This window comes from Rhinichthys klamathensis, unplaced genomic scaffold (genome assembly GCF_029890125.1).
Source record: "Rhinichthys klamathensis goyatoka isolate OS25496 unplaced genomic scaffold, OSU_Roscu_1.1 h1tg000246l_1, whole genome shotgun sequence".
NCBI lineage: Eukaryota > Metazoa > Chordata > Actinopteri > Cypriniformes > Leuciscidae > Rhinichthys > Rhinichthys klamathensis.
The window spans coordinates 259606-331694 of NW_026606768.1; the positions used below are offsets into that span (position 1 = coordinate 259606).

General features: G+C 37.2%; 1 protein-coding gene across 3 annotated transcripts; it reads right to left on the reverse strand.

The window, feature by feature from the left end:
* Window positions 1–1344: 1344 nt before the first annotated feature.
* Window positions 1345–30707, reverse strand: gramd1a (GRAM domain containing 1A). Of its 3 annotated transcripts, none has more exons than XM_056266175.1 (19): window positions 30111–30707; window positions 19310–19508; window positions 18659–18679; window positions 18476–18560; window positions 18242–18345; window positions 16645–16740; window positions 16431–16511; window positions 15518–15636; window positions 13265–13526; window positions 11600–11762; window positions 11336–11479; window positions 9206–9327; window positions 7448–7590; window positions 7257–7360; window positions 6952–7179; window positions 5942–6023; window positions 4717–4824; window positions 4519–4639; window positions 1345–3279 (listed from the first exon to the last, which is right to left on the reverse strand). In XM_056266175.1, exons 1-19 carry the CDS (start codon window positions 30218–30220, stop codon window positions 3184–3186), a joined length of 2388 nt encoding a protein of 795 aa, XP_056122150.1. In that variant the 5' UTR covers window positions 30221–30707; the 3' UTR covers window positions 1345–3183. The 3 variants fall into 3 exon arrangements, with proteins under 3 accessions (XP_056122150.1, XP_056122149.1, XP_056122151.1); XM_056266174.1 differs by lacking the exon at window positions 30111–30707 and adding an exon at window positions 26637–27094; XM_056266176.1 differs by lacking the exon at window positions 30111–30707 and adding an exon at window positions 22159–22574.
* Window positions 30708–72089: the final 41382 nt, after the last annotated feature.

Genomic DNA, 72089 nt, shown 5'->3' on the forward strand with positions numbered 1-72089 from the left:
ACATGGTGTAAAGTGCTATAATGCACTTTGATGGATGGGGTTGAGTTTGCCTTTACTTTTCTCCAAAACTATACAGTAACATGACTTGAAAATAAATACAGTAATAGCCAGGGTTACTCTGAACAGGAATCAAGAAAGAATGAGCTTTTTATTTAAGTTTTGAGCTTTGGGACATGGTGTAAGTGCTAGAAGTTGAAGTAAAATGGCAAAACTCCCATTATATATAAAATGTATATGTGTGTGTTTGTGTGTGCGTGTGTGTGTGTGTGTGTGTGTTTTGAGTATCATATTTCATACTTCAGGTATGAATGTATATTTCATAGATTGTATAAAGGTGTTTATAGCTTATATATGCAATTCAATTATAATTGACAGATTAAAAGCCACCAAAAGCCTGTTGTATTCATTTGCCACTTATTTGCCAAATATTTGCCATTAACATTAACATAAAAAAATGTAAGAAAATAAATAAATAAACATTAATACATTATGTATAATAATTAATGTATACTTTATATAAAAACATTAAAATCAACAATAAAAATGCAATATAAATGTATGATAATTAACATTAATATTACATTTCATTAAAGTTAATAAAGTACAATAGTATTTTATATATATATATATATATATATATATATATATATATATATATATAAACATTCAAATTAACAATAAAAATGTAAAAAAAAAAATGATGTATGATAATTAGCATTAATATGAAAATGAATAAGTTGTGTAATAATTAATGAATCACATATAGGGCTACAAACATTAAAATAATAATAAAAAAGTAATGTTTTTTTAAATCATAAAACTGTATTATTTGTGTCCTAATGAGATGGAAAATAGCAGAAAATAGTGTCTAAAAAAACATTAAAATTAACAATAAAATGTAAAAATGATTCATGTTAATTGATATTACTATGAACATGAATATATTATGTAATAATTAATGTAACTCATAGGCCTACACACTTTATAATAATAATAAAACAGTCATGCTTTTTAAAAAAAATCATGTAAATGTATTATTTGTGTCCTAATAAAATGTAAAATAGCGGAAAATAGAGTCTTAAAAACAATTTTGACCGCTTCCAGCACCCATACCGTAAGTACACGATTAGACGCGGATACTAAAAAAAAATGTGCGGCTGGCTTGACCGTGTATTTTCAACGCGCGGCCCACTTGACCGCAGTGTAAAAACTCATTTTCGCGTATAGATTGCACGATAATACACTATGCGTGCTATAGAGACGCATTTACGTGAGTGTGTGCGTGTATGTGTATATACACACAGGTAAAAGAAAATTATATTCCAATTAGTAATACACACAAACTTTCACTTTTTTTGGCATTTTTATTATGCATTTCTGACTGTCACAAGTCACCTTTACAATCGTGTCTATACAATACATCCCACCTTCGCTCTCTCCCTCCCTGACCCGAATAAATAGCACATGCTTTCATCACTCAGCAAGGGCTTTGCACAGCAGCGCCCGCAGACAGACATACAGACAGACACTCTGATAACACACTCAGAGGAGGGAGAGATCACTGAGGCTGGAGGGCAGGACAAAAAATCATCAGTAACAGACCGTCCAAATGAAATAATCAAGCATAAAACAGAGAGAGGAAAAGAAAAGAAAAATCAACTCATAGGTGAATCTCGCCAAGCCTGTCAAGAATTTCAAATTAAAATCAATAGAAAAAAATAAATATTTTGCATTGTGACAATATTTTCATAATGTCCAATTACCTAAAATTATTAATATATTTATATATTATTGTCATTTATACCACTTGACAGTATTTGTTTTACTGCTTTTAAATAATGCTTATTTTCATCAAATAAAAATTGATTAAAAATGAAAATAAAAATAGTCTGGACAGGATGATTTTCATTTCACAGTAATTGAGGGGTGCTTAATTGTCAGGAAATTGTAACAATGCAAATATACCTGTATATATATATATATATATATATATATATATATGCTTAATTTTTTCTTTTGATTTTGAGGTGAAACACATGGACATGTTCTATGTGAGATTCGCCCACAGTACTGAGTGAAATGTACATCACATACTCCTCCTGACCTTGAGTTCTGCTTGGTCCTAAACGTCCTGTCCCAGGAACGACTGAAGTCCTCCAATCTGTGTGTGTGTGTGTGTGTTCAGCTGCTCGAGCTAAAAGTAACTCTGAACAGTTCAAGTTTGATTCCAGTGAAACTCTACAAGTTTCCCGACACCTCGACTACATGAAACAGCTCCTCTCACCCCTAAGTTATAAATACAAAGGGATTTAAAACAAAAATAATAACTGAAACATTAGGGAGAAAGAAGCAATGGTTAAAATTGTAACAGTGTGTAAAAACAATCGTCACTCTGATACTCTATCTTAACAGCTGCACATTTTACTTGTACGTTAACTTCTAATTGTCATTACGATTTTTCCACGTGATTATTGCTAAAAATGGAAATTCATATTTATACCACTCGTTCCACCCATTTCTACATTGGTCCTCGTTTGAGCAGAAACACAATGATGTTAGACTGTAATTCAAGTCTATTAAATAAATACTGTAATGGTCTGACACACTTTCAACAAGTTTCAGTAACACCTCTGAAATCATCAAACCAATAACAAAACAGAAGAGAAAATGAAATTTCTCTTCCATGAAAACACAAAAATACGTTTGTTGTGAAAAGACAAGTTGAGAGGTCTCTCGGAGCAGACTGGAGGTTGATTTCAAACCTCCTCAAGAAGAGAAAGACACTTCCCTCTTTGAAATCTCAAAAGCATCTCTCAAAAAAGCTTTTTAAAAATAAAAGGTCCAAGATGAATTGTTTTCTACAAGCTCACATTGAGCTTCCTCAGACACTCAGTACGGACCAGAACGGCTCAAGATGCAGCACAGCTGAAAGTCACAGACGCTCCCGTACGTGTGTGTTATTGCTTCGGTCCCAGAGTTCGTGGTGTTCAGAATCAGATTGATAGAAGAGTTGAGTTAGTTTGTAGTCCTCTAGCTGCTGCTGGGGCACTTGGGTAACCTAAAAGCTACCCATATCAATCCCAACGTTGATGTCACTGAGTAGAGCACCGTCTCCTGTCCATGATTTATGTCACAGGGCCCAGAGTCAGTAAACGGTGGTGTGAAGGGGTTACCGTATGCTCTTCACTGATCCGTCAGTGTGTCTGGTGCTGGATCAGACTCCTGCTGCACCTCTGGCGTGATCATTCCCCCGTGGAGCTTCTCCAGAGACTGTTTCATCTACATTAGAGAGGGGGAAACCATTAGAAATCAAAATCAACCCTTTTTACTTTCATAATAAATGCCCCTTGTCTTATTTGTTCTTTATTAATCATAAAGAAAGCCTAATAACCTCAAGAGGCACGCTAGCAGCAGAATCCCACTCGAAGCGGGTCGAATAGGACCGGTTACACCGGATCATGCAGATCTGCTTTTTTTAAAGGGGTTTTGGGCACTTCAGAGAGACATGGCAGCTTTGACTGGTTTACATAATTCTTTTCAGCAGGAACTAAAGTTTGTTTTATATAACCTTTCAATGGATCTTTCTCCAGCTTTTTCACACTAAAGAACAGAACATTCACAAGTATAAAGACAATAAGCAAAATATTCTAAGAGGGATATACATGAGATTCTGAAATTCCCCATCGAGGGATTTATTCGGTAAATGCGTCTCCATTGTAGTTTTTGCGCATGTCCTCTTATCGGATAAAAAAAATGTATCCGCCTCATTTGAATGCATGTTTTTTGAGTGCATTTTTAGAATTTATACGCATCTTGGAATTTCCATCCAGTGTCTTTTACGAGATATCCCAAAATGCGCATAAAAATAAATGGATGGAAGCTATTGTCAAAGACAATATTCGAAGGGCACCATTTCTGGAAAATGAGCAGCTTTTTCATTAAAGCATGTTTCATTTACAGAAACTAGGAGTGGAAATTTTTTAAATATTATAATTTCCCACACACACATATACAGTATATATATATATATATATATATATATATAGACTCAGAACATTCAGTTATTGAAACTTATGGAATTTAATTTATATATATATATATAATTTATAGTAATAGTATTTTATTAAAATAATTTATTACAATAATTATAAATAATTAAATTCCATAAGTTTCAATAACTGAATGTTCTGAGTTTACACTTTCACTAATGATTTTACATTGTATATATATATATTTTTGCTCATAATTTGGACTTAATAAAATAGTTTTGAGCTTGACATTATTAGAAAAAATTACAATTTAATATTTTATTAATTTCCATGTTTTTTCCAGGGGTGGAAATCACAAATAGAAAGTGGGCCCCGGACCTGCGGTTGAGAATCACTGGTATAGATGAAAGACAAAAATGTTCACACTCTGATGTTATTAATACTAATTTCTTTTTTCAGAAAACACAACATTTCGAATGCCTGATGAAGAGCTGAACATCTTAAGTTTAAGTTTAGCTCAGGAACACACCTGATCCAGAAGTGTGACAGAAGACTGTAAAATCTGCTGCCATTTGTTCAACTGGGCCTGGTGGAACTGCCTCTGGAGCTGCAGTACCTGCGCCCACTCTCCTGCTGACTGGGGCAGAGGGCTGCGGACAGAGAGATTCCCGAATCAGCATGCCAAGAAGCGCTATGTGTGTAAGTCACTCGGTTAGTTTAAATATACCTGTCAGTTAAAGAGTACGAGTGCCAGGTCTCGAGCGTGTGTGCAGCCCGCTCGAGCGCCCAGAGTTTGTAGAACAGCATCATGTTCAGAGCCACCAGAACCACCAGACTGGAGGAACACAGAAGAGATTGAAATATAGTCGTCTGTACTCATTTTGTGTCATGAAAAATATGTGTGTTTTCCTTGAAGCACAAAGACAGAGGCTCTACCTGACACAGATCCTATACGCAGGAGGAAGCGAGGAAAGCGAGACGAGAAAGACAAGAACAGCAAAGAGATATTAGTATGCAAAAGAAGGGAGGAACAGAAATGGAAAGAGACAGAGACAGAGAGAGAGAGAGAGAGAGAGAGAGAGAGAGAGAGAGAGAGAGAGAGAGAGAGAGAGAGAGAGAGAGAGAGAGAGAGAGAGAGAGAGAGAGAGAGAGAGAGAGAGAGAGGGAGAGAGAGAGAGAGAGAGAGAGAGAGAGAGAGAGAGAGAGAGAGAGAGAGAGAGAGAGAGACACTCCTTAGGTTGTGATGTTGGTGTTATTATAAACGGGGTGTAATATTACTATGCACAGAAAAGTGTGTTAATAGGGATAGTTAACTCAAATATTATTTCTAATACCATATACTCACATTCATTTTTTTCTTTAGTGGAACGCAAAGGAAATATTTAGCAGCATGTCCAGGCTGCTCTTTTTATACAATGAAAGTGGATGGGGACCGGAGCTGTTAAGCACTAAAAATGACCATTAAAGTGACTTGTATGCTATGTTCAAACTTTTTCCAAAGCCGTATGATAGCTTTCTGTGAAAAATATACTCATTTAAGTTAATATTTACTGAATAATGAGCTTTAAAGTCCCAGACCCTTATCCGCTTGAATTGTATGGAAAAATGCAAAAAATGTCATTTTGTGTTACAACGAAGAAAATGTGTTCATGAGAATGAGTAAAAGATGACAGATCTTTCATTGTCCTAAAAATAAACATCACCAAAACGTGTTGTCCACCGTGTTAGTTAATATGGTACATTAAAATCTTCAGAAATCAGAGCTGAGCTTAAAGTCCTCATGACCAGAACAGACGCCGTCACTGCAGTGATGACAACCTGATGAGCTCAGATTGAATTTTGCTCATCTAAAGGGAGTTCGATGACATCAGCAGCTCACATTAACGCTGACATTACACAAATGCACACAGAGGCAATGATCTTTACAGAATGCCAAAGATAAAAACACTCACATGAAGCTCACAATGAGCAGAATGGTGGAGATGCTGCTGTTGTTGCCTCGCCACCTCTCTCCCAATTTCACATATTGAGCACCTGGACAACAGCAAAAGAACTCATTAAGCAGGCATGTGATCAGCTACAACAAAGAAGGAAAACCTCAATTCTTCATTTTTATTATTAAAATTATTATTTATATATTTTATTAAATGATATAATTAGAGCTGTAATTGTAGAGGAAAATATTTATTTATAATATTAAGTTTATATTTTTTTTATTCAGATTATTTTATTTCGGATTTACACACTTCATGTGGTTCATTCAGGTTGGAAAATACGGAAAACTCACATCCTTGTTTATTCCAGTAAAAGCACAAACAGATATGTTAATCTTATACTGTTCTAAAATATTTCAATATTGTTATTCAAAATATTAGTTTTATTTCATTAAATTACAATTACATCATTATTAAACAAATCGATACAGACATATTGCTAGCAATATTAATAGTGATGTACTGTATTTAATAATAATAATGAACAAATTGTTTTAAAGAGCAACAGTAAAATTAATATATTAATATTATGCTGTCTTCATTAAAAAAATAACTTGAATTATTAATTATTATTATTTAAAATATTCGTTTTTTTAAGTACATTTTAAAATGACATTTAAAAAAAATCAACAAAGATAGTATTGTACTGTAAAAAATAGTATTTAATATTAATAATATTATTATCATTTATTTTACATAACAGTATGGCTGTCTTAATTTTTTCGTACTTTCAATCATTAAACCAGAGAGCTGTTATTTTGATGGAAAATATCTATTTTTATTATTGGGATTATATTTTTTCTCAGTCATACTTCTGAGGTTGGAAACAATGGAAATCAGGATAAAATATAGAAAAATTACAGTAAATCCAGTAAAACCAATTCCACATTCCACCACTAGATGTCAATGCGTTTCACATGACCAGACTCGATGAAATTCAGCTCATGCTCCTCTGTCGACTGACTCACCAGCTTCTCTCCTTTCGCGATCATCTCCAATTCCTCGGTCGCCCCGCTCCCCGCCTCCTCCCGCTCCCTCCCTTTCTCTCTCCCGCTCTCCTGCTCGTCTCGGACAATTGCGTTTGCGTCTGCGCAGGCCGGGGGGCGTCTTGGCAGAGTCCGCGGAAGGCACTTCCCCAGAGCTCACCACGGAAACCTCCGACTGTAACAGCGTCTCCAACTTACACACCTCTGTCTCTGACAATGAATGCAGGGGATAATGTTTAGCACCAATGCCGCATTGAAGGTTTACACTGAGATGAGAACCTGCTTACCCATGTGTCTGTAATACTCTTCAATGCCGCTCCAAGTGTTCTTCTCTATCAGAGCTTTCACAAGACTCCACGGTTGCTTCCTGTAGCAGATATTAGACGAGACCCTGCAGACACACACACAATGGGTCCATCAGCGGTGTTTGCATTTGAAGCATAACAATACGTGCATTACAATGGCCAGGAAGTTCTACCTGAGGCGGCTCTTGTGCTTGTTGACAGAGGTGAGGCAGTATCTGTGTACAGTGTAGAAGTAGTCCTGGTAGGGGATGCCTGAGGTTATGACCTCTGAGTCCACCACATGACACTCCCCCCGGGAGCTGCTCTTGTGGAGAGTCTGCGCAACATGACAAAATACACCAAACTGACATTACCATCTGCTTAAACCCATCATTAAAGGAAAGGAAATGTCCCTCAATTCGTAAAAACAAAAACTGTGTTTACATTAATGCACTTTCAAGGGAAGTCTTTAACATTTGGGAATATTAAAAAGCAGCAATATGAAGCTTGTTTTTTTCTTAAGCATTTATGTTTGTTTATGTGTGCATGAGCTGAAAAGGTGGATAATCGTTTTAGTGGTGGCTTTAAGGTTCTAGGTAGATGAACTTCTAGTTATAAGTAAACCATGTGAATAGGGCACAGTATTAACTAATATTAACTAGGGCTGAACAATTCATTGAAATAAAAGCGCAACCGAGATATGGCTTAGAGCGATTATCAAATCACAAATGCTGTGATTTAAATATAAAAAAGGGGCTCTTTCTGGGATTTTCCACCAAAATAAAAAACTTGATGGTTTAATGTTTGAAAATAAAGAAATTTACAGTGATATAGTATTATTACAATAGTAAAATTATTATTATTTTTATCATGATTATTTATAGTAATTTTGATATATAATCACTTTTTTTTTTAACTAATTCTGCAGAACCACAAACAAGCACAGCAAACCTGTGTTTCTTTACAAAATATTAATGTTTAATCTGTTTCTGGTATCTTTGCGCATATCACGAGTTATCAGGTTTACATGGTCATGACAAGATTTGAATATGAAATATAACTGCACAAGTTTAGAAAGCAATTTTAGTCTGATGTTAACATACTTACCCCGGGTTTCACAGACAAGGCTTAAGCCTAGTCTCAGACTAAAATACATGTTTCAACTGTTTTAACTGAAAGTAACTTGCACTGACATATCTTAAAACATGTCAGTGCCATTGTTTTGTCTCAAGATGCATTTTTTAAGGCATATTAATAAATGTCCTTGAACTAAGGCCTAACCCTGGCTTAATTTAAGTCCTGTCTGTAAAACCAGACCATAATGTTTAAATATTGCAGATATAAGTGTGCATTTTAATACTTATTTTAGTGCAATGCCTTAGTGCCTAGACTTCTATTGTAACTGCATCTCTATAAAAAAATTTTTTTGTCAAAAGTCAGAAATATTTTTGTGATGTCAGTAGAGCTTAACTTGTATTTAACCTGCAAAAATTGTGTTCATTATAGTCTAGGATATAAAATAATAATACTCTATTACATCAAATTTCAGGGTTAGTTTCAGGGTTGTATGCATTTTTGTGGCTATGTTCTTTCAAATGTAAAGGAATGTAAAGAAAGTTTTCACCTAAAAATGATGTCATCATTTACTCACCCTCACATAGTTTCAAACCTGCATGACTTTCTTTCAATAGTGGAACACAAAATAACTGTTTTTGTTCATACAATGGGGTCCAAAACAATATTGGACCCAGCTGACATTCATTGTACAAAAAGTCTAAATAGCTTCTTTTTTGTTTGGCAAAAAGAAATACATACAAGGTTTGGAGCAACATGGGGGTGAGCAAATGATGACAAGCTTTTCATTTTTTGGGAGAACTGCCCCTTTAATAAAAACGAGGGAGACTGAAGAACAGCTGAGATAAAAACAAAGAAAAAGAGCTGTGTGGACCCACCTGTGTTTCCACCACAGGAGCGGTTTTTGGGCCCAACGGGTTGTTGATGGCGATGGTGTAACTCAGAACTCTACTGCTGTTCCCACTGCTGCTGTCCTGCTGCCACTCGTGCACAGAGAGATCTGAACCAATCACACGAGAGAGAGAGCAGAAAAGAACAGTTAGAGAAGAGGGAGGAAGAATGATGTGTGATTACAGTCAGAGCACTTGCAGGGGCACAGAGAAGGGGGCAATTATCCATGCAGACAACATAGACAAAGAGCTCAGCATGAAAAAAAAAAAATTCTCACACTGTGGTGCGGACGCTATCATCTCTTGATCTATCATGAATATTTTTGACATTATTTGCTGTACAAAGTAAATAAAGTTACCAAGAGAGAAAAAAAGAATGAGACCATGGTACTTTATGCTATAGAACATAGTGAGCCCAAATAGTGAGTTCTCATTATCTGCTCCAAAGGCCCCAATAGGACAAACAGCATGAAAAGAGAAAAAGGGAGGGGGGAATGAGGACACGTGGAATCTGAAAACTGCAGGAAAAGGCAATAACAAATCGGCCATGCATAGAATAGTTAACACAGTCAAAGATCAAATGCTAGGAGGAGCGCCAATGCAATATGGGGCAGTATTTCAATAAGTATGCTAAAGGGCAACTGAGTACTACAGTAGGGTTCTGGAAGAGAAAAAAAAATGGCATTCAGAATCTTCACAGGGAAATCAATAGAATGCTGCAGGTATGAAGTCAGAACCCGGAGGTCTAATTCACCGCTGATTCCTTTGAGATTTTCCTATGGGGTTTAATAATGGGGTTTTTCGATTTGTGTGTAAAATAAAGCCTGTGGCAAACATAACTTGACTATACTTTTGGTTCATTTCATTTATTTAGTTTTGGCTATACTTTTCGATATTATGATATTATGTGCCTATTTTACACAACCAGTTACAATTAGACTTCCGGGTTCTTCTACAAATCTACAAACTAATTAATTAAACATGATATGCTTTGGAATTAAATATGCATGATGTTTTAGGACACTGTGTCATGTTAGAAACTTTTAAAGACAAGGTTGTATAACAATAATATATGCTTATGCAGGATCCATAAGTGTGAATTTTACTTTTAATTTGCTTAAAGGCAGGATAGGCAATTTGTTCCAGAAACATTTTTTTGTCATGCTGGTTGAAAGTCTCTTCCCATCCTGATAGCAATCACTACGTTAAGTGGTCTAAACGTCTTTATATGTATATATAACGTCTGTGGAAGGCGTAGGACCATAAAATGTTCGCCCAATCATTGCATTTGGTCTGAATGCTATGCAGAGTTAGACAGATGTCAGTCACCGCCTATTACAGTTCCTCCTGAACCAAAACAATGAACTTATGCTGCTTTCACGCCATAACTACTGTATTTTGAAAGAGATGGAAACTCGTGACGTTTATGCATTTCACTGGCAACACTATCAATGCCTAAATGAATCTCCAGCAGTCAGGTGGTACAGGTCAGTGCTCTTTAAGTTGTTTATGTTTTTTATTATTATTGTAATGTTGTCTGCTTTGACAAATGAGGTAGATTAACACTGTCTCTCGTGATGCTTTTGTTGGCTCCCTGCTGTATGGGTTCATGTGTTTTGGAGGCGTGGCATCTCATGCTTTCAAAGCTAGCTCGCTATTGGTAGCCTCTCCGTAAACTACCTACCCTACCTTTAATTGCTGAACTTCCGATGAGAGACCCGCCAATCAGAGAAGTTGCTGTAACCATAATAATGGGAACGTCGGTAAAAACAGAATAGCTTATCCAGCTAGCTACCCTTTTAATGTTAGAATAATATGGGATGTAAAAGCATAAAAGGTAGCAGAAATGTTTTCTGATCAGGAAACATATTAAAGACACAATAAAACAAACTATTTTGATTATATGATTCAAAATATTTTAATACAATTAATATCATTCATATTTACATTTTTCTATATTTATTAATTATACTTTATAATTTAGATTTATTCCTAGTCTTTTTACACCATTTTTGTATTTTAAATTAAATATTGTACTGTAGTGATTCAATTTGGAAAAAAAGGTATATAGAAGTAGCAAGAATGGAAAACTCAGCTACAAAAAAAGTGTAAACTGACCAGTGAAGTGACGTTGTGAGAAGAGGTGCTGTATGAAGTGAGTGTCCGAGAACAGAAGGTCGTAGAGCTTGTCCACGCTCATGCGAACAACCGTGTTGATATGCAGTCGGCCGTTGAGGTCTGGACAGAAAGACTCCACCTCACCTGTGGAGAGTAAAAGTGTTCAAATGAATCAGTCTGACTTTCAAGGACATATCTACTTAACACATATGCATCTACTCTGTACAGAGAATGGTCTAATCTGAGGTCAATTCTCTCACTCACTCTCTTCCTGAGTGTCAGAGGAATTGCTGGGGTCAGTTGGGAGATCCTCATCATTGGTCATATCCAATGAGGAGAGGTTTCCCAGGCTGTGTGGGACAGTGAGAGGGGACTGAAGTGACTGATTGGCTGATTCTGACTGGCTGTCCCCACCTTCTTCCAAGATCTATAAAAAGAAGAGAGAGGAAGAGAATAAAGAAACACTCTCAAACAAGTGTTGTTATTGTTAAAACTAAATCCACTAAAAAAAAGTTTATTAATTGAAATAAAAATAAAAAAATAAAAAAGTATACCTATATATATATATATATATATCATTATTATTATTAATAATTATTAATTATAAATATATATGAATAACTTCTTTACACATTGATACATTGTATCATTAGTCATTTGATCTATCCATATCAATGTATTGTTACACCCCTACTAAATAGACATTTTTAAACAACGAAAACTTAAACAAAAATTAAAATGAAAATAGTAAATATTAATAAATGCTATATAAAAAGTATATATAAAGATTAGAATACTAAAATAAAGTCATAGAAGTATAGGCAATACTTCACAATGAAACATCTACATGACGTTGTTTAAAAACTGTAAAAGCCTGAATTAAATGATCATGGGTGTAAATATTTTTTTCTGATAATGATTCAGTTCTATTATGATTATAAATTTCTATGACTTTTCATTAACTTGTGATTTTTTTAATAATTAAAAGTCAAACAGATTTACTAATGAATCCTTAAGCACGTTTACATGCACACCAATATGCTGATAACTACCAAAAATCAGTTTATTGAAATAACCAGATGTACCGGTTTACATGTCAAATCAACAACCTGGCAATGCAATTAAACCGCTTTTACAAGACTGCGTTAAAAAAACAAGTTATTATTTCCTGGTGGTAACGTCAAAAGAAACGCAAGCATTCATGTATTTCACTCAAGAGTATTCTATATTTATGTGAGTTGTTATTTTAAATAAAGCATTAAAACGCCAAGAGTATTTTAAAATATCAGCAGGAAACTTGCAGAGACTCGCTCTCCTCTCATATTGGACGTTTCTAGACCTTACCACTTGTCCTTTGGCTGCACTAGATGAAAACGCATTTTTTACATTTCTTGAGTCAAGAAAAAGTTGATATATTTCTTCTCCCCTACTGCGAAACATTGCTGTGGCAGAATGCCCTTAAATCTGCTGTATAAGGACGCTTTCCTGTCACATATCACACATGCACACTTAAATAAGCCGACAGAACGAAGGTTAAGCTGTTTAAATGCCGGCGAAATCAGAGTAAGGGGAAAAAATCTAGCTCTGTCGATTGGTTTATTATTAAGCCGTTTATGACCTTATGCCGATAAAGGAAAAAGGTTAAATGCGTTAACATGACCACACGCGTTATCAGCTTATTAAGCATAATCGGTTTAAGAACGTGCATGTAAACGCACTCATTAAGACAGAAATAGAAAAGAAATGACACTCAATGATTCACCCACAAACTAAGTAGAATACTATGCACACAAGCAGCATATTTCTAAAATATTTATGGATCACAGTGCATCAATGGATTTTTGCAACCTTTTGTGTATAAATCTTCCATTGTAATGTTATTTGAGCATAACCAAGCTGGCTGGTATTTCACAGTAGCTTGACACTTACGGTTGAGGACAGGGCAGTTCCAGTGTTTGCGGCTGGGGCTAGTGAGCTCTGGGAGCCGGTTGGACTGGGCTCAGGCTCGACGGTGGCCCGATTAGATGGCACCTCCACAGGCTGGCAGGAAGAGGAAGAGGAGGATGGAGGTGAAGATCCTGAAGCACAGGGAAGAATTGAGGCAGACGAGGGTGGAGAGGAGCCCACCAGAGGCACCGGCACTGATCCCAGATCCAGCAGGTCAGTGACGGAGACCGGCTCCTCACCTGGCCTACAGCACAGAGACAGTCAGATGCAAGTGTCAGGCTTGTTAAAGGGGACATTTTCTGCTACTAGACAGTCTAATGTACAGAACACCCTGATTATTTATTGAAGCCAAGCTGCAAAAATGTCTACATATACAGTTGCAATCGAAATTATTCAACCCCCATTGCAAATCAGGTTTATTAGCATAATGTTCAGACTTTCAGTTTGCAATGAACAAATCAAACAAAAGTCATTGAAATAGCACAACACAACAAATGTTGCAAATGGTTTCCCCAAATTCAACTGAAAATACAATTTTTAATGACTTCTACAGTTTCAAAATTATTCAACCCCCTGAATAGAATCCCTCACAACAAAAATCTGCAAAAAGGTCAAGCACACCTGATGCCACTAATCAAGGGCTTCATTAGTTGCACCAGGAGTGCTTAAGCTAGCACACATGAAATATCTGAACTGGCTAGTTTTATTGAGTGTCACGTTTGTCAAAAGAATGGTCCAAAAGGTTAAAAGAAGGTATCATTGCCCTTCACAAACAAGAAACAGGATATAAAAAGATAGCGAAGGCACTAAATGTTCCTAGAGTCACCATTGGAAGCATAGTTCGCAAGTTCAAAGTTAAAGGAACAGTGGTTACACTACCTGGATGGGGCAGAAAAAGGCAGCTATCAACGGCTGCAACCAGATTTCTGAGAAGGCAGGTTCAGAAAAACCCTTGAGTGACTGGAGAAGACCTGCAGCAAGACTTGATGGCAACAGGCACTGAGATTTCAGCTTTCACAGTAAGGCACGTAATAAACGCATGACAGAACTCCAAAACGTACACAACTACTGACCCAAAAGCACAAGAAAGGTCGGCTCCAATTTGCTCAAAATCACATAAATAAGCCACAGCAAATTTGGGATTCTGTTCTGTGGAGTGATGAAACAAAACTGGAACTTTTCGGCCCTATGGATCAGCGGTATGTCTGGAGGAGGAAGAATGAAGTATATGCTGAAAAGAAACCCTCTGTCTACAGTTCAGCGTGGTGGGGGCTTGGTGATGCTCTGCGGCTGCTTTGCATCCTCTGGCACTGGAAACCTGCAGCGTGTGGAAGGCAAGATGGATTTATTGAAGTATCAAGAAATCCTAGGAGAAAACGTCATGTCGTCAGTGAGGAAGCTGAAGCTTGGGAGTCATTGGACCTTCCAACAGGACAATGATCACAAGCAAATTCTCAAATTCCACCAAGGCTTGGTTGCAGAAGAAGTCCTGGAAGATTCTACAGTGGCCATCATCGTCACCTGACTTGAACCCCATAGAAAATTTCTGGAGGGATTTGAAGGCAGCGGTTGCAGCTTGCAAAACCTAGAATATTACTGAACTGGAGGCCATTGCTTATGAGGATTCCTCAGAAAGCTGCCAGAAGATGGTGTCTCGTTTGCAGCAGGTCAAAACAGCAAAATGATGTTCTACTCAGTACTAAAGATGCTTGCCATGAAGGGGTTAAATAATTTTGTGACTGCAGAAGTCATTAAAAGTTGCATTTTCAATTTAATTTGGGGAAACCACTTGAAACATTTGTTGTGTTGTGCTATTTCAACTTTTGTTTGATTTTTTCATTGTAAACAGCTGAAAGTCTGTAAATTTAGCCAATAAACCTGATTTGCAATGGGGGTTGAATAATTTCGATTGAAACTGTATATAATTCAAGTAATGTATAGAATACAGCCTATTTGAACAAAAAAATTAAATAATTCATACAAATATGCAGTGGATGTATATGTATGTGGTGAAGATAGATAGTCTACTATACTACCTATCTATCTAGATAAGTACATTATAATAAATAAAATGTATTTAAATTCTAGTCGTATATAATTGTGGCCTTTTTGAACCAAAACCTAAAAATAAAATAAAGATAAAGGTACACAGTGACCTTCTGTCTGTCCTCGTGTTTATCAGGTAAATTTCATAAATAAAATTTCACAAACAGATTCCTCTCAGTGTGGACTCACAGCAGGCCGTTCATATGTTCAGCAGTAGGGGAGACATAATCATCATCTTCACTAGTGAGCCCCAGCTCAGTGCCGTAACACTGGTGAACGATGTGCCATAACTCCTTAGGTGACAGAGTCTGTGGATGAGAAATATAATATCAGTACTTCAAGTAGAAGCTCGGTATGGAGTCTTCCAGGCTAAAAATTGTAATGACTGATTTAAGAGTTTAAAGCGCCATTTGATGACATGAATCAGCCTGCTATTGCTTTTAGCAAACAGTGTAATAAGGACAAAGAATGCATTACAAAAACTGTGTGAAATAGTATATTTCATTAACTATTTTCATCTTGATTATATTTTAATAACATTTTTTAATTACAGATATTATTTAACTACTTTATTTATTTTACAAAAGTATATTTATAAGCAACATTTCCATTGACTCCATTGGTTGCAATGCATTCTGAAAGTGATTTACTCACGTAAAATAAATGCAATTTTGTGATGCCTACTAGTTTGGAACGATGCATATGATCTAAAAATAATAAAGTACTGTTAAAGACTTTTGAGTTATTTTTACATTTGGCAGATATTTTTACTATAGTTTTTAACTAAAACTTACAGCAGAGGAAAACATTTCAGCAAATGCAGCAGTTGATGAACTGTTAGTTGAAACAATAAGCTGCAGTATCTTTTTATTATTGTTCAATTCTAACAGACAAGCTTGCTGAAGATTGCAATGCATCTGTACAGTCACCACCTGCATCTTGCCAAATGTTAATTATTATGGCCGATGGCCAAGCGATGTTGGTCGCCTGCCATATGAAATTGTCTACACTGACAAATACACAGCGCACATTCTGACAGGAGATTTGTGTGTTATGGCCATGTCTTATACACAAATAAAATGTGCACTAGTGCAATTCTTACCTTATCCATCAGTGCATTCTGCCAAAGTCTGAAGATCATCATGTAGCTGCGATCCCTTGCCCCAAATGATGTGAAGAAGTGCTGACAAATGTAAGATCGGAATTTTAATCAAAGGCAGATTATTTATTGGCTTGGGAGTTTCAAAATGGAGCTAACAAAAGAAATCCTTTAATGGTAATTTTAGCATGCATATCCGATGTCTGCAGCACGGTACCTTCTCGTGTTCAGTGCTAATCTGGACGGCGTTAGGGATGAGCTTGGCTGTCTTCTCCTTGGTCAGACTGGTCACATCTTTCAGCAGTATGGTTATCTGGTGATACAAAGAGGGATCACAAATACGATTTACAAATACGGTTTGCCTGAGCTAATTGTCCAAAACCAATTATTTGGTTTGTTCCACAAATAATAATTTTTAAAATCGATTAATATGTTGATTATTTTTTTATTAATCAGATATTCAAAATATGCAAATTTCTGTATATACTCTACAGCTCAAATTTCAATTAATACAATTAATTCAATTAATTTATTCAGCAAGGATGCATTAAATTGATCAAAAGTGACAGTAAAGACATTTATATTTAAGAAATTTATACATAACTTTTTTTTATCAGGGTTTACACCAAAATATTAAACAGCACAAGTGTTTTCAAAATTAAAAAGAAATGTTTTTTGAGCATCAAATCAGGATCATGTGACACTAAAGGCTGGAGTAATGATGCTGAAAATTCAGCTTTGCATCACAGGAATAAATTACATTATAAAATATATAAAAATAAAAAATAAAAATAAAAATATGTAAAATAAAAAAAAAGTTTTTTTGAACAGTAATAATATTTCAAAATATTAACATTTTTACCATATTTTTTAATCAAGTCAAAGCAGCCTTGGTGAGCATAAGAGACTTCTTTCAAAAACATGCAAAAATTTTACAGACCCCAAACTTTTTAACAGTGCAAAAATGTATTTATATATATTTATATATAGCAGATATCTTTCGATACCTGAAACCATGATCAGCAATGCAGCGATTGGATCGCATCAAGATAGCAACGGAATAACACCATATAATTAAAAGAGGAAACAGCCAAACAGGCAAAATGCCAAAAGTTCTAATAGATAAATGAAATGTGTAAATGTTTGTTACACGATTCCCAATTATAAAAAAATTTCACGGTTTCTAGTATTTGCACAGGCTTTACACGTTTTTTTCAGTGTCAAGAGTAGCATATTGTAATCAACAATTCAAGTCTCTTAAAGGCATAAAGTTTCTCAAAGGTCAGGAACATATTTCTAATCTAAAATATATATTTTTTAAAAGGTTCTCTGCATCTCCTGCACAGCAACAAGCCACCCGCATAATAGCTGTCACAATTCAAATTCATGTGCGGTTCATGTCAAATCATCAACAGTAAAATCCACATAACTTGGTAATCCATGTACGAACAACGGGCACCAGGTATGATTACTTACAAATTAATTTTTATGTAAAAGAGTACTATTTATTTATTTTTATAATTTTTATCTTTAATGTTTAATTCCCTTAAAACAATACTGTTCATATAAAATATTACTAATTGCATTGCATATAGGATTTCAAGTTTCATTTAATTTGATGTTAAACAATATTGTTTTGATACAAACAAATATGCATCTTTCTTCTTTTTTTTGCACCCCATTTGACTGACATCCATGTGCATTCTTTATGAAATACTTGGAAGTTTATCCACTAGGAAATTCATTGTTGATTATTTTCATTATTGAGTCATTGTTGGAGCACTAGTTAATGTTTTCAGTAATGTAAGAATTACCGTGGTCTCCCATCGGAAGATATTACTATAGAAGCAGAGCCAGTTCTCAGACAGGTAAAGACGGCCCTGGAGCAGTATGTCCTTCTGCAGTGCGCATGAGTAGTCTAGACATAAAAATAAAATAAACACAACCAAAGGCCATGTGATAATCACATAATCACTCCAAGGACTGTGCTAGACTTAATATCACTCATTACATTCTGCTTGCTTTACTCATGAAATAGTAAAACTCACCCACTATGAGACGTTCTGTATCAGGCAGCTTTTTAAAGAGTTTACGAAAGTCTTCATTCCTCTGTTTGTATGTGGGGCTGAGCACCTATATATCAGAGTGAGATGTGAGTGGAGGGAACCAGCACGGTCAGCTAAAGCACAAAACACTGAGGCATGAACTTCTGAAGACCCCAGGATACTTACATTATACCAGCTCTGCATTTTCTGAAACAGAGAGGAAACGATGAATGAGGGTCTTAATTTACACTCTTTCTCAACAAAACAATCAAAATGGACACTATTTACTTTCTTTAAAAATGATTTGGTCTTATTGTGCCAATTAGGCAATAATAAGAAATACTCCTTGAGCACTAAATCCACATATCAGAATTACTTTTGACACAGTAATTTTAAATAGTATTAATAATAACAGTATTAGTTTTTACTGCATTTTTGATTACATTTATGCAGCCTTGGTGGGGATAAGAGACTTCTTTCAAAAACATTCAAAAATAAATATAAATGAATTTTTTTTTTTTATTGCAAACTTTTGACTGGTAGTGGATAGTAACAAGCCTAATGCTTCCCTCAGAAATAAGCCATATTACAGAAGCAAAATGGGTTTGAATGTTATTTTACGTGCACGTTAACTATAATCTGTTTAATTAATTTCTTTGAAAAACATTTTTTAAGAACAATTTCTAAATGACTGTTTGCAACACTACCATTCTTCCTGCCTTATTCACTCCAAACAGGACATGATACTGCGCTCAGCATGAGGGTGGAAGAGCGAGCGCTCGTCATATCAGACATGAGAGATGAGCAACAATCTCACCGGCCGAGAATGTGGCTTACCTTGGCATTGCGAGTGAAGTGGCGGGCCGTGAGCGGGTATGAAGAGGTTGATGAGGATGGAGTAGGAGGCAGGGGACTGTCTGAACCTCCAACACTTCTGTCCACACCCGTCTCCCCTTCGCTGGCTCTGCCTCCCAGAACACGACGGCGCAAGGAGGGTGAGCTGCCGGGAGTGCTGCGCGGAGAGTTACTGGCTGTACTGGAGGCGGAGGAAAAGTAAGGTCAGAAAGGAGATACAGACAGTCATCTGGCATTTCAGCACTCTGCTTCAACCGCCCTTAAGGGCATCCGGGTCGTGCACAAGGAAACAACAAATAAGACAAGGTTTTTCCCTATTTACCAAACAGCACGTATTGATTACAACTAACTGATTCTGGTCTACAACATACGTTGTAAGTTAAGGTATGACTTTAAAGTCTCTAATATGTTTCAAAATACAATCAAGCTGTCATTCAGAAGAATTTTTGCCATCACACTCTGAACCAACTGAAGGAGTGTCCAGGATGGGTCCTATATTACAAGTTCAGGTCGAAGCCCAGGAATGAAAAGTGTATTTATAATAATAACAATCGTTTCCATAGTAGCATTCCATTCCTGTTCCAGTAAAATAAAGGTACCAACACAGATAGAGGCTTCTGTACACAAACACAAAGCCTTATCTGTTCACCAGCATTTGATCAGTCTGATGAGACATTTAAATGGCAGACATATGGGACCTGTTTTGTCAAAGGAGTGCTCATAGCAGCTTTAAGGCATGCAAAATCAATCTTTAATATCATTTGTTCTTACTAGGGTTGGGTGATGCAGCAAAAAAATGAAAAATTATATATTGTGAAAATTTAATAAATCACCCAGTCCTACTTGCTTCTACAAAAAGCATGCAAAACATTAAAGACTTGTTACTATATGTATTCTAAACATACTTGATAGCACTAATGAAAATCAACTAATTTAAAGACATTTGAAATATCTAAAAATATATATTTTGGCAACCTTGACCACAAGTTTTCCTGTACATATTGCATTTGAGTGGCGAGTTCAGTTAGTTCACTTCGAATTCAATGTTCAGTGCAAGAAAAGTTTTGAAACCACCTTCAAAAATACCATAGAAATCCATAACAGACAGTATAGTCACACTTCAGGACATTGATTAGACACGCCTGCTACAAGATGAGCGTAACAATGGCGTAACTACAGACTCTTACAAAAAAAGCACTGCGGCATTATGCAAGGATGTAACCAAATATCCAAGTTTGGAAAAGACCAAAAGTAATAATTTAAGAATCTCAAATTGAAAAACCCATATTGATCCACCACTAATCTGAACATAGTGTCACAGAAAAGTATAACATAGGGAAAATAAATGATAACTGTTTAATTCAACTTCAGTTTTCAGTCTTTAACAACTTTAACCTTTGTCTGCTGTTATCAGAAGGGGGGGGGGGGAACATAGTTCAGGGATAGTTCAGGGATAGTTCACCCAAAAATGAAAATTATCCAATGATTTACTCACCCTCAAGCCATCAGGTGTACATGAGTATCATCTCTCAGAAGAACACAATCGGAGTTATATCAAAAAATATCCTGGCTCTTCCAAGCTTTATAATGGGAGTGAATGGTGCTCACGATTTTGATGCCCCAAAAAGCACATCCATCCATCATAAAAGTAATCCATACGGCTCCGGGGGAGGGGGGGGGGGAGTGTTTACTCTCACCTAAGCTTACGCTACTCCTACATCCCACGCCAGAGGTTTCTCCGATTGTGTTAGTCTGAAAGAAAATGGTCATGTACACCTAGGATGCCTTGAGGCTGAGTAAATCATGGGATAATTTTCATTTATGGGTGAACTATCCCTTTAACTATTTGATCTAGTAGGCTTCAAATGTAAAATTTCCTGTTTTACTTGTCAGCAAAAACACAGTGACACCGTTTCCACAACAAAACAATTGAACTGGTAACATATTTTTGACAGCAAATTACATCAAATCTTCATGTAAAGTTTCACAAAAAAATTAAGATAAAGAAAAAAAAGAAAGAAGATTAAAAAACTATTTAACCAGAGTCTATTGCATCACGACGTACCGGTAATCAAAAATGTCATTGACATGCAAACCATGTGTGTTAACAAAACTGTCACAATCAAGTAATAAAAAAGGTGCTTAACAGTACATTAAATGTGTTCTTATTTCTGATATATGGCTATTAAAGTATTGTTTTAGTCCATTAGTTAAATCTTGTTCCACTCAATGCTTTCAGCATAATCATCGATTGTCATTACGAGTCGGGCATGTTCGAAACAACAGGTTCTCAGTTGAATGAATCAATTTGTTGATTCAAGAACCGCTTGAATCGATTATGTCCAGTTGATGAGCCAGTTCGAACAATTCGTTCAAAAGAACCGATTCAATTGAACGAAACGTCAAGAGAATGAATGGGTGCTGAAATGCTGAAGCTAAAATACGAATGCCACGAGCTTCAGTTACTAACATCGATATACTGCGTAAACCAATGCAATTTACATAAAGTAAACGTAAGACGAAAACGCGATTTCCATGCTAAACCTGCACAAAGTAAAACTACGGCACGCGCCAATCTAATCCTCAGTGCTGAACGTGCATTTGGCCAAACCCGGGACTGATCAAACAGATAGAATGTCGATGTCATCAGTGCGGTGTGGGGATGTCATCAGTGCAGTTGCATGCGTGTTAACGCCTTAACCTACTAGTACTGCACTGTGATGCAAGAACAACTGATAAAAGTGAATCGTCAAACAACATTAGCATACGGTTTTGTACAAATACAACATTCGCATGCATTGCATAAAATAACTAACCCATTTGCTACTTACTCGAACATGTCATTGGGTGTTTTCTCAAATCAATGCGTGATGCCCACGTTTATTTTACAGTAGCCTCTCAATATGGCACTGCGCCGACATAACAGACGGTACATTCAGATTAACAAGCAGAATGCATTGGAGACACCGCGTCTTCTGTTCATCCGCTGCCCGTTCTAGTCCAACAGAACGCGATCGTTCAACATCCCCATCCCAAACGAGGTACCAGACCCCCTCTAAAACGCAACGACCACCGCGGTCTCCACCATGAGCGCTCCGGTTATCCTAAAGCAACCTACACACTGGGTAAGAGGGGGAGGGGGAGGAGAAAAGAGGCTGTTCAGTGTGGAGGAGGGAATCAACACCGTTTGAGGCAGTGGCCCTCTCTTTACCACCACACAGCAGAGCCAACCCATAGAGGATTATGCTTAAGAGTTTATGTGGAAGCACTCGAGTCAATAAAACTGGATTGAAATGCTTTGCTGGTGGCCTGGACACCTGGAGTTGTCAAGGATACAAAGTCATTCAAATGAAAGGAATTATTCTGATTATCAGAAACTGGGAAGTTGGTTAACCCTAACTACTCTAATAATGATCATAAAATTGCATAGTAATCCTCAGCGGTCTGGCTGTCTCCATAATCTGTTTACCAGGGAGAGGCTGCCATAATCTCAGTAAGAAGGGTTAAGGGAAGCCAAGACATATAGATAATACAGATTTCCGTGTCCAAAAACTCCAATTTATGATCCTAAATCAAATATAGCATTAAGTAGACTTTTACTTGTATTACTATTTGCTATGGATTAAAGTGTCTGCTAAATTAATAAATGTTAAAGCTACAATTTTGCTCTAAGCATCTTAACTAATATCTTTAAAAATGGGGGGTGGGGGTGTATACCTCGACCGTGGGTCCGTGGGGTCACACTAAAAACATGTTTTACGTAATATAAATCACTTTTTTATATATATGAAATGTGCTGTGATTTATGTTCCCAAATGATTTATATTATGCAGTTAACCTCAAGGAAGCAAAACATTCACAAATTTGGATTTTTTGCCAAAAGAGACAATTTTATTTGTATAGTGCATTTTCTACATGCGCAAGTTTCATTTTAGCTTTAAATAAATTAGTTACATACTTTTTTGTTGTGGAGTGAGGGAACTGAAATATGTTTATAATATTTGTAAACATTTCGCTTTACCAGTATTTAAATTTGTTCACACCAAGAAAGATAAACAGATAACTATAACAACAATATTAGCGTCCATACCTGTGGACAATATTGTTCTGCTTATAAGCGCGCTGCCAATTTTGTCTTCCGCCGCTTTAAATGCTCGAGCTTTTTTGCTGTCAATGTTTTAATCTTTCATCAGCTGGAAACAATTGTTCTGAAAGTGATTGCTGTTATAGTTATAGTTGTGGACTCTGCTATTCTTTTATATTTAGAACGATTTTTAGAACTATATCTTTATACACTGATGTGACTTATCTGCGTTTTGTTTTCTCTCAACAGTGCAAATTTAACAATGCACAACTTCTGTAATATACGGTAGATTACAGTACAGATGCAAGTCAACAATGTACAAGTGTTCTGTCGACCTCATGGGTGATCAATGTCACTCTATCTTTCACTTTTGCGGCTTTAGTGGCATTGATCAAACTCAGACAATGCTCAGCCTGTGCAATTATCACCTGGATTTGAGGGTTTGAAGCTCAAAGCAAGTCAATCTATTTCTGCAATCACATGTATCTGAAAACAGAGCTTTAAATGTGTTGTGATCCTAAAAGGATCTCAACAAGTTTATAGGAACATATGTCACCCCAAGTACATCATGGTCAGAAAGGGCCAAAGCACTCCAAAGAGGCTTAGACAAATGAAATCTTCAGACTTAAGAAGCAGCCGATGTAAACAGAGTGAACCTCAGGCAACGAAGGAGAAATCAAAAAGCATTGATTGCACGGGTGTTACAGGCTTAAATTAGAAACCGGATTATTTTTGCCACATTAGGAAAAAAAATTAACAAACAATGATATTTACAATTAATTGGAGCTAATGTTGGTGGCAAACCTAAAACTTTCATGTCTGACGTTGTGCAAACTTGCATGCCAGGAATCTGCATTGATTTTGGACAGAGAAACAACCTACAGACGTTGCTAAACAAACAAGGCCAATTTTACAGTCAGCGAAAACGATTCATGCAGAGCGAGCAATAAACAGGCTTTACCTCTTGAACTTCAGATTAGCACAGTTCTGTCTACAAATAAAGGAAGTATGGCTTTTCCAAAAACCCTGTTTATAGTTTCATCACATGTAAATGATTCATACTGTAATACTCATTCATGTCTGTCTGAATCATTACAAGGGTTATAACTGATACCCATAAAATTGATTTTGTATTGTTTTCAGACTAACAAGGATTGTGTTTTGAATAATTGTATGGTTTAAAGTTCTAGTAAGGTAATAAATAAATAAATAAACAATACATGATAACAATATCCAGAACCTCTTAAAACACCACAATAGGCTCGAATTCAGAGCTAGTCTTTGAAATGGCTGAGCAACACAACAAAAAGAACTAGGTCAGTGAAACCGGTTGGTAGATGAGAAGGACAAGGGCACAGCTGTTCATGTGGCATGCACAAAACACCTTTCGCTCTCTAAGCTCGTCTTTTCACTGGCTGACGGTCTTCACTGCAGCATCAAAACAGCGGCTTCTGATTGGGCAGCAGTGACATCACCAGAAAAGGCGGAACACTCCTACTGGGTAATAGTGATGTCATGCGAACAAGAGCCAGACTGCTCAGATGGAGCCCCACCTCCATCTCTCCACTGCCAAGAGCACTCCTCTTTTTTTTCTGTCACTCTATCATCTTCCTGTTATTCATGAAAAGGACTCGAACCTCACATAATGACAGTGTTTTAGGACTCTCTGTTTAATTTGGTCCCTGGAAATACTTCTGTGTTTTAACTGGACAAATTCACCATAATTAGAACAAGCATGCTGTTTATACATATGCATGAACGAAACAGTTACCAGGCTGTAATTCTAGAGTAGATTGAAAGATGCCAATTTACTCGGGAACAAATCATTACATTTGCATTGAAAGAATGTTTTGGGAAGTTCAACTTTATTGACAGTATTTGTGGTATTATTGATTTTTCAATTTATATTTATTTAATATTAAATAAATATTAAATATATAAATATCTTATAGTAAATAGAAATGTATACATCTATACCCAGTAAAAACAGTAATATTGTGAAATTCTATTTTAATATACAGTACTGTGTAAAAGTCTTAGGCATGTATTTTCACCCTAAAAACTGGTTTTAATCCAGTTATTTATATCTTTTGCTGTAGTGTGTCAGTAGGAAATATCAGTTTACATTTCTAAACATTCATTTTGCCATTAATTGTAATAATCCAGTGAGATTTTTGCATGCACAAGGAGTCTGACAACCGCCGGTGTGCTCCACATCTCACCATCATTGAGTCTGTCTGTGATTACATGAACAGAAAAACGGAGACAGACTAAACCCAGGAGAACTGTGGCAACGTCTCCAAGACCCTTAAAGGAGCCAACCCGCAAAACTACCTGAAAAGTGTCCAGAAGACAAAAGCTGTTTTAAATACAAAGGGTGGTCACACTAAATATTGATAAATATTAGTTAATTGAAATTAACTAATAAATCAAATTATGTAAATAAATAAATAAATATATATGAAAGCATCCTCACTTTACAGTATTTTTACACAAGTGTCTAAAACATTGAGACGTTGCCACAGTTCTTCTGGATTTAGTCTGTCTCAGTTTTTTCTGTTTCTTCATGTAATCCCAGATGGACTCGATGATGGTGAGATCAGATCTCCGTGGAGCACACCGGCGGTTGTCAGGCTCCTTGTGCATACAAAACTCTCACTGGATTACTACAATGGCAAAATGAATGCTTGGAAATGTAAACTGATATTTCCTATTGACACATTACAGCAAAAGATATAAATAACTGGCATAAAACCATTTTTTGGGGGGTGAAAATACTTGACCCTTTAAACGTCTAAAGTGCATGGCCCATTACTTGCATGGTGTGTGCCTTACAGTAACCATGTTTCTTGCTTGCTTTATAAATACAACTAAGGAACAAGTCAAATGTATTTCCTATGGTAAATGACATACCAAAAATACTGTTGACAGAAGACTCGTTTAAATCAAGAAATAAAATAAAATAATCACACACCACTGAAAGAAAAAGACAAAAACTCTGGAAAAGATCATGCTAATAATCGTGGATCTTAAAACTAAAATCATCTCCTCCCTAACCAGATCTGTTTCTTAAAGAGTTTCTACTCTTCTTCTCATTGCATCTGCACCTGCAGGAATATCCCTCTGAGCATCCAGAGTGGATGCACTTTTCTTTTCTTTTTTAAGCCAGCGTAAGGGTTGCACGTGCAAGTGACTGTGCAAGTGGGAGGGGGGAAACACACTGACCTGCTGCTGTCACAATCTGAATCCTTGCTGAGAAGGCTACGGATAGACCAGCGAGAGCGCCTGCTTAGGGAAGAGCTCCGTGAACATGAGCGAGATGGGGGTAGGAGAAGCACAGAGGGGCTTCCCTGCTCTTCCTCTTCTACATTGGAAACCATCGGAGGCAACGGAGATGCATGTGATGGGCTTTGATTTCTATCTCTTTCCCCTTTCCCCTTATCCCAAAGGTTCAATTGCTGTACCTCCTTGGCTCTCCTGTTCTCTCGGTTTCGGCTGCGTGAGCGGTACCGGTGTGGCCGTGGGCTCGGGGAGCAGGACCACGACTCCGTATCGGACGAAGGTGGAAGAATGTTCAGGGTTGGAATGGGAATGGGCTCAGCCATGGTGATTACAGGTGGTGGTGTCACAGCCATCATCAACAGACTTTCATACATCAACTAGAACTTTTCTGCATCAGGATAGTCTATGGCTGACAGTTTCATTGAGTACAAGTTTCATCACGCACAATCATTCGTTGAGAAGCGCCAAATATTTCCTCTCTCTAGTCTCTTTGTCTTCTACATCTGGTCTGGAAATTCCACTAGAGCCCAAAATAAATATTCTATTACAGAAATACAATCTGATGACATTTGGAAAGGTCTGCATCCATTTCAACTCGCTGTCTTGAAGAAAGTAGTCAGCAGTTGAGCTTCCTTCACAGATGTACAGCATAAATACGACATAGATTCCTGCAGCAGGAACTGAAAAAAATGGGGTGGCGCCATCACTGAGTTCTAATATGCATAAAAAAGTGCAGCCATCTCTTGTGCATATCATTTTTCGAGGGGGGAAAAAACTGAGCATTTGAGAAGTTGAACTTGCTTGCATCGAAGACTACTTGATGTCAGATCCATCTTCTTCCCGTTTCTCTGCTGCTGTTTAAGCATTCTTTCAAAAAAAGGTCTCTGCCCCTTTCTCTTCCACAAGCAGAGTTCACAAAAAATGCAGTTTTGCAATCTGCCTCGTCATTGCGATTTGCACATCAGGTATGATAAGATCATGTTGCTGAAAAGGGGAAAAACTATATTTGTCTTTAACTACTTCAAGCTACAGACTGAAAAATTATTTATTTGAGCTACTTTATATTTTACACAAAACAGATCTTTACAGATCTATTGTATAATGTTGTGGTATTTCACAATATATCAGGGATGCACACACAGTATTAACATCATTCAACACTTAGGGCTGATTTGCATTTCACAAAGCACTGTTTTATTTTAACAGTTTGGCCAAATCCTGAAGAGATTCAGAGACTCAAAACTACATGCATAAGAAATATAAATAAAGTATATTGTTTACCATTCAAAAGCTTGGAGTCGTAAGATTTTTTTTTTTTGAGGCAATTTGCTCATCAAGGCTGCATTTATGTAATAAGAAATGCAATAAAAACAGTGATATTGTGAAATATTAATACAATTTAAAATTACTGTTTTTTCTATTTAATATATTTTAAAATCTGATTTATTTTTATCTTCAGTGTCACATGACCCGGCCTTCAAAAATATTTTGTATACTTCTAATATGCTGATTTGTTGCTCAAAAACAATTCTTTTCAACTATTCAATATTGAAAACAGATGCACTTTTTTTAAACTATAAATTTATTTTAGTTTTTTATCTTACTGACCCCAAACTTTAAACAGTAGTTTCTTAAATGGTCATGGTATTGCATTCCTAATATATTTCCACAAAAGTATTAAATCCTCTTTTAAAGACATGTTCACATTTCACATGATTTAGCAGACAAAGTTTAAGTCAATGGTCTTGTTGGACTATATTCTCCCATATTCTTATAGTATAGCTCCTCTAAATGAGATCCAAAAGAACAAAAACATAAAATCATACAACAACAACAACAACCTGCACACCCGGCTAAGTGGTGTTTAATACACGCAAGCTGTTATTAATGTATGGGTGGAGTAACCGTTGGTTGATTACAGTACAATGAAGCCATCATCTCTCTGTGATTGTTTGTCATTTGCCACCTGAACACTTTGAAAAACACCTCTAGGCTGCTAACATGAAGGTTGCAGACTGTATCCAAAGAAGAGGTGAACCAAAACCTGCACTGTTTACGGTTTAGTTTTCTTTTTCTTATAAGCAACTGCCATTGATTAATCTTGAGTGTGAAACTTCAACAGCCCAATCTAAAGCATAATGACATAACCAGTGAATTTTGAACAGATGCTAAGTGCTAACCTATTACTGTATTGTTGGATTTTATCATGTTGGCGAACTTGCTTCAAAGGGAAGACAACACATTTTGTTCATGCTATGGGAAGGCACATGTAAATAGAAACCCTGTTTTCTTTTCTCACCTGACTATCAGCTTTGCATGATGTTTTACCTTATGTTAAAATGTTTTAACATTTGTGCACAATGCACATACATAGTGTTTGCTGTGGGTAGAGAAGAAAAGTTTCCAACAACTAAGCACCTTTTTAAACAGAGCTCTAGGTCTTTTTTCCTGTCACTTGGACCACAAGCTGGTGAGCCATGCTGAGACAAATCAACCACAACAATACAAGAGCAGCAGTGTGTCCTCTTTATTGTTCACTTTCTTTCAGAGTAAAAATGCCTTCCTGAACTCAAAGAAATTACCATAAGAAACAAACAATTCGCAAAAGAAAAAACTTTAAATACAAATTTAAAAATACTAGCAGCATATTCTCATCACCAAGGGATTGACAAGATAACGAAATCAGCAGTTATCAAACCTGACCTTTATAATAATTGTGTCGAAATTCCTGGTTATTGGGAGATTAATAAAAATTCCTCTGAAAACCTCCTAGACAGAAGAGTTTCGTCATAGGCTTCAGAACAAGACTGACAGCCATTTATCAAGGGCAGGGACAAGAACTGCCACTTTATTTACTTTCCTGTTTGAACAAGCTAAATCATGTCCAGGTTTTGTTTGAACAAATCAAACTAGAGCTATTAACACTTTCACTTACACATTGAGTAAGTGTAAAAACCACCACAGTGTAATAAATAAAAGTTATATTATAGTCAAATGAAGGACATCAATGACAGATACTTTTTAACCTAATAAAAGGCAAATAAGTCGGTAACACTTTACAATAAGTTTTCATTCGTTAACATTAGTTAACTTAACATGAACTAATAATGAACTGCACTTCTACAGCTTTTATTAATCTTTGTTCATGTTCATTTCAACATTTACTAATACATTATGGAAATATAATGTTGTATTTGTTAACATTACTTAATGCACTGTGAACTAACATGAACAAACAACGAACAGCTGGATATTTATTAACTAACATTGACACAAATTAACAAATACAGTAACAAATGTATTGCTCATGGTTAATTCATGTTAGTTAATACATTAAATAATGTTAACAAATGAAACCTTATTGTAAAGTTATTGTAAGTCTAACTTAATAATAATAATAATAACAATAATTCCTACCTTCCATTGGACGAATTACCCCCATTGTTTTTTTCCTGTTCGGCCTCATACACCAGACGGGCGACAGTACGAGGGGTGATGTTAAAATCCACTTTTTCGCAAGAACACATCAGCACCCCTAATTTAGCCAGCAAGCTAACAAAAAAGTAGCTTTCGCTGCCAGTTTTCAGATTAAGCTGTTTTTTTTTTTTAAATTATGTATTTCTGTTGAACTATTTCGGGTCAACATTACATACGTTGAAATGCGTAAATGTCAAATCATACTGCAGTAAACAAACCATGATAGGCGTTAGCAGTGCTAACGAACCGGTCAGCTGTACTATTCAGACAGACAGTTGGGGAGAATACTAGTTGCTAGTTGGCTAGCATGCTAATGATACCGGTGGGAGAGAAAACGGTCCTCTGTTTACTTTTTCTTATCCGTTAAATCGCCTTTCCGCCATTCCAAAATCCTAGTCACAGGACTAGGTGGTGATCTCATAGTTTGGTCTATTAAAATATGCCTATTTAAACTACGTATCTAATACATTTTAAGTATACGAACTTTCCCTAAGTTTAAATGCTACGCGAAGAGAAGAGATAAGATAGAGAACAGTTTCCAATGCGACGGGCAAAAATTTGACAGGGGTAGAATCAAACGCCAAGATATGTATAATTGCAATCTGTGACTTAAGTAAATTAAAGTTTGAACTCTTATGATGAGAATACTTAATATGAACATCGTCGATATTAAAACACGACATAAAGCGGATGACAATCATTAATGAAAATTATACTTAATTACATACACCCCCTCCCGGTTTACTCAATGGTATAGTCGAGAAAGAATCCATCAAAAGGCTCTTCAGCGTGCGCAGACAAAAAGTAACGGGTGTTTTGGCTTTGTTCAGTAACAGGCCAGTACATAAATAATTAATTTTAAATAGCTTTAATTGTCTAAAAAAAAATGAAATTAATGATTAGTATATATGGAATATACAAGACGGTTCATATTACCAGCGCCTTATTAAGATAAATAAAAGTAACCAATCTTCATGACAATTCATCAAAAATCCAATGAAATATATAGGCTTGAATAAACATATAGGCTAATTAAAATAAATATTAGATATTTCTATACTATAGTTAATTTAATCAAATGAGCATTTGTCATTGATGTTCAATTTGATTTCTACTCCACTAATCTTTTCCAGGCTGACATGATTTATTTGCTTATTGCGCCCTCTTCAGGACATAAAGTGTAGCGCGTTTAACCTAAACTAAAAAAAAGAGGAATGAAATACCATAATAATATGGGAGTCCAAGTCCAACAATGATAGTTTGAACATTTAGATTGGTGACAATATAGTAGCAATTTTAAAAGAGTGAGATAAATTCGCTTACCTTGAATGCTTGTTTCAAAGCTTTTAACAATCATTATTATGGACTCGATTAATGAGAGATGAGTGTGGAATTGATATTCTCTTGCCTTTTCAGCCAGTTTCTCGCAAAGAATACACTGTAAACAAAAACAAAAAAAAGTTGCTGACTTAAATTTTTAAGTAGGCTACAATCAACTTCAACTTATGCTATATTACATTGACTTAGCCTACTTGATAAACTGACTTGCATCTTGTACGCTAACTTATAAAAAGGTTGAAAATTGCTTAACTTATTTTGATGAGTTAAAGAAATGTAAAAACACATGTTGTCATAACTTATTGATCATATATTTTTTACAGTGTATGTTCACCTTGCTTTTAAAGGACTGAAGAAAAAGACAGACACTTTATTATGACTATAGGCTATAGGCGACTTGGTAACAGCCCATCCCATAGTAAAACCTTACCTGCATATAGGCTATATTGTTAAAATAAAATAGTATGCTATAAAAACAAAACCATCTCCTGAACTGTGTACTTGAACCTTCCTAGATTTACAGTAGGCTAAAGCTGCTAGTTGAATGGCCTAACCGTTTATATTTACGTGTCATTAGGCTAGATAAATGCTGAAAGCGTTAGGCTATAGATTATTTGATGTAGCCTACAGGATACTATGCTATGTTAACTGTTAGGCTATAACATGTTCCAGTCTCCTCAGTTTTTCCTGTTAATCGGGTTTCCGCGGGAACGTTTTGTTTATCAAATATTAAATAACCTTGACTCACCTCTTAATTCGATTTTGACAGGTTTTCAACACTTGCTCGTGACCTGCTCGTGACTCGTGCCTGTGAGTCGTCTGGTTTTATGAGTTGTGTTGGCGTAGTGGAGAGATTCCATAGGGTTATGTTGTTGCTGTACGTCTGCTGGCACTGAATTGGCATCTGGAAACTCGAGCGGCGCTAAATATAAGTGTTCACCTGCTCGTGGGAGTCGGTAAGGAAATCAAGCGGCACGCTTTGCGTAGCCTGTGCCTGTGGTTGTGTTTGGGGAGGGTGCGCTTGACGCGCGGGGGACCAAAACAACCTTCACTCCGTAGTTTGTCAGTTACTACTCAGTAAACCTCTGACGCAATCTGACATGACATGTCAGTATAAATATTTTACCTTAACACACTTACCAGATCTGAAGGACAATGGATTGACCAAAAAAGAAAAGAGAGAGAAAAAATATTTCTATATGTAATTCTATATTCTATATTGTGATTTTGCCTATTTATTAAACATTTTCTGTAAAAATAAAATAAAATAAAAATAAAAACTTTCTAATAATAATTAGATAATCGAGATAGATAGTGGAATTATTTTCCATTAGGGAGGATTTTGTTAACCTTGATCTCCAATGGCCCTGTGCTCCAGACTATGTAAACTGACACTGAGCATCAGTGCCATGACAAGAAAACAGGGGAGTTGTGTGATAAAACATTATAATTTGGTATTATTTTCCATTAGGGGGGATTTTGTTAACCTTGCTCTCCAGTGAAATGGCCCTGTCCTCCAGACTTAGTAAACTGACACTGAGCATCAGTGCCATGACAAGAAAACAGGAGAGTTGTGTGATAAACCATAAAGCTGCTTCACTACATAAACAGCTAAACTTTACAGCAGCAGCACACACTTGAAAACTTTCACAATTGCAATATAAAATCCTACTCTAGTCTTTTTTATGAATATTACAATCAGTGAGACTTTATTTCCAGTGATGTCACACATTGGGAAGTGTAAATAAAGTGTAAAAAAATAAGTGTCAAATGAAATAATACAGTGACCTACCTGTCAAAAGTTTGGAAACATTACTTCTTTTTTTTTATACATTCTTTTTTTATATACATTTACATTCTTTTTTTATTGAAAGAAGTCTCTTACGCTCAGCAAGGCTGCATTAATTTAATCAAAAATACAGAAAAAAAAAACGTTATTACAATTTAAAATTATTGTTTTCTTTTTTTAATAAATGTAAAAAATTAATTTATTCCTGCGATGACAAAGCTGAATTTTCAGCTTTGCTGAAAATGTTTCCTGAGGAGAAAATCAGCATATTAGAATGATTTCTGAAGGAACATGTGACACAGAAGACTGGAGCAATGATGCTGAAAATTCGTAATAATTTGTAATAATATTTCGATGAAATAAATGCAGCCTTGGTGAGCACAGGGACTTCTTTCAAAAACATTAAAAATATTGTAATGTTTCCAAACTTTTGACAGGTTGGCCTACTTTATGTATTAGGTAATAAAAATCTACAGTATATCAACATTTCCTCATGGAGAACTATTGCAGCTTGTAAATCTTTACAGCCCTCTTTTCATAGAATAGACTTTAGCATCTTTGAAAAGGCCTCCATTGTTGTTTACTTATACTTATTTGACAGTAAAATTCTGCGGAAATTCAAGCAGAACTCTTTTGCATGTCGACTCTATTGTGTGTCCCCTGTGACATCACTGCATTTTGCAAAATGCTAAAAAAGCCATGTCCATTTTTACTGGCTATTGACACTTCTACTCAGGGGCGGACTGGCCATCTGTGTGATCTGGAGAATCACAGAACGGCCGGTACTCCAGGACGGCCGGCGGGCCGGCCCACCGGCCCACCACCCCACCACCCGCCACACACGCAGTCACAGACATCCCAAGTCTCCCGGAAGTTCCGGGAGTCTCCCGCATATTGATAGCGGCTCACTGATGCCCGCAAATTAGTTAAAATCTCTTGGAATCTAGAGCGAATAAGAGCGCACATGCGGTGCGCGCACGGCAGAGAGCTAGAGACCTTGCGTGTGTGTGCTAGTGTGCGCGTGTGCCTCACGAAGCGCATGTAAGGACCCAACCAATCAAGTGCGGGCGGGCTTTTATCTCTACTACTCACGAACCGAATTAATCAGAAATTACTTTGCAAGTTATTGCTAGGGATGATGTTAGGAAGTGATATTCAGCTTGCTACATTTTTAATGATTACAGTAGTTAAAACAGCTAAACTTCAACATTTTAGCTGTAAAATGCCACATGCAGTAGCTAATATTAAGAAATATGTTGTGCTTTTACTTTTAAAAATGTTGGTAACGTTACAGTTAATGCTTACAAACTTTGAAGATTTTGAATACAGAAGTTACATTTGTAATGGTGTAATTTCATTTAGATGTGGTATTATTGTTTGTGCAGTAGCTAAGATTAATTACTGCATAAATTAATTAAGATTATTAAGTAATAAATTCATGTTAAGACAGCATGGAATAGATTGTATAATTTGCTGTTAGCTAGGTATAGTATTATGAGCCACAATTAAAGTCACTCATGCCAGGCGGCAGGCGTTATTGTTGTTGTTGTCGAGTTTCCGCGCGCCGATTGCTTTGGGCCGGGCCTAGTCAAAGTCCAGGGCCGTTTTTTAGTCCCAGTCCGTCCCTGCTTCTACTTAATAAATGTATTATTATGATTTCACAGGAAAGCTGTTATAATAAACATGTTTGTGGAACGTTGTGATAGTGGTGTATACATCTGCAGCTGTCTAACAAAGGGGGAGTATGCAAATTTTTTCCAAGGACAATTTTAGAATGGAGATTTTATGGAGATATACAGTAGGTCATAATCAGTTTCCACACTACATGTGTTTATTCATTTTCACGAACACTACTAACCACAACAAACCAAAAGGATCAGGGATCTCATTATCTCATGTCCTTGACCACTGGTTTATGGTTCCTGAAATTATCTCTCATTAAGCTACAACATAACTACTACTACAACTAGTTTATTTTGTATCATGTTCATTCCTTAGGTCTAATTGAAAATATAAAGGTGATTTCTGAAAATTGATATAAAAAAAAAAAAAAACAAGTTAAAGGCCTGTGTGCTAATTTAATGTGGCAAGCCATTTCAACACTTATTCCTTAAAGGGATAGTTCACCCAAAAAATCCCATATTTACTCACCCTCAAGCTATTAGGTGTATAAGAGTTTCTTATTACAGCCAAAAACAATCAGAGTTATATCAAAAAAATATCCTGACTCTTCCAAGCTTGGAATTTTGGAGCCTGAGATTTTGAAGTCCAAAAAAGTGCATCCATCCATCATAAAAGTAATCCATACGGCTCCAGGGGGTTAGTAAAGGCCTTCTGAAGCGAAGCTATGCATTTTTGTAAGAAAAATATCCCTATTTATAACTTTCTAAACTTTAATCACTGGCTTCTGGTAATGGACGTGCACAAGTGAGTCTAGTTCCGGCGGAAGAGTGACCTCTGACTCGACGTTTGACGTATAGATGTAGGAGTAGCATTAAACTTAGGTGAGAGTACTCTTCAAACAAATAGGGCTGGGCAACAAACTCAAGTTCCTCCAACATTTCTCTTAAAAAATTCTCGTTTAAGACTTCTAATTCGTGACCGGTGTTTTGCTTTGCTCTATCCTCTCACTCTTCAAACAAATAGGGCTGGGCAACAAACTCAAGTTCCTCCAACATTTCTCTTAAAAAATTCTCGTTTAAGACTTCTAATTCGTGACCGGTGTTTTGCTTTGCTCTATCCTCTGCACTTCTGCATTCGTCAATACGTCATGCGTCGGGCCGGAACTAATTCCGAGTTCAGGACGTGAACAGCTCCGGCTAGAACGTCACGGGTTGTCATCTCGTAATCACGGTTACGACATGGCATGAACGCGGCATAAGCTCGTTGTTTTGGTTCAGGAGGAACTGTTAAAGGTGTCTGCTGTTTGTTCGCGGCACTCGTGACTGTCTGTCTACAACTCTTGAAACGCGCGGATGACGTGTGATGTCTGCGCGAGCAGGGTGCGCGGAGGTATGGAAACACATGTTGAGAAGCGGGTAGGGCCATAGACGCCCTATCGACCGCTACTGCCTATTGGCACGGACGAGAATTGGAGCCGCCATCTTAAACCGGTCATCCGCTCCGCTCAGTGTAATCTGAATGGCAGGTGAAATGAGCTGTCAGCGCATTAAATTAATCATATCTCACTGAATACTGAACTGATTTTCACGCGGTTTTTTTTTTTTTGCTGCAAAGGTCATTCACTATGATACAGGACACATGGTTCGGCGTATTTTAATATCCATAGTAGGCTTAACAGTAATATAATATTCTGATATAAGATATAAAGTGACCAGACACAATATGTGTGATGAAGGATATAATGTATTTTATAAATCACACACTATAAATATAATAAAGAAGCAGAAACAGATAGTTGCAGTAAAGTAAGATATTTTAATAAGTTGAAGAAACAATTTATGATTTGTGACACGCACATACACACGAATAGACACACAAACAAACACGAACAGACACACACACACACACACACACAAACTTTCACACACATAACGCAGCCACCGAACGCAGCCACCTGTAATAAAAATTGAGAAGAAGCTTTTCAACGTGTTTGCATCAGTAATTTCTAAAAAATTAAATTCGAACAACATTAAGCCTATACCTTTTTTATTTTATGTGGATGTGGGAGGGGAAAATGTCTAAAGCCCTATTCGGATTAACTTTACAAGGGTATAGATGGAGTAAGTTAATAATGTAATTTTACCACAGGACTTCTGTAATATCAATAGCCAAATCGCATGTGATAAGATATAGCCAGGTTATCAATAAAACTAGAAGTTGGAGGGGTAACTCAATTTGCGCATCGCTGTAATGCTTGTATTTACATTGCTTCCTGATCATGTGCGTGTAACTGGTCTCCTGTTACATGCGCAAACACAAATAACATTCAACAGGGCAGTTGAATGCTTATCTGATAACCTAGAAGCTCTTGTAATTACTACTTTAACAGTTACCCCACCTCTCCATGCCGGGTGAACACCGGCTGATGCAGTAAACAGCATTTCACAACGATTTCAGTACAGTAATAGCAAATATCCTTGCTCCTTCTTGATTATCTGGTAATATTCTATTCACAAAATACAACCAATAGTACGGTAATGTTAAGACTTACTTGTGAAAAGCCCTATTTTCGATGGTCCGACGATTAGAACAGGAAAATGCTCGGAGCAATGCTCTGGCATCTTATCTGCTGCCACGCAACGAAACTAGGAATACGACCGGTTCAAGATGGCGGCCGGATTTCTCGGTTTCCAGCGGCCAATAGGGCATCTAGTCTCTATATGATATCTATATGATATCTATGGGTAGGGCCATAGACAGTATAAGGCATTGTATCATTGCATTCGAACCAACTGGAATGATTGGTTAAACATTTTTTGGTCCAGAGAGTTCCACGGAAAATATATTTACATTTTTTATTATTTAGACCACTTTTCTTATTGTTTGTTATCAGGATGTGAAAAACGTTTTAACCAGGGTAACAAAAAGTGTTTCTGAAAACATTGCTTATACCTTTGAGTAAAAAAGCAAGATAAGATACTGTATTAGTGTCTTATAAATATGTAACTTACTAGTATCTAATAAATACAAACTAATACCAGTATTTATTGGAATACATTCTAAGTGTTTTTTTTATACCTGAACCTCAGTGATTCATATAGGCTAATTCAATGCAATGTAGTACCAATAACAATAGAACCAATGAAACTGAATAAATTCTATTGGATTATTTGCTACTAGTATTAAAAGTTAAGTATAAATATAGCTGCGAGCAGCGATTACGGGCCCAAGCCGGTGGCACCGCAACCCCGGTGCTTTTAGTTACCTAAAGGCACCAGGGTGGCGGTGCCGCCGGCTTGGGCCCTTCATCGCTGCTCGCAGCTATATTTATATATTTTTATATATATATATATATATATATATATATATATATATATATATATAAAGCCGGTGGCACCGCCACCCTGGTGCCTTTAGGGTTATTGTGCACGACGTGACACAAAATATCTGCTTGCTATCTGCCGAACGGCTCTGGTAGTTTCGCTTCAGCACTGATGATGTTGTAGAAATAGTGCGCTCTGGTTGGTCTGGATTATTCGGGATTTTTTATTTTATACAGAAATAAATTCTTTATAATTCAGATGAGAATAAAGTTAGTAGGGCTGCAACTAACGATTATTTTAATAATCGATTAATCTGTCGATTATTTTTACGATTAATCGATGAATCGGATAATAAAAAAAAGCATTAATTTCCAATCCTTTATTAAAAAACAGAACTGACAGTGCAAATTCACCGTGAAAAAAAGTCCAGTGCAAAAAAATAGACTAACCAAAAACATACACATGTATGCTTTACATCTGCCAAATAATATATGCTTTTTAAAAATAAAGTGAGCTGCTGTCAGAACAATAAATAATTGATAAAAAATAAAGAAAAATACCAATCAGAAAACTTAACAGGATTTGTTTGAACGTCAGAACTTGTTCTCTACACCACACTAGCACACACTCACAAACTCTCACACTCACAGATGCACACACTCACAAACTTGTGTTTTGTTTTAGTCAAAGATGTTATAATCTTTAACAAAATGTTTGACATTTTTTAACAAGCAAATGCACCTATTATCATATTACCTATAATAGGTAATAATAATAGCAATAATAATAATTATAAGAGAAGATAATATCTGTAGTCTATCCTAATATTAATTATAAATACAATGTATATAAAATATAAATACAATATTAAATAATATTTTAAAAACAAATACAATGGATTGACCATCTCCTATGGTGTGTAAGGTATTTTGTTTATATACGTATAGTGTTTCTCTGAGTCATTAGAGTAAAGATCGAAAAAATCAGTGCTGCAAATTGTGGAAAAAATATTCCCCTGCCCTTGTAGTGGTAGGCTATTTGGACAGAAAAGAAACTGTTTTCATCGTCTGTCTATCTGATTCAAATCACAGTCAGCTAATTCAGTGGTAAGAATGTAATTGTTATTTTTATTTATATCTTATATAGTAGGCCTAATTATATATTACTGTAGTATGTACCAAATTACCAATGCTCGGACACACTCGGTCTCTCTCTCTCGTGCGCGCGATCTCGGACACACTCGGTCTCTCTCTCTCGTGCGCGCGATCTCGGACACACTCGGTCTCTCTCTCTCTCTCTCTCTCTCTCTCTCTCTCTCTCTCTCTCTCTCTCTCTCGTGCGCGGGATCTCGGACACACTCGGTCTCTCTCTCTCTCGTGCGCGCGATCTCGGACACACTCGGTCTCTCTCTCTCTCGTGCGCGCGATCTCGGACACACTCGGTCTCTCTCGCGCTCGCTCCGCGATTGAGCGACAGTGCTCCGCGCTCAACTCCAATTTTTTTTTTATACTCAAACATTTCCGTGTCGCGCGATGCAACGAATCGATTATGTAATTCGTTGCCAACTCTTTCAAAAATCGATTTTAATCGATTTAATCGATTCGTTGTTGCAGCCCTAAAAGTTAGTGTTGATTAAAATGAAGGAAAACAAATATATTGATCTGAAATATAGCACATTAATTTAAAATTTATTTAGGTTCAATTACCAAACATACAATCTTAATTTAATTTAAAGCAAACGATACATTTAAAATATATGGGTTGTATGCACATTTTTTTAAATAAAAAAAATATATATCCAAAAAGACAAGGCCTTAAAGGGTTAAAAGGATTAAATACTTAAAGTCCCACTCCGATCATATTTTTTAGCTATTTTTAAACATTCCCAGTGGTCTTTAAATTATGATTATGCCATTTTTAGCCAAAATCACAAAACCTGTGCCGTTTTCTGGGTCTTCGCTTCAGCAGAGCGGCAGTAGCTCATTAGAAATTCGCCTCTGCGTTGTGGGCGGAGCCGTTGGCACGGGGACGACCCTCCCCCTCCCCATTGCTGAGAGCTCTGTCTCTCCCGCTAGCTTACATCCCCAACCTGTCAATACCGGTGCAACAAAAATGGAGAACAATATTGGAGCTATCCAGCCGTACAGTTTTGAGCCAGATGCCAGCTCGGACGAGGAACAAGAGGACGTACATAGATCTAGTCGTCTACAAGTGGATGTATCAGAATGGTAACGTTATTGTTTTTGTAATCTCTTGAATTGACTATTTAAGGCCAATAACTCCTAATAACATGTTAGTAAATAAATATGTTTGTGGACATGCTCCAAACATTTAGTCAGATTAACCTTTTTGAAGTTTTCATAGCTATCACACAAAGAATAAATCATAGTGCTGCAGAATCAAGTTTAAATTTAAGTTTACTTATAGAGCACTATGAGCTTGTGGCCCCGCCCAGTGGAGTTACTACGTCACAACTCCAGTCTATTTCAAACGGCATTTTTGCGTCTGCTACTGATTCACAGCCATTTGAATGTAGAAATACTCAGAAATACAACTTTGAGCCTATTTTTCTAAAGATATGTCCTCTAACATAAGAAAAATGCCACAAGAACATGTTAACACCTAGAAAAACATTATTTTCATCGGAGTGGGTCTTTAATGGAATAGATACTAGTATCTAAAAAATAACTACTAGTAGCATGAAAATAGAGACTAGTAGGTTAAAATGATTAAATGTTAAAACGGCTTGCCATATTGGCTCAGAGAGAGAGAAAGAGAAAATGACCTTTTAGATACTAGTACCTATTAATAGATACTAGTATTTATTCAATAAATACTAGTACTAAGTCATTAGATACTAGTACCTATTAAATAGATACCAGTACTTATTCATTAGCTACTAATACGTATTCAAAAGAATATCTAAAGAATAAGCACTAGTCGCTAATGAATAAGTACCAGTACTTAATGGAATAGATACTAGTATCTAAAAATAAGTACTAGTAGCATGAAAATAGAGACTAGTAGGTTAAAATGATTAAATGTTAAAGCGGCTTGCCATATTGGCTCAGAGAGAGAGAGAGAGAAAATGACCCTATTCAAACCACAATATCTGACTTTCTGAGGGTCGGAGCTAATTACTTTAAATTAGAAAGTTGTTTGGCTTGAGGAGAAGAATATACACGCTGAGTTTTGTAACTGTAGATAAAACTAACCCCCCCACTTTTGTCAAAAGCATTTAGAAAGTGACACACTTCCTGCTGCCAGTTGGTGGCGCTATAACTTTGACTCACAATAGTCACATCCATGTGATCGGCCTCTTACAGCGAACATACTGTTGAAGTTTCATCAAGATCAGTTAATGTATGCAGAAGTTATAACACACTTCCTGTTTCCATTATTCGCCATAAATTTGTTTCCTCGCCACGGCCAAACCGTTCGAGATATGAAAAATCCCCTGGCAATTTTTCATCCTCAATGTCTTGACATCATGCTGACCGAGTTTCCTTGCGATTGGTTGAATTCTCTAGGAGGAGTATATCGAATTCCAGGGGCATACGCTTCCAAACAAACCATAATAGCCGACTTCCTGTTGGGCTGGGGTAAAAAGTAAAAGTACAAAGGATATATGAACCGATGAGATCTATATGTGTACCGAGTTTCATATTATTACATGGAAGCGTGTTTGATTTATGGACCAAGTTTTCGGACCCCGTTCCAGGGGGCGCTGTCGAGCCCCCCTGCCACGCCCGGGTACCAGCTTCAGCCCGGCCCTGATGGCCGCGGGTTCTGACCAGTGTGCAAAGTTTCAAGAGTTTTCGTGCACGTTAAGAGCCCCAAAAGTGCCCGAATAGTCGATAAAATAATAATAATAATAATAAATATAGCTGCGAGCAGCGATTACGGGCCCAAGCCGGTGGCACCGCAACCCCGGTGCCTTTAGTTACCTAAAGGCACCAGGGTGGCGGTGCCGCCGGCTTTGGCCCTTCATCGCTGCTCGCAGCTATATTTATATATATATATATATATATATATATATATATATATATATATATATATATATATATATATATATATAAAAAGCCGGTGGCACCGCCACCCTGGTGCCTTTAGGGTTATTGTGCACGACGTGACACAAAATATCTGCTCGCTATCTGCCGAACGGCTCTGGTAGTTCCGCTTCAGCACTGATGATGTTGTAGAAATAGTGCGCTCTGGTTGGTCTGGATTATTCTGGATTTTTTATTTTATACAGAAATAAGTTATTTATAATTCAGATGAGAATAAAGTTAGTGTTGATTAAAATGAAGGAAAACAAATATATTGATCTGAAATATAGAACATTAATTTTAAATTTATTTAGGTTCAATTACCAAACATACAATCTTAATTTAATTTAAAGCAAACAATACATTTAAAATATATTGGTTGTATGCACTTTTTTTTATAAAAAAAAGATATATATCCAAAAAGACAAGGCCTTAAAGGGTTAAACTCTTGTCACTGTAACAGACACAATCTCTCTCTCTCACACACACACACACACACACACACGTCAAGTCACTTACATTTTAGATGCAATATTGAATAAGCAGAAAAATCGGATTTTCTGCTCTGAAAATATAAATAAGCTTAAAAATTGAATAAGCACTTTGAATATTCTAAACAGAATAAGCACTGGTCGCTAATGTATAAGTACTAGTACTTAATGGAATAGATACTAGTATCTAAAAAATAAGTACTAGTAGCATGAAAATAGAGACTAGTAGGTTAAAATGATTAAATGTTAAAACGGCTTGCCATATTGGCTCAGAGAGAGAGAGAAAATTTGTGTTTTATGTCTTCATTTTATTACCAGAAAAAACACAACACAGAATTAGTGTGACATTTTTTTTCATATATTTTTTTAAATGTTGTATACGTTTAATGATTCATAATACACTATTTCAATTAATTAGACATGCTTTTTGATTGCTAAAAAATTTACACCACGTATTCGTAATACACCTGCTCCGCAACACTAGCAGTTCCCCCAATCCCCCACCCCCCCCCCCTGAAAAAAAATCCTAGGGGAAACACTGGGCATTCATAACAGTGCGCGTCCATGGCGACGAGCGAGCAGAGCTGAGCGAACGTTTAGTTAATTTATTCATTCGAGCGCTCTGCAAGCGCCACCATTATCAATGTGGACGTCCGTATTTAAAAGCTCTCGATCCTCAGTCACATACCAAATATGTATATAATTTTGAACACAAGAGGGCAGTATGGCCCTATGTATGAGTTGGTGTTTAAACTAATCTATCACTCAAAGAGCCCCTTCCCCCTTCCCCCTTCCCCCCACAGACACACACACACACACACACAAACAGAATGGCAGGGGGACAAGAAATCCATTCAAACTACAATATCTGACTTTCTGTTGCTCTGAGCTAATGACTTTAAATTAGAAAGTCGATTGGCTTGATGAGAACAATATGTGTGGCAAGTTTTGTAACTGTAGGTAAAACGAGCAAAGTTATAACACACTTTATGTGTCCTTTTTTAGTCATAAAATTAATTTCCTCGCCACGGCCAAACCGTTCGAGATATCAAAAATCCCTCCGGAATTTAGCATCATCAATGTCTTGACGTCATGCTGACCGAGTTTGCTTGAAATCCGATCAATTCCCAAGGAGAATTAAATAGAATTTCAGGGGTATGCGTTTCCAAACAAACCATGATAGCCGGCTTCCTGTTGGGATGTCGTAAAACTTAGAGCACGAAAGTTGTTCAACCCAATGAGATCTATAAGTGTACCGAGTTTCATATTATTACATGCAAGTGTCTTTGATTTATGGACAAGTGTTCGAATCCCAGTCCAGGGGGCGCTGTCGGTCCGCCCTGCCACGCCCGGGTACCAGCTTCAGTCCGGCCCTGATGGCCACGGGTTCTGACCCGTGTGCAAAGTTTCAAGAGTTTTAGAGGATGTTAAGGGCCCCAAAAGCCCCCAAAACCTTGATCAACAATAATTAAAAGCTTTGTCACTCAAACAGACACATCCCCCTCCCCCCACAGACACAGAGGTATGCAGAGAGAGGGAGAGAGTGACAGAGATTACTCCAAAACATCCCATTCAAACCAAAATATCTGACTTCCTGTTGTTCGGAACCAAAATCTGTAAATTAGAAAGTTGTCCGGCTTGATCTGAACAATATGCCTACCGAGTTTTAAGATTGCAGGTAAAACTATGAAACTAACCCTCTCACTTTTGTCAAAAGGTGGCGCTACTGAGTCCCTGCACCACGCCCGTTCCTGAAACTTTGCACATGTCTACTGGCTAATATATGTGACATGTCTGTCGAGTTTCATGCAATTTCAAGCATGCTAAGAGTCTCAAAAGCCTCAAAAAAGAATTTTGAAGTTTGATGTGTTGCCACGGTAACAGTATCAAAGATATCAAGAATCCATTCACAGGTCTACATCTGGTGTATGTTTACATTATAGTAGTGAAGTTTGAAGCAAATCGGGTAAAAATAAGAGGGTGCTTTCAAAGCATTTTGAAAGTGACACACTTCCTGCTGCCAGTTGGTGGCGCTATAACTTTGACTCACAAAAGTCACATCCATGTGATCGGCCTCTTACAGCGAACACACTGCTGAAGTTTCATCAAGATCAGTTAATGTATGTAGAAGTTATAACACACTTCCTGTTTCACGTTTCTCGCCATAATTTCGTTTCCTCGCCACGGCCAAACCGTTCGAGATATCAAAAATCCCCTCGCAATTTTTCATCCTCAATGTCTTGAGTTCATGCTGACCGAGTTTCGTGGCATTTCTTTGAATTCTCTAGGAGAAGTACTTTAAATTCCATTGCATGCGTTTTACAAACAACCCTAAATAGCCGACTTCCTGTTGGGCTGGGGTAAAAAGTAAGAGCATGAAGTATATATGAACCGATGAGGTCTATATGTGTACCGAGTTTCATATTCTTACATACAAGCGTGTTTGATTTATGGACCAAGTTTTCGGAGCCCATTCCAGGGGGCGCTGTCGAGCCCCCCTGCCACGCCCGGGTACCATCTTCACCCCGACCCTGATGGCCGCGGGTTCTGACCCGTGTGCAAAGTTTCAAGAGTTTTCGTGCACGTTAAGAGCCCCAAAAGTGCCCGAATAGTCGTAAGAAAAATAAAAGAGGAGAAAAAAAAAAAAATATATAGCTGCGAGCAGCGATTACGGGCCCAAGCCGGTGGCACCGCAACCCCGGTGCCTTTAGTTACCTAAAGGCACCGGAGTGGCGGTGCCACCGGCTTTGGCCCTTCATCGCTGCTCGCAGCTATATTTATATATATATATATATATATATATATATATATATATATATATATATATATATATATATATATATATATATATATATATAAACAAGCCGGTGGCACCGCCACCCTGGTGCCTTTAGGGTTACTGTGCATGACGGGCAATAACTTAACCCCGCTTTGACTGTTGAGAAGATGTGTACTGTAGAGCTTGCATTGGTGTGGGCTCTGCAAAAGTCTGCATTGAGGGCACATATCATATGCGTGAGCAACCTTCTGAAACCTAAAATGAAAAATGAGACACCCTACGGTCTCATGGACTTAATGGACACATGAAATAAGTAAGTTATGAAAGTTAAATCAATTGTGCCAAGACAGAATATTACTTGCCTGATCTGATTAGAAAAAAAGTGTGTGTGTGTGAAACGTGATTGAACAATGTAGACATAAAAACATACTCCGTCCTTTTGTTCATACAGGACATTATTCAAACTGCAAAGTGTTTACTTATATTTGTGAACAATCGCAATAAAACACAACATTGTGCTTTTGTCAAACTGTAAACTACAACTGTCACCCAACCAAAATCTCTTTTTTATTTTATACAGAAATAAATAATCTATCATTCAGATGAGAATAAAGTTAGTGTTAGGTCAAATTTTAAGGAAAACTCTGAAATATAGCACATTCATTTAAAATGCATTCAGGTTCAATTACCAAACATACAAATCTTAATGTAATTTAAAGCAAACAATACATTTAAAATATATGGGTTGTATGCCTATTTTTTTTATATAAAAAGATATATATCCAAAAAGTAACAGACACAATCATACACACACACACACACACACAGACACACACACAAGTCAAATCACTTACATTTTATATGCAATATTGACTTTTTTCTGTTTCAGCAGTGAAACTAGTTAAACAAAGATCACAGCATGACCATCGAGCATCTCACAGCAACGTGTTTTCTCATTACTGAATGATTCAGCATTTTGAACGAATCGGTTGACTCAAAGATTCAATGACCAATCCATAATCTGTCTCATTCATGAATGACTCAGCCGTTCGAACGAATCGTTCGAACAAATGAATCAATGACTCGCTCATTAAGACGGTCGCCTGGCGACACCTAATGACGGCTTAGTGATATGTTTAAAAGTATCATTCTTTCAAACGATTGTTAATTAACTCATATTTGAAACATAAGCTATATATATATATATACACACACATATATATACACAAAAATAAAATAAAAACACATTTGAAGCGTGTTTGCTTACTAAATTGTGAGCAGAACGAAAGTTGCAGCAAATATCAGCAACAGGAGTCAAATTTCATTAATCACGAGAGTGAAGAGCTGACTGAAAAGATGATGACGGAATAGGCTATTTTATGTAAAAGCGCCTATTTAAGCGAATCTATCATTGTACTCTTTTGTTGTTGTGTTTTCCGTGAAAAATAATAGACTATTGAACTCACAATTCAAGCAATTGGCCCCCGATATTGCACTAATTTTAAAGTGACACTAAAAAGTATGCGGCTGCAGTGGCATTCATTACGGTGCGCGTCCATGGCGACGAGCGAGGAAAACAGAGCGAACGTTTTTTCATTTCTACTTCCATAGAAATTAATTCGAGCGCACTGCGAGCGCCACCACTATAAATGTCCTTACTTTACTTTCACTTTTAACTTAGCGATATAAAAGCCCCCGGTGTTACACGTCTAATAACCGGTGAGAAAAAATTCTCGGAGTCACATAGCAGCTACCTATATTTAAATACAACAGGTCTACCTGATTTTGAACACAAGAGGGCAGTATAGCCCTATGTATTATTTGATATATTTATTTTTTAACTGAATAGTGCATCCTGGCTGTTTTTAAACTTGTACATTATTCTTAAATTGAAAACAAGAATAAAATGGGTTTAGTTCTGATATTTGTATAATTTTATCTAGAAATACATGGTGTATAATTAAATTTTTAGAAGATATGAGGCTTTTAGTGTTTATTTTTTTTACATGACTTTAATCCCTCGCCATAGCAAAACAATTAGAGATATTCAATAGATATTCACAATTATGCTTCTTTAATGTATTTTCATCATGTTGAAAAAGTTTGGTGGGAATAAAATAAACCACTTAAGAGGAGTGGGTAAAAATGTAGAGCCTGGTTTTGCAAAACATCCACATTAAGACCAAAATAGCCCACTTCCTGTTGGGCTGGCTTAAAGTTGTTTGGCCCGATGAGATCTATATGTGTACAGAGTTTCATAATATTACATGCAAGTGTGTTTGATTTATGGACCAAATTTTATATATATAAACAAGCCGGTGGCACCGCCACCCCGGTGCCTTTATATATATATATATATATTGAAATATAGCACATGAATTTTAAATTCATTCAGCTTCAATTACCAAAACAATCTTACTTTTATTTAAAGCAAACTATACATTTAAAAGATGGGGGTTATATGCATATTTTGTCATTTAAAAAAAAATACAAAAATTGTTATGCGAAAAGACAAGGACTTAGAGATTTCTTTATCTTTTAATGCAGGAAAAATCATACAGCCAGCCACACACACACACACACATAAACACAGACACCAACCCTCCCTCCCTCCCCTCCCCTCTGCTCCCCTCCCCACACAGACACACACACACACACACACACAGAGAGAGAATGGCAGGGGGCACAAGAAATCCATTCAAACTACAATATCTGACTTTCTGTTGCTCAGAGCTAATGACTTTAAATTAGAAAATTGATCGGCTTTATGAGAACAATATCCGTGGGAAGTTTTGTAACTGTAGGTAAAACGAGCAAAGTTATAACACACTTTATGTGTCCTTTTTTAGTCATAAAATTCATTTCCTCGCCACGGCCAAACCATTCGAGATATCAAAAATCCGTCTGGAATTTAGCATCCTCAATGTCTTGACTTCATGCTGACCGAGTTTGGTTGGAATCCGATCACTTCCCAAGGAGAATTAAATCGATTTTCAGGGGTATGCGTTTCCAAACAAACCATAATAGCCGGCTTCCTGTTGGACTGTCGTAAAACTTAGAGCACGAAAGTTGTTCAACCCAATGAGATCTATAAGTGTACCGAGTTTCATATTATTACATGCAAGTGTGTTTGACTTATGGAAAAGTGTTCGAATCCCAGTCCAGGGGGCGCTGTCGAGCCGCCCTGCCACGCCCGGGTACCAGCTTCAACCCGGCCCTGATGGCCGCGGGTTCTGACCCGTGTGCAAAGTTTCAAGAGTTTTAGAGGATGCTAAGAGCCCCAAAAGCCCCCGAAACCTTGAACAACAATAATTAAAAGCATTCTCACTCAAACAGACACATCCCCCTCCCCCCACAGACACAGAGGTACGCAGAGAGAGGGAGAGAGTGACAGAGATTACTCCGAAACATCCACATTCAAACCAAAATATCTGACTTTCTTTTGTTCGGAGCCAAAATCTGTAAATTAGAAAGTTGTCCGGCTTGATCTGAACAATATTCCTACCGAGTTTTATGATTGCAGGTAAAACTATGAAACTAACCCTCTCACTTTTGTCAAAAGGTGGCGCTACTGAGCCCCTGCACCACGTCCGTTCCTGAAACTTTGCACATGTCTACTGGCTAATAAATGTGACATGTCTGTCGAGTTTCATGCAATTTCAAGCATGCTAAGAGTCTCAAAAGCATCCTAAAAGAATTTTAAAGTATGATGCGTTGCCACGGCAACAGTATAAAAGATATCAAGAATCCATTCACAGGTCTACATCTGCCGTATGTTTACATTATACAGATGAAGTTTGAAGCAAATTGGGTTCAAATAAGAGGGTGATTTCACAGCATTTTGAAAGTGACACACTTCCTGCTGCCAGTTGGTGGCGCTATAACTTTGACTCACAATAGTCACATCCATGTGATCGTCCTCTTACAACGAACACACTGCTGAAGTTTCATTAAGATCAGTTAATGTATGAAGAAGTTATAACACACTTCCTGTTTCACGTTTCTCGCCATAATTTCATTTCCTCGCCACGGCCAAACCGTTCGAGATATCAAAAATCCGCTGGCAATTTTTCATCCTCAATGTCTTCACTTCATGCTGACCGAGTTTCGTAGCATTTCTTTGAATTCTCTAGGAGGAGTACTTTAAATTCCATTGCATGCGTTTTACAAACAACCCTAAATAGCCGACTTCCTGTTGGGCTGGGGTAAAAAGTAAGAGCATGAAGTATATATGAACCGATGAGATCTATATGTGTACCAAGTTTCATATTCTTACATGCAAGCGTGTTTGATTTATGGACCAAGTTTTCGGACCCCGTTCCAGGGGGCGCTGTCGAGCCCCCCTGCCACACCTGGGTACCATCTTCAGCCCGGCCCTGATGGCCGCGGGTTCTGACCCGTGTGCAAAGTTTCAAGAGTTTTCGTGCACGTTAAGAGCCCGCCGGCTTTGGCCCTTCATCGCTGCTCGCAGCTATATTTATATATATATATATATATATATATATATATATATATATATATATATATATAAAAAGCCGGTGGCACCGCCACCCTGGTGCCTTTAGGGTTATTGTGCACAACGTGACACAAAATATCAAAATATCTGCTCGCTATCTGCCGAACGGCTTTGGTAGTTCCGCCTCAGCACTGATGATGTTGTAGAAATAGTGCGCTCTGGTTGGTCTGGATTATTCGGGATTTTTTATTTTATACAGAAATAAGTTATTTATAATTCAGATGAGAATAAAGTTAGTGTTGATTAAAATGAAGGAAAACAAATAGGCTATATTAATCTGAAATATAGCACATTCATTTTAAATTTATTTAGGTTAAATTACCAAGCATACAATCTTAATTTAATTTAAAGCAAACAATACATTTAAAATATATGGGTTGTATGCACATTTTGTAATAAAAAAAGATATATATCCAAAAAGACAAGGCCTTAAAGGGTTAAACTCTTGTCACTGTAACAGACACAATCTCTCTCTCTCTCTCTCACACACACACACACACACACACGTCAAGTCACTTACATTTTAGATGCAATATTGAATAAGCAGAAAAATCGGATTTTCTGCTCTGAAAATATAAATAAGCATAAAAATTTAATAAGCACTTTGAATATTCTAAACAGAATAAGCACTAGTCGCTAATGAATAAGTGCTAGTACTTAATGGAATAGATACTAGTATCTAAAAAATAAGTACTAGTAGCATGAAAATAGAGACTAGTAGGTTAAAATGATTAAATGTTAAAACGGCTTGCCATATTGGCTCAGAGAGAGAGAGAGAGAGAGAAAATGACCTTTTAGATACTAGTACCTATTAATAGATACTAGTATTTATTCAATAAATACTAGTACTAAGTCATTAGATACTAGTACCTATTAAATAGATACCAGTACTTATTCATTAGCTACTAATACGTATTCAAAAGAATATCTAAAGAATAAGCACTAGTATCTAAAGAATAGGCACTAGTGTTAGGTAATGTTAGGTTGACTATTTTATCATTATATATTATTAAGGCTATAATGAACAGGCTGCGATGTCAAGATTGCAATGATGCAATATGTGTGTGTGTGTGTGTGTGTGTGTGTGTGTGTGTGTGTGTGTGTGTGTGTGTGTGTGTGTGTGTGTGTGTGAGATTGAACATTGTTACACATAAAAACATACTCTGTCATTTTGTTCATAGAGGACATCATTCAAACTGCAAATTGTTTACTTATATGTGTGTACAGTCGCAATAAAACACAACAAAGTGCTTTTGTCAAACTGTAAACTCCTGTCAAACTGTAACCTACAACTGTCACCCAACTAAAATCACACGCACACACTGTCTAAAACTAACTACCTCAAAAAACTGTTATCTGTGTTGTTGTTCAGTCACTCCAGTTGGAATTTTCACCCCAAAATGGCGGCCGCACTACCGAAGCGGTTAGCTGTTACCAAAAAAGCATCAGAGCTTCGCCTCTTGTTCTTCTATACTCTTTGGTGACATTAAAAAGTATGTGGCTGCACTGGCATTCATAACGGTGCGCGTCCGACAAGCGAGCAAAACAGTGCGAACTTTTTTTTCATTTCTACTTCCATAGAAATTCATTCGAGCGCACTGCGAGCGCCACCACTATAAATATCCGTGCGGACGTCCTTACTTTACTTTCACTTTTAACTTAGCGATTTAAAAGCTCCCCGGCGGTGTTACACGTCAAATAACCGGTGAGAAAATGTTCTCGGAGTCACATAGGCTACCTAATATATTTAAATACAATAGGCCTACCTGATTTTGAACACAAGAGGGCAGTATAGCCCTATGTATTACTTGATATATTTATTTTTTGACTGAATAGTGAATCCTGGCTGTTTTTAAACTTTTACATTATTCTTAAATTGAAAACAAGAATAAAATGGGTTTAGTTCTGTTATTTCTATAATTGTATCTAGAAATAAATGGTGTATAATTCAATTTTTAAAAGATATGAGGCTTTTAGTGTTTATTTTTTTGACATGATTTTAATCCCTCGCCATAGCAAAACAATTTGAGATATTCAATAGATATTCACAATTATGCTTCTTTAATGTATTTTCATCATGTTAAAAAAGTTTGGTGGGAATAAAATAAACCACTTAAGAGGAGTGGGTAAAAATGTAGAGGCTGGTTTTGCAAAACATTCACATTCAGACCAAAATCCCACTTCCTTTTGGGCTGGCTTAAAGTTGTTTGGCCCGATGAGATCTATATACCGAGTTTCATAATATTACATGCAAGTGTGTTTGATTTATGGACCAAATTTTCAGACCAAGTTTATGGACCAAGTTAATTTAATTAATAAACTAATTATATAAAACTATTTTCAATGCACTACAATTAATTTGGTTATATGCCTTTACTTATTAATAAAACCTATTTAAAAAAATACAAGGCGTAAGCCATTTATTTTCCTTTTTAATGCAGGCAAAACCACACAGCAGTGAAATGGTTAATCTAGCCCCCTCCCCCTCCCCACACTCACAGACACACACACACACACACAGAGACGTAGGCTCAGAGAGAGACACATAAAATGACAATTTTCAAACCAAAATATCTAACTTCCTGTTGGTCGTAGCTAATTACGGTAAATTAGAAAGTTGTCCGGCTCGAAGAGTAAAATATACATATCGAGTTTTGTTACTGTAGATAAAACTAACCCCCCCACTTTTGTCAAAAGCATTTAGAAAGTGACACACTTCCTGCTGCCAGTTGGTGGCGCTATAACTTTGACTCACAATAGTCACATCCATGTGATCGGCCTCTTACAGCGAACATACTGTTGAAGTTTCATCAAGATCAGTTAATGTATGCAGAAGTTATAACACACTTCCTGTTTCCATTATTCGCCATAAATTTGTTTCCTCGCCACGGCCAAACCGTTCGAGATATGAAAAATCCCCTGGCAATTTTTCATCCTCAATGTCTTGACATCATGCTGACCGAGTTTCCTTGCGATTGGTTGAATTCTCTAGGAGGAGTATATCGAATTCCAGGGGCATACGCTTCCAAACAAACCATAATAGCCGACTTCCTGTTGGGCTGGGGTAAAAAGTAAAAGTACAAAGGATATATGAACCGATGAGATCTATATGTGTACCGAGTTTCATATTATTACATGGAAGCGTGTTTGATTTATGGACCAAGTTTTCGGACCCCGTTCCAGGGGGCGCTGTCGAGCCCCCCTGCCACGCCCGGGAACCAGCTTCAGCCCGGCCCTGATGGCCGCGGGTTCTGACCAGTGTGCAAAGTTTCAAGAGTTTTCGTGCACGTTAAGAGCCCCAAAAGTGCCCGAATAGTCGATAAAATAATAATAATAATAATAAATATAGCTGCGAGCAGCGATTACGGGCCCAAGCCGGTGGCACCGCAACCCCGGTGCGCACCAGGGTGGCGGTGCCGCCGGCTTTGGCCCTTCATCGCTGCTCGCAGCTATATTTATATATATATATATATATATATATATATATATATATATATATATATGTATATATATATATATATATATATATATATATATATATATATATATGTATATATATATATACATAAAAAGCCGGTGGCACCGCCACCCTGGTGCCTTTAGGGTTATTGTGCACGACGTGACACAAAATATCTGCTCACTATCTGCCGAACGACTCTGGTAGTTCCGCTTCAGCACTGATGATGTTGTAGAAATAGTGCGCTCTGGTTGGTCTGGATTATTCGGAATCTTTTATTTTATACAGAAATAAGTTATTTATAATTCAGATGAGAATAAAGTTAGTGTTGATTAAAATGAAGGAAAACAAATATATTGATCTGAAATATAGAACATTAATTTTTAATTTATTTAGGTTCAATTACCAAACATACAATCTTAATTTAATTTAAAGCAAACAATACATTTAAAATATATTGGTTGTATGCACTTTTTTTTATAAAAAAAAGATATATATCCAAAAAGACAAGGCCTTAAAGGGTTAAACTCTTGTCACTGTAACAGACACAATCTCTCTCTAATATATAAATATATATAAATTCAATAGGCCTACCTGATTTTGAACACAAGAGGGCAGTATAGCACTATATATGATTTGGATTATTATTATTTTTGACTAAACAACCATTCTGGCTGTTTTTAAACTTAAAAATAATTCTTAAATTGAAAAAAAATTTCTGCTCTGAAAATATAAATAAGCATAAAAATTGAATAAGCACTTTGAATATTCTAAACAGAATAAGCACTAGTCGCTAATGAGTAAGTACTAGTACTTAATGGAATAGATACTAGTATCTAAAAAATAAGTACTAGTAGCATGAAAATAGAGACTAGTAGGTTAAAATGATTAAATGTTAAAACGGCTTGCCATATTAGCTCAGAGAGAGACAGAGAGAGGCTCACCATATTCAAACCAAAATATCTGACTTCCTCTTGGTCTGAGCTAATTACGGTAAATTAGAAAGTTGTCCGGCTCGAAGAGTACAATATACATATCGAGTTTTGTTACTGTGGATAAAACTAACCCCCCCACTTTTGTCAAAAGCATTTAGAAAGTGACACACTTCTTGCTGCCAGTTGGTGGCGCTATAACTTTGACTCACAATAGTTACATCCATCTGATCGGCCTTCCTAAACCCATAATATATGGGTTTAGGAAGGCCGATCAGATGGATGTAACTATTGTTGCTATATAGCCGACTTCCTAATTTTAAATTTATTTAGGTTCAATTACCAAACATACAATCTTAATTTAATTTAAAGCAAACAATACATTTACAATATATGGGTTGTATGCACATTTTGTAATAAAAAAAGAGATATATATCCAAAAAGACAAGGCCTTAAAGGGTTAAACTCTTGTCACTGTAACAGACACAATCTCTCTCACACACACGTCAAATCACTTACATTTTATATGCAATATTGACTTTTTTCTGTTTCAGCAGTGAAACTAGTTAAACAAAGATCACAGCAGAACCATTGCGCATCTCACAGCAACGTGTTTTCTCATTACTGAATGATTCAGCATTTTGAACGAATCGGTTGACTGAAAGATTCAATGACCAATCCATAATCTGTCTCATTCATGAATGACTCAGCCGTTCGAACGAATCGTTCGAACAAATGAATCAATGACTCGCTCATTAAGACGGTCGCCTGGCGACACCTAATGACGGTTTAGTGATATGTTTAAAAGTATCATTCTTTCAAACGATTGTTAATTAACTCATATTTGAAACATAAGCTATATATATATATATACACACACATATATATACACAAAAATAAAATAAAAACACATTTGAAGCGTGTTTGCTTACTAAATTGTGAGCGGAACGAAAGTTGCAGCAAATATCAGCAATAAATTTCATTAATCACGAGAGTGAAGAGCTGACTGAAAAGATGATGACGGAATAGGCTATTTTATGTAAAAGCGCCTATTTAAGCGAATCTGTCATTGTACTCTTTTGTTGTTGTGTTTTCCGTGAAAAATAATAGACTATTGAACTCACAATTCAAGCAATCGGCCCCCGATATTGCACTAATTTTAAAGTGACACTAAAAAGTATGCGGCTGCAGTGGCATTCATTACAGTGCGCATCCATGGCGACGAGCGAGCAAAACAGAGCGAACGTTTTTTCATTTCTACTTCCATAGAAATTCATTCGAGCGCACTGCGAGCGCCACCACTATAAATGTCCTTACTTTACTTTCACTTTTAACTTAGCGATATAAAAGCCCCCGGTGTTACACGTCAAATAACCGGTGAGAAAAAATTCTCGGAGTCACATAGCAGCTACCTATATTTAAATACAACAGGCCTACCTGATTTTGAACACAAGAGGGCAGTATAGCCCTATGTATTATTTGATATATTTATTTTTTAACTGAATAGTGCATCCTGGCTGTTTTTAAACTTGTACATTATTCTTAAATTGAAAACAAGAATAAAATGGGTTTAGTTCTGATATTTGTATAATTTTATCTAGAAATAAATGGTGTATAATTACATTTTTAGAAGATATGAAGCTTTTAGTGTTTTTTTTTTTTTTTACATGACTTTAATCCCTCGCCATAGCAAAACAATTAGAGATATTCAATAGATATTCACAATTATGCTTCTTTAATGTATTTTCATCATGTTGAAAAAGTTTGGTGGGAATAAAATAAACCACTTAAGAGGAGTGATGCATATTTTGTCATTTAAAAAAAAATACAAAAATTGTTATGCGAAAAGACAAGGACTTAGAGATTTCTTTATCCTTTAATGCAGGAAAAATCATACAGCCAGCCACACACACACACACACACACATAAACACAGACACCAACCCTCCCTCCCTCCCCTCCCCTCTGCTCCCCTCCCCACACAGACACACACACAAACAGAATGGCAGGGGGACAAGAAATCCATTCAAACTACAATATCTGACTTTCTGTTGCTCTGAGCTAATGACTTTAAATTAGAAAGTCGATTGGCTTGATGAGAACAATATGCGTGGCAAGTTTTGTAACTGTAGGTAAAACGAGCAAAGTTATAACACACTTTATGTGTCCTTTTTTAGTCATAAAATTAATTTCCTCGCCACGGCCAAACCGTTCGAGATATCAAAAATCCCTCCGGAATTTAGCATCATCAATGTCTTGACGTCATGCTGACCGAGTTTGCTTGAAATCCGATCAATTCCCAAGGAGAATTAAATAGAATTTCAGGGGTATGCGTTTCCAAACAAACCATGATAGCCGGCTTCCTGTTGGGATGTCGTAAAACTTAGAGCACGAAAGTTGTTTAACCCAATGAGATCTATAAGTGTACACAGTTTCATATTATTACATGCAAGTGTCTTTGATTTATGGACAAGTGTTCGAATCCCAGTCCAGGGGGCGCTGTCGGTCCGCCCTGCCACGCCCGGGTACCAGCTTCAGTCCGGCCCTGATGGCCACGGGTTCTGACCCGTGTGCAAAGTTTCAAGAGTTTTAGAGGATGTTAAGGGCCCCAAAAGCCCCCGAAACCTTGAACAACAATAATTAAAAGCATTCTCACTCAAACAGACACATCCCCCTCCCCCCACAGACACAGAGGTATGCAGAGAGAGGGAGAGAGGGACAGAGATTACTCCAAAGCATCCCATTCAAACCAAAATATCTGACTTCCTGTTGTTCGGAACCAAAAACTGTAAATTAGAAAGTTGTCCGGCTTGATCTGAACAATATGCCTACCGAGTTTTAAGATTGCAGGTAAAACTATGAAACTAACCCTCTCACTTTTGTCAAAAGGTGGCGCTACTGAGTCCCTGCACCACGCCCGTTCCTGAAACTTTGCACATGTCTACTGGCTAATATATGTGACATGTCTGTCGAGTTTCATGCAATTTCAAGCATGCTAAGAGTCTCAAAAGCATCAAAAAAGAATTTTAAAGTTTGATGTGTTGCCACGGCAACAGTATCAAAGATATCAAGAATCCATTCACAGGTCTACATCTGCCGTATGTTTACATTATACAGATGAAGTTTGAAGCAAATTGGGTTAAAATAAGAGGGTGATTTCGAAGCATTTTGAAAGTGACACACTTCCTGCTGCCAGTTGGTGGCGCTATAACTTTGACTCACAATAGTCACATCCATGTGATCGGCCTCTTACAGCGAACACACTGGTGAAGTTTCATCAAGATCAGTTAATGTATGCAGAAGTTATAACACACTTCCTGTTTCACGTTTCTCGCCATAATTTCGTTTCCCCGCCACGGCCAAACCGTTCGAGATATCAAAAATCCCCTCGCAATTTTTCATCCTCAATGTCTTGACTTCATGCTGACCGAGTTTCGAGGCATTTCTTTGAATTCTCTAGGAGAAGTACTTTAAATTCCATTGCATGCGTTTTACAAACAACCCTAAATAGCCGACTTCCTGTTGGGCTGGGGTAAAAAGTAAGAGCATGAAGTATATATGAACCGATGAGATCTATATGTGTACCGAGTTTCATATTCTTACATACAAGCGTGTTTGATTTATGGACCAAGTTTTCGGACCCCGTTCCAGGGGGCGCTGTCGAGCCCCCCTGCCACGCCCGGGTACCATCTTCACCCCGACCCTGATGGCCGCGGGTTCTGACCCGCGTGCAAAGTTTCAAGAGTTTTCGTGCACGTTAAGAGCCCCAAAAGTGCCCGAATAGTCGTAAGAAAAATAAAAGAGGAGAAAAAAAAAAAAAAATATAGCTGCGAGCAGCGATTACGGGCCCAAGCCGGTGGCACCGCAACCCCGGTGCCTTTAGTTACCTAAAGGCACCGGGGTGGCGGTACCACCGGCTTTGGCCCTTCATCGCTGCTCGCAGCTATATTTATTTATATATATATATATATATATATATAAAGCCGGTGGCACCGCCACCCTGGTGCCTTTAGGGTTATTGTGCACGACGTGCAAAAACGTAACCCTGCTTTGACTGTCGAAAAGAAGTGTGCTGTAGAGCTTGTATCAGTGTGGGCTCTGCAAAAGTGTGCATTGAGGGCACATGTCAACCACAAAGTATGCGAGAGCAACCTTCTGAAAGGTCAGGTCTACATCCAGGTCTACATCTGCCGTGTGTTTACATCATAGTAGTGAAGTTTGAAGCAATCAGGTGATTTCAAAGCTTTTTGAAAGTGACAGACTTCCTGCTGCCAGTTGGTGGCGCTATAACCGGGGTGGCGGTGCCGCCGGCTTTGGCCCTTTCATCGCTGCTCGCAGCTATATTTATATATATATATATACACACACACACACACACACATATATATATATATATATATACATAAATATATATATATATTGTTTTTTTAAGAGACAAGACAGAATATTACTTGCCTGATCTGATTAGAAAAATAGTGTTTGAGTGTGTGTGTGTGTGTGTGTGTGTGTGTGTGGCGTAATTGAACAATGTAGACATAAAGACATACTCCGTCCTTTTGTTCATACAGGACATTATTCAAACTGCAAAGTGTTTACTTATATTTGTGTACACTCGCAATAAAACACAACATTGTGCTTTTGTCAAACTATAAACTCTTGTCAAACTGTAAACTACAACTGTCACCCAACCAAAATCTCTTACACACACACACACACACACACACACACACACACACACACACACACACACACACACACACACACACACACACACACACACACACACACACACACACACACACACACACAGTTTAAAAGCAAAAAATATCAAACAATCCTATTTAAAAACAGTCTGTGGGAGCCATCTTTTGGACATTCATCATATCGCATTGGTTTTCATTTCTTGTCATCAAACATAGCCCTAATCTGTTTATTTTTTCAGTTACACATTCTACATTGATTAAAAAAGAAAAATCAAAGGTGTTTTTATTTTATACAGAAATAAATAATCTATCATTCAGATGAGAATAAAGTTAGTGTTAGTTCAAATTTTAAGGAAAACAAATATATGATCTGAAATATAGCACATTCATGTAAAATTCATTTAGGTTCGATTACCAAACATACAATCTTAATGTAATTTAAAGCAAACAATACATTTAAAATATATGGGTTGTATGACTATTTTTTAATATAAAAAGATATATATCCAAAAAGACAAGGTCTAAAGTTTAACAAGGGTTAAACTCTTGTCACTGTAACAGACACAATCTCTCTCACACACACGTCAAATCACTTACATTTTATATGCAATATTGACTTTTTTCTGTTTCAGCAGTGAAACTAGTTAAACAAAGATCACAGCAGAACCATTGCGCATCTCACAGCAACGTGTTTTCTCATTACTGAATGATTCAGCATTTTGAACGAATCGGTTGACTGAAAGATTCAATGACCAATCCATAATCTGTCTCATTCATGAATGACTCAGCCGTTCGAACGAATCGTTCGAACAAATGAATCAATGACTCGCTCATTAAGACGGTCGCCTGGCGACACCTAATGACGGTTTAGTGATATGTTTAAAAGTATCATTCTTTCAAACGATTGTTAATTAACTCATATTTGAAACATAAGCTATATATATATATATATATATATATATATATATATATATATATATATATATATATATATATGTATATAGGGCCTATATATATATATATTATACACACACATATATATACGCAAAAATAAAATAAAAACACATTTGAAACGTGTTTGCTTACTAAATTGTGAGCTGAACGAAAGTTGCAGCAAATATCAGCAACAGGAGTCAAATTTCATTAATCACGAGAGTGAAGAGCTGACTGAAAAGATGATGACGGAATAGGCTATTTTATGTAAAAGCGCCTATTTAAGCGAATCTGTCATTGTACTCTTTTGTTGTTGTGTTTTCCGTGAAAAATAATAGACTATTGAACTCACAATTCAAGCAATCGGCCTCCAATATTGCACTAATTTTAAAGTGACACTAAAAAGTATGCGGCTGCACTGGCATTCATAACGGTGCGCGTCCATGGCGACGAGCGAGCAGAGCTGAGCGAACGTTTAGTTAATTTATTCATTCGACCGCTCTGCAAGCGCCACCATTATCAATGTGGACGTCCGTATTTAAAAGCTCTCGATCCTCAGTCACATACTAAATATGTATATAATTTTGAACACAAGAGGGCAGTATAGCCCTATGTATGAGTTGGTGTTTAAACTAAACTATCACTCAAAGAGCCCCCCCCCCCCCTCCCCCCTCCCCACACAGACACACACAAACAGAATGGCAGGGGGACAAGAAATCTATTCAAACTACAATATCTGACTTTCTGTTGCTCTGAGCTAATGACTTTAAATTAGAAAGTCGATTGGCTTGATGAGAACAATATGCGTGGCAAGTTTTGTAACTGTAGGTAAAACGAGCAAAGTTATAACACACTTTATGTGTCCTTTTTTAGTCATAAAATTAATTTCCTCACCACGGCCAAACCGTTCGAGATATCAAAAATTCCTCCGGAATTTAGCATCATCAATGTCTTGACGTCATGCTGACCGAGTTTGCTTGAAATCCGATCAATTCCCAAGGAGAATTAAATAGAATTTCAGGGGTATGCGTTTCCAAACAAACCATGATAGCCGGCTTCCTGTTGGGATGTCGTAAAACTTAGAGCACGAAACTTGTTCAACCCAATGAGATCTATAAGTGTACTGAGTTTCATATTATTACATGCAAGTGTCTTTGATTTATGGACAAGTGTTCGAATCCCAGTCCAGGGGGCGCTGTCGGTCCGCCCTGCCACGCCCGGGTACCAGCTTCAGTCCGGCCCTGATGGCCACGGGTTCTGACCCGTGTGCAAAGTTTCAAGAGTTTTAGAGGATGTTAAGGGCCCCAAAAGCCCCCGAAACCTTGATCAACAATAATTATAAGCTTTGTCACTCAAACAGACACATCCCCCTCCCCCACAGACACAGAGGTATGCAGAGAGAGGGAGAGAGGGACAGAGATTACTCCAAAACATCCCATTCAAACCAAAATATCTGACTTCCTGTTGTTCGGAACCAAAATCTGTAAATTAGAAAGTTGTCCGGCTTGATCTGAACAATATGCCTACCGAGTTTTAAGATTGCAGGTAAAACTATGAAACTAACCCTCTCACTTTTGTCAAAAGGTGGCGCTACTGAGTCCCTGCACCACGCCCGTTTCTGAAACTTTGTACATGTCTACTGGCTAATATATGTGACATGTCTGTCGAGTTTCATGCAATTTCAAGCATGCTAAGAGTCTCAAAAGCATCAAAAAAGAATTTTAAAGTTTGATGTGTTGCCACGGCAACAGAATCAAAGATATCAAGAATCCATTCACAGGTCTACATCTGGCGTATGTTTACATTATACAGATGAAGTTTGAAGCAAATTGGGTTAAAATAAGAGGGTGATTTCGAAGCATTTTGAAAGTGACACACTTCCTGCTGCCAGTTGGTGGCGCTATAACTTTGACTCACAATAGTCACATCCATGTGATCGGCCTCTTACAGCGAACACACTGTTGAAGTTTCATCAAGATCAGTTAATGTATGCTGAAGTTATAACACACTTCCTGTTTCACGTTTCTCGCCATAATTTCGTTTCCTCGCCACGGCCGAACCGTTCGAGATATCAAAAATCCCCTCGCAATTTTTCATCCTCAATGTCTTGACTTCATGCTGACCGAGTTTCGTGGCATTTCTTTGAATTCTCTAGGAGAAGTACTTTAAATTCCATTGCATGCGTTTTACAAACAACCCTAAATAGCCGACTTCCTGTTGGGCTGGGGTAAAAAGTAAGAGCATGAAGTATATATGAACCGATGAGATCTATATGTGTACCGAGTTTCATATTCTTACATACAAGCGTGTTTGATTTATGGACCAAGTTTTCGGACCCCGTTCCAGGGGGCGCTGTCGAGCCCCCCTGCCACGCCCGGGTACCATCTTCACCCCGACCCTGATGGCCGCGGGTTCTGACCCGCGTGCAAAGTTTCAAGAGTTTTCGTGCACGTTAAGAGCCCCAAAAGTGCCCGAATAGTCGTAAGAAAAATAAAAGAGGAGAAAAAAAAAAAAAATAATCCTAAGGAAAACAATAGGGCCTTCGCCTTTTCAAGGCTTGGGCCCTAATAATCCTAAGGAAAACAATAGGGCCTTCGCCTTTTCAAGGCTTGGGCCCTAATAATAATAATAATAATAATAAATATATATATATATATATAAATATAGCTGCGAGCAGCGATTACGGGCCCAAGCCGGTGGCACCGCAACCCCGGTGCCTTTAGTTACCTAAAGGCACCGGAGTGGCGGTGCCACCGGCTTTGGCCCTTCATCGCTGCTCGCAGCTATATTTATATATATATATATATATATATATATATATATATATATATATATATAAACAAGCCGGTGGCACCGCCACCCTGGTGCCTTTAGGGTTACTGTGCATGACGGGCAATAACTTAACCCCGCTTTGATTGTTGAGAAGATGTGTACTGTAGAGCTTGCATTGGTGTGGGCTCTGCAAAAGTGTGCATTGAGGGCACATATCATATGCGTGAGCAACCTTCTGAAACCTAAAATGAAAAATGAGACACCCTACGGTCTCATGGACTTAATGGACACATGAAATAAGTACACAAGATTGAAAGTTAAATCAAGTGTGCCAAGACAGAATATTACTTGCCTGATCTGATTAGAAAAAAGTTTGTGTGTGTGTATGTGTGTGTGTGTGTGTGTGAAACGTGATTGAACAATGTAGACATTAAAACATACTCCGTCCTTTTGTTCATACAGGACATTATTCAAACTGCAAAGTGTTTATTTATATTTGTGTACAATCGCAATAAAACACAACATTGTGCTTTTGTCAAACTGTAAACTACAACTGTCACCCAACCAAAATCTCTTTTTTATTTTATACAAAAATAAATAGTCTATCATTCAGATGAGAATAAAGTTAGTTCAAATTTTAAGGAAAACTCTGAAATATAGCACATTCATTTAAAATTCATTCAGGTTCAATTACCAAACATACAAATCTTAATGTAATTTAAAGCAAACAATACATTTAAAATATATGGGTTGTATGCCTATTTTTTTTATATAAAAAGATATATATCCAAAAAGACAGCCTAAACTTTAACAAGGGTTAAACAATCACTGTAACAGACACAATCATACACACACACACACACACACACACACACAGACACAGACACAGACACAGACACACACAAGTCAAATCACTTACATTTTAGATGCAATATTGACTTTTTTCTGTTTCAGCAGCGAAAATAGTTAAACAAAGATCACAGCAGAACCATCGAGCATCTCACAGCAACGCGTTCTCATTACTGAATGATTCAGCATTTTGAACGAATCGGTTGACTCAAAGATTCAATGACCAATCCATAATCTGTCTCATTCATGAATGACTCAGCCGTTCGAACGAATCGTTCGAACAAATGAATCAATGACTCGCTCATTAAGACGGTCGCCTGGCGACACCTAATGATGGTTTAGTGATATGTTTAAAAGTATCATTCTTTCAAACGATTGTTAATTAACTCATATTTGAAACATAAGCTATATATATATATATACACACACATATATATACACAAAAATAAAATAAAAACACATTTGAAGCGTGTTTGCTTACTAAATTGTGAGCGGAACGAAAGTTGCAGCAAATATCAGCAATAAATTTCATTAATCACGAGAGTGAAGTGCTGACTGAAAAGATGATGACGGAATAGGCTATTTTATGTAAAAGCGCCTATTTAAGCGAATCTGTCATTGTACTCTTTTGTTGTTGTGTTTTCCGTGAAAAATAATAGACTATTGAACTCACAATTCAAGCAATTGGCCCCCGATATTGCACTAATTTTAAAGTGACACTAAAAAGTATGCGGCTGCAGTGGCATTCATTACAGTGCGCATCCATGGCGACGAGCGAGCAAAACAGAGCGAACGTTTTTTCATTTCTACTTCCATAGAAATTCATTCGAGCGCACTGCGAGCGCCACCACTATAAATGTCCTTACTTTACTTTCACTTTTAACTTAGCGATATAAAAGCCCCCGGTGTTACACGTCAAATAACCGGTGAGAAAAAATTCTCGGAGTCACATAGCAGCTACCTATATTTAAATACAACAGGCCTACCTGATTTTGAACACAAGAGGGCAGTATAGCCCTATGTATTATTTGATATATTTATTTTTTAACTGAATAGTGCATCCTGGCTGTTTTTAAACTTGTACATTATTCTTAAATTGAAAACAAGAATAAAATGGGTTTAGTTCTGATATTTGTATAATTTTATCTAGAAATAAATGGTGTATAATTACATTTTTAGAAGATATGAAGCTTTAAGTGTTTTTTTTTTTTTTTTACATGACTTTAATCCCTCGCCATAGCAAAACAATTAGAGATATTCAATAGATATTCACAATTATGCTTCTTTAATGTATTTTCATCATGTTGAAAAAGTTTGGTGGGAATAAAATAAACCACTTAAGAGGAGTGATGCATATTTTGTCATTTAAAAAAAAAATACAAAAATTGTTATGCGAAAAGACAAGGACTTAGAGATTTCTTTATCCTTTAATGCAGGAAAAATCATACAGCCAGCCACACACACACACACACACACATAAACACAGACACCAACCCTCCCTCCCTCCCCTCCCCTCTGCTCCCCTCCCCACACAGACACACACACAAACAGAATGGCAGGGGGACAAGAAATCCATTCAAACTACAATATCTGACTTTCTGTTGCTCTGAGCTAATGACTTTAAATTAGAAAGTCGATTGGCTTGATGAGAACAATATGCGTGGCAAGTTTTGTAACTGTAGGTAAAACGAGCAAAGTTATAACACACTTTATGTGTCCTTTTTTAGTCATAAAATTAATTTCCTCGCCACGGCCAAACCGTTCGAGATATCAAAAATCCCTCCGGAATTTAGCATCATCAATGTCTTGACGTCATGCTGACCGAGTTTGCTTGAAATCCGATCAATTCCCAAGGAGAATTAAATAGAATTTCAGGGGTATGCGTTTCCAAACAAACCATGATAGCCGGCTTCCTGTTGGGATGTCGTAAAACTTAGAGCACGAAAGTTGTTTAACCCAATGAGATCTATAAGTGTACACAGTTTCATATTATTACATGCAAGTGTCTTTGATTTATGGACAAGTGTTCGAATCCCAGTCCAGGGGGCGCTGTCGGTCCGCCCTGCCACGCCCGGGTACCAGCTTCAGTCCGGCCCTGATGGCCACGGGTTCTGACCCGTGTGCAAAGTTTCAAGAGTTTTAGAGGATGTTAAGGGCCCCAAAAGCCCCCGAAACCTTGATCAACAATAATTAAAAGCTTTGTCACTCAAACAGACACATCCCCCTCCCCCCACAGACACAGAGGTATGCAGAGAGAGGGAGAGAGGGACAGAGATTACTCCAAAACATCCCATTCAAACCAAAATATCTGACTTCCTGTTGTTCGGAACCAAAAACTGTAAATTAGAAAGTTGTCCGGCTTGATCTGAACAATATGCCTACCGAGTTTTAAGATTGCAGGTAAAACTATGAAACTAACCCTCTCACTTTTGTCAAAAGGTGGCGCTACTGAGTCCCTGCACCACGCCCGTTCCTGAAACTTTGCACATGTCTACTGGCTAATATATGTGACATGTCTGTCGAGTTTCATGCAATTTCAAGCATGCTAAGAGTCTCAAAAGCATCAAAAAAGAATTTTAAAGTTTGATGTGTTGCCACGGCAACAGTATCAAAGATATCAAGAATCCATTCACAGGTCTACATCTGGCGTATGTTTACATTATACAGATGAAGTTTGAAGCAAATTGGGTTAAAATAAGAGGGTGATTTCGAAGCATTTTGAAAGTGACACACTTCCTGCTGCCAGTTGGTGGCGCTATAACTTTGACTCACAATAGTCACATCCATGTGATCGGCCTCTTACAGCGAACACACTGGTGAAGTTTCATCAAGATCAGTTAATGTATGCAGAAGTTATAACACACTTCCTGTTTCACGTTTCTCGCCATAATTTCGTTTCCCCGCCACGGCCAAACCGTTCGAGATATCAAAAATCCCCTCGCAATTTTTCATCCTCAATGTCTTGACTTCATGCTGACCGAGTTTCGAGGCATTTCTTTGAATTCTCTAGGAGAAGTACTTTAAATTCCATTGCATGCGTTTTACAAACAACCCTAAATAGCCGACTTCCTGTTGGGCTGGGGTAAAAAGTAAGAGCATGAAGTATATATGAACCGATGAGATCTATATGTGTACCGAGTTTCATATTCTTACATACAAGCGTGTTTGATTTATGGACCAAGTTTTCGGACCCCGTTCCAGGGGGCGCTGTCGAGCCCCCCTGCCACGCCCGGGTACCATCTTCACCCCGACCCTGATGGCCGCGGGTTCTGACCCGCGTGCAAAGTTTCAAGAGTTTTCGTGCACGTTAAGAGCCCCAAAAATGCCCGAATAGTCGTAAGAAAAATAAAAGAGAAAAAAAAAAAAAAAAAAAAATATAGCTGCGAGCAGCGATTACGGGCCCAAGCCGGTGGCACCGCAACCCCGGTGCCTTTAGTTACCTAAAGGCACCGGGGTGGCGGTGCCGCCGGCTTTGGCCCTTCATCGCTGCTCGCAGCTATATTTATATATATATATATATATATATATATATATATATATATATATATATATATAAAAAGCCGGTGGCACCGCCACCCTGGTGCCTTTAGGGTTATTGTGCACGACGTGACACAAAATATCTGCTCGCTATCTGCCGAACGGCTCTGGTAGTTCCGCTTCAGCACTGATGATGTTGTAGAAATAGTGCGCTCTGGTTGGTCTGGATTATTCGGGATTTTTTATTTTATACAGAAATAAGTTATTTATAATTCAGATGAGAATAAAGTTAGTGTTGATTAAAATGAAGGAAAACAAATATATTGATCTGAAATATAGCACATTAATTTTAAATGTATTTAGGTTCAATTACCAAACATACAATCTTAATTTAATTTAAAGCAAACAATACATTTAAAATATATGGGTTGTATGCACTTTTTTTTATATAAAAAAAAGATATATATCCAAAAAGACAAGGCCTTAAAGGGTTAAACTCTTGTCACTGTAACAGACGCAATCTCTCTCTCTCTCTCTCTCTCTCTCTCTCTCTCTCTCTCTCTCTCTCTCTCTCTCACACACACACACACACACACACACACACACACGTCAAGTCACTTACATTTTAGATGCAATATTGAATAAGCAGAAAAATCGGATTTTCTGCTCTGAAAATATAAATAAGCATAAAAATTGAATAAGCACTTTGAATATTCTAAACAGAATAAGCACTAGTCGCTAATGAATAAGTACTAGTACTTAATGGAATAGATACTAGTATCTAAAAAATAAGTACTAGTAGCATGAAAATAGAGACTAGTAGGTTAAAATGATTAAATGTTAAAACGGCTTGCCATATTGGCTCAGAGAGAGAGAGAGAGAGAGAGAGAGAGAGAGAGAAAATGACCTTTTAGATACTAGTACCTATTAATAGATACTAGTATTTATTCAATAAATACTAGTACTAAGTCATTAGATACTAGTACATATTAAATAGATACCAGTACTTATTCATTAGCTACTAATACGTATTCAAAAGAATATCTAAAGAATAAGCACTAGTATCTAAAGAATAGGCACTAGTACTAAAGAATAAGCACTAGTCCCAAATGAATAAGTACTAGTACTTAATGGAATAGATACTAGTATCTAAAAAATAAGTACTAGTAGCATGAAAATAGAGACTAGTAGGTTAAAATGATTAAATGTTAAAGCGGCTTGCCATATTGGCTCAGAGAGAGAGAGAAAATGACCATATTCAAACCACAATATCTGACTTTCTGAGGGTCGGAGCTAATTACTTTAAATTAGAAAGTTGTTCGGCTTGAGGAGAAGAATATACACGCTGAGTTTTGTAACTGTAGGTAAAACTAACTAAGTCATAACACACTTTATATGTCCTTTTTTAGTCATGAAAATTAATTTCCTCTCCGTGGCCAAACCGTTCGAGATATCAAAAATCTGTCCACAATTTAGCATCCTTAATGTCTTGACTTCATGCACACCGAGTTTGGCAATGATTGAATGAATTGCCTAGGAGTAGTACTTCAAATTCCACAGCAAGCGTTTTCCAAACAACCCATAATAGCCGATTTCCTGTTGGGCTGGCGTAAAACTTGACCAGGGGAAAGATGTTCGGCCCGATGAGATCTATATGTGTACTAAGTTTCATATTAATTCATGCAAGTGTGTTGGATATATGGACCAAATTGTTGGACCCCGTTCAAGGGGGCGCTGTTGAGCCCCCCTGCCACGCCCGGGTACCAGCTTCAGCCCGGCCCTGATGGCTGTGGGCTCTGACCTGTGTGCAAAGTTTCAATAGTTTTTGAGCACGTTAAGAGCCCCAAAAGCCCCTGAAACCTTGAACTCCATTAAAAGCAATAGACAAATCCCTCACACACAGACACGAAGAGAGAGGGAGAGAAAATTCTCAGGGTTGTATGCTATTTTTTTATATATAAAAAGATATATATCCAAAAAGACAAGGCCTAAACTTTAACAAGGGTTAAACAATCACTGTAACAGACACAATCACACACACACACACACACACACACACACGTCAAATCACTTACATTTTAGATGCAATATTGACTTTTTTTCTGTTTCAGCAGCGAAAATAGTTAAACAAAGATCACAGCAGAACCATCGAGGATCTCACAGCAACGCGTTCTCATTACTGAATGATTCAGCATTTTGAACGAATCGGTTGACTCAAAGATTCAACGACCAATCCATAATCTGTCTCATTCATGAATGACTCAGCCGTTCGAACGAATTGTTTGAACGAATGAATCAATGACTCGCTCATTAAGACGGTCGCCTGGCGACACCTAATGACGGTTTAGTGATATGTTTAAAAGTATCATTCTTTCCAACGATTGTTAATTAACTCATATTTGAAACATAAGCTATATATATATATATATATATATATATATATATATATGTATATATATATATATATATATATATGTATATATATATATATATATATATATACACACATATGTATACACAAAAATAAAATAAAAACACATTTGAAGCGTGTTTGCTTACTAAATTGTGAGCTGAACGAAAGTTGCAGCAAAGATCAGCAACAGGAGTCAAAATTCATTAATCACGAGAGTGAAGAGCTGACTGAAAAAAATGATGATGGAATATTTTGTGTAAAAGCGCCTATTTAAGCGAATCTGTCATTTACTCATTTGTTGTTGTGTATTACCTGAAAACCGGAAACAATCGGCCCCCGATATGGTGCTAATTTTAAAGTGACACTAAAAAGTATGCGGCTGCACTGGCATTCATAACGGTGCGCGTCCATGGCGACGAGCAAGCAGAACAGAGCGAACGTTTTTTCATTTCCACTTCCATAGAAATTCATTCGAGCGCACTGCGAGCGCCACCACTATGTCCGTGCGGACGTCCTTACTTTACTTTCACTTTTATATTAGCGATTTAAAAGGCCTCGCTGGTGTCTAACGTCGATTAACCGGTGGGAAAAGATCCTCACAGCCACATACCTAATATATTTATATTTAATTACAATAGCCATACCTGATAAAAAAAGTTTTATGTACTGAGTTGATATCATTTTGGACACAAGAGGGCAGTATAGCCCTTTGTATTACTTGATGTATTTATTTTTTAACTGAATAGCACATTCTGGCTGTTTTTAAACTTGTACATTATTCTTAAATTGAAAACAAGAATAAAATGGGGTTAGTTCTGATATTTGTGTAATTTTATCTAGAAATAAATGGTGTATAATTAATTTTTTAGAAGATATGAGGCTTTTAGTGTTTACTTTTTTGACATGACTTTAATCCCTCGCCATAGCAAAACAATTTGAGATATTCAATAGCCATTCACAATTTAGCTTCTTTAATGTATTTTCATCATGTTGAAAAAGTTTGGTGGGAATTGAATAAACCACTTAAGAGGAGTGGGTAAAAAATCAGAGGCTTTTTTAGCCAAAAATCCACATTCAGACAAAAATATCTGACTTTCTGTTGATCCGAGCTAATTACGGTAAATTAGAAAGTTGTCCGGCTCGAAGAGTACAATATACATATCGAGTTTTATTACTGTAGATAAAACTAACCCCCCCCCTTTTGTCAAAAGCATTTAGGAAGTGACACACTTCCTGCTGCCAGTTGGTGGCGCTATAACTTTGACTCACAATAGTCACATCCATGTGATCGGGCTCTTACAACGAACACACTGTTGAAGTTTCATCAAGATCAGTTAATGTATGCAGTAGTTATGACACACTTCCTGTTTCACGTTTCTCGCCATAATTTTGTTTCCTCGCCACGGCCAAACCGTTCGAGATATCAAAAATCCCCTCGCAAACTTTCATCCTCAATGTCTTGACTTCATGCTGACCGAGTTTCGTGCCGTTTGTTTGAATTCTCTAGGAGGAGTATTTCACATTCCATTGCGTGTGTTTTACCAACAACCCTAAATAGCCGACTTCCTGTTGGGCTGGGGTAAAAAGTAAGAGTGTGAAGTATATATGAAACGAGGAGATCTACATGTGTACCGAGTTTCATATTATTACATGCAAGCGTGTTTGATTTATGGACCATGTTTTCGGACCCCGTTCCAGGGGGCGCTGTCGAGCCCCCCTGCCACGCCCGGGTACCATCTTCAGCCCGGCCCTGATGGCCGCGGGTTCTGACATGTGTGCAAAGTTTCAGGAGTTTTTGAGCATGTTAAGGCCTCCAAAAGTGTCCAAAAGGTAGCAGAAAAATAATAATAATAATAATAATAATAATAAATATAGCTGCGAGCAGCGATTACGGGCCCAAGCCGGTGGCACCGCAACCCCGGTGCCTTTAGTTACCTAAAGGCACCGGAGTGGCGGTGCCACCGGCTTTGGCCCTTCATCGCTGCTCGCAGCTATATTTATATATATATATATATATATATATATATATATATATATATATATATATATAAACAAGCCGGTGGCACCGCCACCCTGGTGCCTTTAGGGTTACTGTGCATGACGGGCAATAACTTAACCCCGCTTTGACTGTTGAGAAGATGTGTACTGTAGAGCTTGCATTGGTGTGGGCTCTGCAAAAGTGTGCATTGAGGGCACATATCATATGCGTGAGCAACCTTCTGAAACCTAAAATGAAAAATGAGACACCCTACGGTCTCATGGACTTAATGGACACATGAAATAAGTACACAAGATTGAAAGTTAAATCAAGTGTGCCAAGACAGAATATTACTTGCCTGATCTGATTAGAAAAAAGTTTGTGTGTGTGTATGTGTGTGTGTGTGTGAAACGTGATTGAACAATGTAGACATTAAAACATACTCCGTCCTTTTGTTCATACAGGACATTATTCAAACTGCAAAGTGTTTACTTATAT

Excerpts from the sequence above, each read along its gene's own strand:
- gramd1a (XM_056266174.1), bottom strand. The coding sequence starts at position 27,067 with ATGTATGAAAGTCTGTTGATGATGGCTGTGACACCACCACCTGTAATC. Across the intron at positions 6,024-6,951 it reads TCGCGAAAGGAGAGAAGCTG|GTGCTCAATATGTGAAATTG; the intron begins GTGAGTCAGTCG and ends GCTGTTGTCCAG. Across the intron at positions 4,825-5,941 it reads CTGCTCATTGTGAGCTTCAT|TCTGGTGGTTCTGGTGGCTC; the intron begins GTGAGTGTTTTT and ends GTGTTCCTCCAG.